The following is a 72,089-nucleotide window of genomic DNA, read 5'->3' on the forward strand; positions in this document are numbered from 1 at the left end:
TTCTTGTATACTTTGTTTTCCTTGTGGCTTCACCTCACCACCAAGCTACTAACATCCTTCAATATCAATCAAATTTCCACATGAACCATGTCAAATACCATTAATCCAAGCGTGCTTCAATTTCCCTAAAAACTAATTAAAAACACATATCAAACTAACAAAATGCGCTTGAGAACTTACCATAACTCCTTGTTTTTAGCATCGCAAATGTTGTATTTTGTTGACACATCAACACCCTCAACTTAGAATTGTTGCTTTTCCTCAATCAATGAAAAAACCTCAAGCCAAATGATGTGAAAATACAAGAAACTCATAGGAAACATATAGCAGCCCTGTAACATAAAACTCATGCCCAACTACCCTCAAGCGATGCACTCATGATCTAGACACTCTCTAGGATTACTTCATGATATTGTACTATCCATAGCTTAAACAAATCAATGTAAATAGTCATAGACCAGTCAATGTAGTAATCAAATAACACAATCACAGTGCCCTCACTACAAAGAAGTGTCTCACACAATAAGCAAAATAGAGACTGAAACAAGATTACTCACACTCTCAAAAGAAGTTCAAAACAATGAAAATATGAATACCATAAGTTTTCCCTTATTTTCAACACTTCAACTCTTGAATAACCTTTTTAGGATCACAATAGGACTTTTTAGGCTTGTAATGTAGGCTTGGGTTTAGGTAGGATATGTTTAGGATAAAAGTGACTACTTTGCCCCTCCAAACGCTACTTTGAATTAGCTACTTAGTTTATCATCCCCCCACACTCTTGTTGTTCCCTTATCTCCTCATCCATTCTTTTCGGGAGTGATTTCCTCTTTTGTTCATTCTTATTTTTTTATGACTCATTTTTGCACTTGTTTTCTTTTTTTACTTGCGGCCACACATATGATTTTCTTTTCTTCTCATTCCACCATTATTTTCATACCCTAACTTCTCTTCTTACCTTATGGTAGTCACCCTCAACTCAGGCTTTTGGCCTGAGTTGAAGTACATAATTACCTAGGAGAGACTAGGGCCAAGATAAAGGTTCAAAAAAGTGATTCTCCTTATAATAGCCACCCTCAACTTAGGCTTTTGGCCTGAGTAGAGGTACACATTGTCCTTGGAGGCACCAGGGCCAATATTTGGATTCACAGATAGTAAGGGAATGTGAATTTTGGTTAATAAAAAAAAAGGTTCATTAAAGCTCAAACTTTTGGTTCAAAGGGTACAATTTCATTTGGTTGGTTAAATTTAGGCTAAGTGATTCATTATCAACAAAGGCCTATGATCCTATTCTAATCCAGTTATCCAATTTTTTCAGTGAGACTAACCAAGCAAGTTCTAGTTTACAAATGCATCAATCAAACTATGCAAATTTAGCTCACACACATGGCACTGATCTTATACTATTTAGCACTAATCAACACAGTCATAACTAGCAAATCACCATGTACAATGTTACAAAGATCCCAACAAATCCTCTATCATATTTGAGATGCAATCACATAGGTTTTTAGAAAATTTTAAAATGAGCCATTTTTTACTTTCACGGATTACTACAAACTTCTATAGGTACTCATATTCACACAAACAACCTAAACATGCCAATTCTACTAGATAATATACCTTCAAAGAAAAGAAACATGGCAGAAAAACTCCAAAGGGTTTTAGGATGCCCCATTCCCCACTAATATTTGTGCATTGTCCCCAATGCACTCAAAAACTCCAAAATTAAAAATAAGGAAAATGATCATACCTGCGATGCCCTAGGCATCAGTAGTAGGTTACCTGACTACTTAGACTTCATCAAGTATCTAAATGGGATGCCTCCCATGAAGCGCCTGATTTAGTGTCGCGACACGATGTGATGTACTTGATTACTCAGACTTCAGCAAGTTTCCACATGGGTTGCCTCCCATGAAGCACCTAATTTAACGTCGCGATATGACTTAAGTTACTTGATTACTCCTTGATTGGGTTGCTAACTAACTTGAGCCTTGTAGTAACCAAAGCCAAAAGCAAACAGTAAAACAGTAAAACTGAGAAATAGAACTACAACCTAAAGTGCTCACTAATAGACTATTTCAAAGCCGTATTCCCCAGCAACGACATCATTTTGATAACGATCAATTACACCTCTCGAAAGAGATATAGATGATCGTTAGTAGTATATTTTACCCAACTAAAAGTCGGGGTCGAACCCACAGAGAATAGGTTGAAACAAGTTCTATTAGCTATAACTATTCAGTTGTAGTTGCTACTTCCCAAAAATATATTTGCATAAAGAAAAATGGGGGGTTTTGTTGTATTTCAGAAATAAAATAGTAATGCGATGACAAATACACAATATTGAAGTTGTAAAATATATGAAGAAAAGACTAGGAATGTGTTCCCATGACTTGTAAGTTAATAGGCTAATCGTATTTATGATATCGTTCAATGTATTGCATGCAAAATCTAGAGAGTTAGGTAACATCCAATTCACCTTCCAGTCCTTCTTAGATGTATCTCATTCATCTCCTCCCAGTCTCAGAATGTATACTTTACTAACCCCCGCCCTGGATCCCAGAGTACTATCTCCTCCCGGTCTCAAGTAACTTAGATGAAGTTTATCCCTTCTTTCGAAGCCAGACTCTTTGAATTTCTATTGTGAAGTCTTTTCCTAATCACTATATCCCTCTCAGTCAAGCAATGAATATAGACAAGTTCTTAATGCATGCAATCACTAAGAAAGACTTTTAAATGAAGAAATCACAATACATGCAAAAATAATTTACAAATATCAATCCTACTTTTGCCTATTCTAGTTAAGTCATCATGGTTCCCGCAACCCTAGTTGTGGGTTTAGCCTTGCATAATTATGATGAATAACTCAATAAATAATGAATGAAATAGTTATTAGAAGGCTTAAAAATAACAATGAATCAAACTCACAGTTGTATAAGAAGATTTATATTCAAATCAAAAAATTAGAACTCAAAGAATCCGAGTTGTGTGTTCTTTCTCCCAAATCTGTCCAATTTTGTGTTGAGGATGAAAAAATCCTTCAACAATGGAGTTTATTTCATGTGATGTATCCGCTAAATAGTAGGAAAAATGTGTAAAAAGTGTAGGAAAATTCTCCCTAAAAATATAACACAAGAGGGTATTTATAGAAACCTAAAACTAATCCTAAACGAACTAGAAAACCCAGTTGGTTTTGGACTTGGACTGCTCTAGACGGGAGACACCATGGCTCGTGGTATCCTTCCTTGGTGATTTCCTTAGCCTTTTTTGGCAGAACCCACCACGGCCAGTGGTGAGGACCACGGCTTGTGGTGAGGTCCTTGGTGGTTGCCTTGGCCATGTTGCTCCTTGCTTTGTCTCTTGGTGATTTCCTTGTCCTTGACACTTCTTTCCTTTGCATTTTTATGGATGTATACACCACCAAGATGCCCACCACATCCAGTGGTGAGTACCACAGCTCATGGTGAGTCTTCCTTGGTGTGACCTTTAGCCAATTTCTTGGCATCTTACTTGGAAGCCTTCTTCACGGATGGGAGGTGCTTTTCACGGCCAGTACTGCCAACCACGGCCCGTGGTGGATGTCTTGGTGGGCATACTTGGTCAAAAAATATTGATTTAATCTCCCAACACCCATTCCAATGTCCTTTAAGTTCCGGTGAAGTTCGTTCTTTGAGTTCCCCTTTTAAGTTGTCGCGAAACCTTGTCAAACTCAAGTCACTTTATCACTTCTTGTATACTTTATTTTTCTTGTGACTTCACCTCAACACCAAGCTACCAACATACTTCAATATCAATCAAATTTCCACATAAACCATGCTAAATACCATCAATTCAAGTGTGCTTCATTTTTCCAAAAAATAACTAAAAACACATATCAAACTAACAAAATGCGCTTGAGAACTTACAATAACTCCTTTTTTTGAGCGTCATAAATGTCGTATTTTGCCGACACATCACAACTTAAGCCTTTAAAATTAATTTCTCTAGTAAAACCTCCATTTTTCCCAAGATTTTAAAAATCCAACTTTCAAACGCAATCTAAAATGTCTCGGGGCAATTTACGGGAGGGGTAAAATGATAATTTTTCAAAAAATTCCAAAAATGACCTTTAGGGTCATTACAGAGAGTTTTAACAATATTAGGACTTATTAAATATGATGAAAAAAATAATGCAACGCACGCACGCTTCACCTCTCTGCTCTTTGCACGACTTTGCTCTCACTACTACAAACTTTCTTCCTCTTTTTTCTCAATCAAACACTAATTTTTTTCTCTTGAACCGATAAGTTTTCATAATCTTTACAAATATTTTTTTTGATATTAACAATTTTTATGGGGTGTATTGATGTTTGTCAAGAACTCTTGTTGCAATAATATTTTTGGTGTATTGATGTTTATCAACTTTCTGAGTGAAAATATACTAGCTATGATTAAAAACAATAACTATGTATACATATTTGAGATTTATTATTATAATTTGATCTTTGACCATTAATTTTATTGATACTTTTTTATCATCAAATTCACTTGTGAGATTATGCTAAATATATTATCGTTGTTGAACTATATACATACTTGAGGTGTTTTATTAAAATTTGTTTTAGGCCACTAATTTTATTGAGACTTTGAATGATCAAACCCTCTGTGAGATTACACTAGATATATTATTATTGTTGAACTATGTATATACTTGATGCCTTTTATTAGAATTTTATTTTAGGCCACTAATTTTATTAATCTCCCAATACATGTGAATGAGAGAGTAGTAAAATGAAGAAATATCAAAACATACTACAACTAGATTAGTTTTTGCTTGTATATTCTAAATATAAAGATTTGTTTCTTCATTTTTGATCTTTTAATCATTTTGATTGTCTTTGTTTAGTTATTTGTTGTTGCATCTGTTCATATGTTGTATTTCTTATATTTTATATTTCATCTATGGAAAAATTTAGTGAAAATTCAAGAGTAATTTGGAAGAATTTGGAGGTAGATAAGATTGTTTTAGAAAATTGTATTCAAGAAATATCCTTAAAGGGGAGACTTTGAAGTAGTTTGAAGCCAAACTCATGGAATAAGGTTAAAATAGCTCTGAAAACTTCTCATGGTTTTATTGTTACCCAAAACAGATGAATCATTATGATTATCTAAAAGAAAAATAACAAGCTTGGTTACCAATAACTTTATATATAATCCAACAAACAATACTATTCTGATGTCTAATAGTGAGAGGGATGAGTACATAAATAAAGGGCAGCCCGGTGCACTTAAGTTCCCGCTATGCGCAGGGTCCGGAGAAGGGCCCGACCACAAGGGTCTATTGTACGCAGCCTTACCTTGCATTTCTGCCAGAGGCTGTTTCCAAAGCTTGAACCCGTGACCTCCTGATCACATGACAGTACATAAATGTTAGTATTATTTAATAATGTTTTTCTTTATTTTATTGCTAAAAAATGTTTAACTTCATATGCACATTCAGATATTGAAAACAAATGGTCTTAATCTTTCAGTGTTCCACGTCTTAATATTCAAATGTGTATTCAAATCTAGACATCTAAATTTTAATGCACATCTCAATATTCAGATGCGTATTAAGATTCAGACGATTCAGACGTCTGAATCTTAATGAAAATAAGTGTTGTAGACATCAAAATTTAATGGGAATCTACAAGATGTGTTCAATTTCAATTGCAACTCCACAAGACTTGTTCAATTGATTTTTCACTGCACCCTAAACCCTAATTCATGCCTATATAAATGATATTATATTTCCTTGAAAAGTATCTCAAAATAAAGAGGTCGAGATATCCATATCATCCTATTTTGAGAAATACACCACTAACGACCCTCAAATCACGGAGAAAATTCAGAGAGAAGAATCAATGGAGAAACAGATTTCTACCAAAAAAAAAATTCTTACTTAATTTTTCCCGATTGTGAGACACATAATCGGCCACTAGGATAAGACATATCCAATCTCAATATGTTGAATGACCCTTTGCACCATATTTATTTCGGAAAAGGGTAAAACATATCCTTAAACTATGTGAAATGAACAAAAATGCCCTCAGTTGATAGTTTGGTCCAAAAATACCCTTATTGTTATTTAGTGCGTCAAAAATGCCTTTTTCAAATAAATATATTTTTCTTTTCTTTTTAAACACATTCTTTTCCTAATGATGATTTTTTCTATTAAAAATATTTATTCTACTTCAATTCAAAAAAGATTATGAAATAAAATATTTTCGTATTAGAAATTTTTAATTGTTATCTAAATGAAAATTAATGACGGGTTACTATGACTTTATATATGTGACATATATTATCAACTAAAAAGATACATGGAGTTATTCTATTTTAATAGTTAAAATGAGATTAAGAAGAAAATAAAGATTATTTTCCTACTTATTTATAAGTTAAAGAAATTTTAAAAGAAAAAAGAAATAAGAATATGGTTCTTTGTAATATTTTTATCATAATGCCCTTTTAGTAACACTGTCTTTAATTTTCATTTAGATAACGATAATTCTTTTTTGATAAAATAGAAAATATTTTATTTCTTAATATTTTTATGAATTAAAATAGGATAAACATTTTTAATGAAAAAAATCATCATTAGTAAAAGAATGTGTTTAAAAAGAAAAAAAATAATATATTTATTTGAAAAAAGAATATTTTTGACGCATTTATATAGCAAAAAGAGCATTTTTGGACCAAAGTATTGAAGGTAAGTGCATTTTTTGACCAACTATCAACTGAGGACATTTTTGTTCATTTCATATGATTTAAGAGCATATTTGACCCTTTTCCGATATTTATTTTAATTGCTCGTCAAACGTGTTGATATATTTTTTTTGTAATTTATTTAAAAATAATATATATATATATATATATATATTAAAATTAATTTTATATTTTAATTTTACTCTTAATGATATGATACCTGCTCAATCAAATAGATTTAGATTTAAATGAAACGAAAGAAATAATAAGTTTAAAACACTAAATATTTAGTACTACTACTCTTACCAAGACAACCTCCACCTATTTATTTTTTTGCAGTAGAGAAATCGATAAATAAGTAACGAATTTTGAGTTTTTTTAAATTATAAAAAAATCATTGGGACCTAGCTCACAAGTTGGATAAGTTTTGGATCCTGTCCTTTGTTTCATTTAAAATGTAAATTCTAGTTTGAGAAATACGTCACTAACGATTCTCGAATTATGAAGAAAACTCAGAAAGAAGAAGCAAAAGAGAAACAATTTCTACCCACATTATTTTATCAAGAAAAATATATTTATTCGTATTTTATTTGTGAAACAATTTATTTTCTATCATTTTAAAATTCGTTACAAACAAATATAACATTCCGTAACCATTAATATATGTGTGACTCAAATTAGTTGAACTTAAAGATTATAAAGGTATTTGAGCCAAACCAACTAAGTTCACAAAGGAGCAAACCCAAAAATCTGGAAATTTTTCTAAGTGGGCGTACGATTAATTGGCCAGGTTGATAGCTTGACTTTGAATTTAGTTTCTACCAAAACAAACCGCTCGTCCATTCAAGTTCGATATAAAATTAAATTTGGAAGCGTTTTACTAAATACTACCAGATATATAGTGACATTGCATGGGCGATATAGATGTCTAATTATAAATTAGATCACATATAAATTTAGATTAATTAATTTGTATTTATAATTATATTTTATTATTCAATAATTAATAATTATCCAACGAACATTCTCCAAAAGTACGTCGAATTTCAGTGAAATTATATATTGAGTATTTAATGGTTACTTATTAAAATTATAACCGAAGAACACCCTCAAAGTTGTGAATTTTTGTAACTTATGAAATTCATATAATTATTAAATTTTTGAGTATTTTACAATTTTTAGTAATATTGAAATTTCAATGCTAAAATTAAAATTAATCTAAATAATATAAAATTTTCAAATTATCAAATTGTTGAACATGAATCTACAAATTTTAAATTGAAAAAATCGCAACTTAACAATGTTAAGAACCTAAATTTATAAATTTCAAATGAACTGACACATTTATACTGACAGTGAACATAAAGTATAGTCATTTCAAAAAGAAGTCCAACTACATCACTTCATAACTTAAAAAATGGCCTGGCAAGGATTGTTTGAGTTAGGTGATGTGAAGCCTCTACGTGTTGACTTGGTAAGGAAAGCTCAAAAAAAGGGCAGGTCAGAGTAGACAAAAAATAAACGGATCGCAAGGTAAAGGACATGATATTTCAAATTGGTGATCAGGTTTTATTGAAGGTGTCACCAATGAAAGGAGTCATGAGGTTTGGTAAAAAAGAGTAAGCTTAACCTTTGATATATTGGTTCATTTGAGGTTCTTGAAAGTGTGGAGACAGTATCTTACACGTTAGCATTGCCGCCGAATTTGTTCGGAGTCCATCTAGTTTTCCATGTATCTATGCTGAAAAGATACCATGAATATGGGGGGTACATCATCGAGTGAGATTCGGTCTTGCTAGATTAAACCTTCAGTACGAGAAGAAGCTGATTGTTATTCTTAATTGAGATGTCCGAAAGTTGAGAACGAATGAAATCAAATTAGTGAAGATTCAATGGAAGCATTGTCCGGTGATGAAGTCACTTGGAAAACCGAGAAGGACTTGAGGGACAAGTACCCTCATTTGTTTGAGGATTTAGGTACTACATTCTTTTCGAATTAGATCATCTTTTTCTTGTTTGATCGCTTGGAGAAGAGCGATGGGTAAATTGGTATCTATTGTAACGATCTCCTCCTATTATTATGAAAAGTCAATTGTGAAAGAATTTGAATAAGAAAACTTTCGGAGTAGTGAGTTGAAAATTTCAGACTAGGCTATTCTCAGATGAAAACTGAGCGGGGTGAAGCTTAGGGAAATTCGGGGAAGAATTGGGTAACCTTGAGTTGGATTTTCTATTAGCTAAGGCATTAAGGAGTCCGTAAGACTTTTCGGAAGTGAATTCGAGTGAGTAGAACTAGTGGTGTTCATGGTTCGGTTTGGATTAGTTAATGGTTAAAACCAAAACCAAACCAATTTAGTCGGTTTTTAAATTTTTAGAACCAAACCAAAAAAAAAATAACCATCAGTTTGGTTATTGTGGTTTGGTTCAGTTTTTTTGATTTTTTTCTGTTTGAAAATAATAAGTTTGTTGAGGACATACGCATTCGATAGGCACAAACACCTAGTACATGATCAATCCACATGAAAACTATTAGAGTAGAGTTATTATTATACGAATAAAATAATTTAATAAACAATACTAAAGTCATTATCATCAAAGGTCAAAAGGACAAAAATTTATAGCAAAAAAATAAATGTAAGCCCAATAATTGAGGAACTACCCGGAGAGGAGTACAAGAGGCTTGAGAAAATGGTAAAGTTAAAGAATTAAGTTAATTAAAATTTTAAAAAATATTTATATTTTATTTACGAATAATACATAAATAGTTATAAGATTTTTATATATAATTTCTCGGTTCGATTTGGTTATTTTTGCAGTTGTTTTTAGTAAAACCAAAATAGTATCAGTTTTTAAAATTTAAAACAAAATCTAACCAAACCAAATATCAATTTTTTAATCGATTTGGTTCAGATTGCAGTTCGGTTTGATTTTTTAACCATAGCCATGAACACTCCTAAGTAGAACTCCTTGTGTCGAGCCTGACATGAAAGGGATGATTTGGAATATCAAGATTTGAAGGTGTGTTGTGAAATGAGTACTTTTTGGGAGATTTCTAAGTTTCTGTCCCGTGTTAGCTGCTATAGCGATTAACACACCACTACATCAATGGGTAAATTCCCGCTATAGTGGGAAATTCTGCTTATGGTGGTGCCGCTATAGCAGAATTAGGCCGCCATAGCGGGGTTAGTTGCACTTTATGCAAATAAAATTTAAAATCGCTCATTACTTTGCAAGTACATTTTTGGCAAGAGCAAGGACGACCTAGGATGATTTTCTTTAGTTTTCAATCGAAATCATTCTTAAAGATAAGTAAATTACTCCCCTAACATGATACTTTGATTTCTAGACCTTAGAGGCAGTATTTGTAAACCTAGGAGAGGGTTTGGGTTCATCCTAAGGTGAAAAAATCCGAGTTTATGAGGATTTTGGAGTGCAAGACCTTGGGTGGGTTATAAGAACGTTTATTCTTGATTTATCTACTGTAATTCAGTTGTGTAATCATTAAATTGATATTTTCGGGTGAATTAATGGTGGAAAAACCCCAGATGGGGTGGAAGATCATGATTTTGGCTTGGATTTGGGGTTAAGTTATAATCCAAAAATATTTGGGCCATTTGTTATTGCTTGTTGTACCTGTGTTGTTATTTCTAGACCAAGTACAAGCTAGACTTCATAATAATGAGCTTCCAACACTTGATTCGAGGTAGATGATGCTTGTTGTTTTTCATGTTATGTAATGTGTGCATGTTAACTATTTCTATAGTATTACTTGTACAATGCATGTTTGAAGAAACATACGTGTTAAATGTGAAATGATATCTTGTTGTAAATCTCATGCAATGGACTTGTCTTAATTATTTGTGGCTTTACAAGTGTGATTGTATTCATTGTGAATGTGATTCTATGATATTTGTGATTCATCAATTGGCTCGGGTATGTCTGTCATAACCAAAAATGGGCCATGATTGGCACCGTCACTTAACCTTCTAGATAGGCAAACCAACGAATGCAAACCCCAATTTATATTAGTTATTCAACTTATGAAACACAATAATAATATGGAAGCTCAACCTTATTAAAGTCAGAAATAACAATCCACTAGAGTCTACTATATATGATTTTCCAAAATCTAAAAGTCATCACAACAAGGACATCTAATCCCAAAATACTAAGTATGAGAGTATCGGACACTAGAATAAAATAAATAACATGGTTTGTGTCCGAAAACTAAGGACATCATGTCATGATTGAGAGAATAAAACACGAGCTAGCAGGAATAGCTCACCCTGGAACCTGATGCGCTGAACACTGGCTAGAGTGAAGGTCGAGTCGAAGTCGCTGGTACACTCGCTGCACTCCACAAAAGAAAAACGAAGGAAAAATACAAGTAGGGGTCAGTACAGGGAAATATGTACTGAGTAGGTATCATTGGCTGACTTAAAATAGAAAGTAATATGCATAAAGTAATATAGGAAATCAACTATAACACTTAACGGGTGGCAAACAACAAGATGAAGATCAAGTGACAAGACAATGAAATAATTATATAATCAGTCAATAATATCAAGAGTATACATGAGGACTCAAGCATCCACACCACGGTCTTTTGGAAAATGAGTTATCTGAGATTGGGTAGTATTAAGTCATTTAATTTTTTTTAATATTACCATGTCGGAATGTGATATCCGATCCAATAATATTATGTCGGCTCATGAAACTCGATCTAAATATATCATGTCGGCTCGTAATACTCGATCCAAATAGATCGTGCCTGCTCGTGGCACCCAATCCCATAATATAATTAATTTATCATTCTTTATTATCACATTCCACTTCATTAACAATATTTCATCAAGCCTTCTTTATTCAAGACATCACTTTTAATATGGCAAGTTCAAGATTATGAATTTTACGGATTTGAAATTGTAGACCAATCACAACAACATATCAACCATCCAAACCACAATAATTAAATGCATATAAAACTTCATAACATTACTCAACGACTATCAATCACTATTAAGAGTCTCTTTATGATATAGAATAAACGATAACCTACCTCAACCAAAGTCAAGCAAGCTAATTCACCAATGCTTTTCTTTCTTGAATGCCTCAGAACATTTTCAGTCTATAAATTATACAATATTCATAAGGAAACGAATCCGTAGACACCCATATTATATATGTTTAACTTAGACTCAACCACTCACCCAACCCTATAATCAATTTCCTAAAACTCAAGCCTAGGGTTAAGTCTCAATTCCTCGAAATAACATAACTTTAATAATATTCATATAATACAATACACCTAATATTTAATTACATATATACCTATATATCAAAACTTAAATCATAATGGGATATAATTAGAGGTTGGCTCTTCATCTCAGCCACTTGTACCGATGACACATCAAGTTACTCAGCAGTTCCAGCAACTAGCTGTGCAACGAGAAGAAACTTCAATTCAAGTAATACAACATGCATTAAGCAAGTCAATGAGGTTTCCACTTCATCTTGGAAAGGGTAATAATGATACTAGATACATTGTTAAGGCCAATCACTTCTTTGCTCATCATTGGCTAATCATAATGTCATTACTATCCACTCACCTCTCAATATTGTTTTATTACCAAATAATATACTAATATATATTTCCTATCCTAGCAACTAATATGTAGAACAAGAATGGAATTTCGGCCATTACCTGAAGCGCTGATTGCTTTTCTTTGTGCCGCTGAACCGCCCCCTCTATTTTGTTTTTGTTTTCTTCTCTAGATAAAATAATTATATACTAAAAGTGACTAACCCTACTAAATTACTTTAATAAATATGGTACAAGTCATTTAGATTATTAGATAAATTAGCAATTAAATTAATTATCTAAAATTACCTGTTAACTAATTAACCGTAATTACCAAATAGTCCAAAATACCCATTAAATATTTATGTTATGAGTCTTTTATGAAATAAGAAGCTCTAGTACTCAAAATGACTTAATGGATCATTACAATATCATGCCCCGAATCTACATCCTAGGCGTGACTGGCACTAGAAAACTATTCTTGGTCCCAAGTGAATCCTTGGCCTAGCTAGATACTAAGCTTAACACTAAACTCAAATGCGGAATCTAAATAAGATGAGAATTTAAAATATTTAAAAATAACTCAATCATCTAGATTATTCTTAAATTAAGAATCTGTAAATAACTCTGAAATATAAGAAATTAATGTTTAAAACATCAAATTGTAATAACTGAATCTACTCTCTAACTGTATTAATGAAGCCTCTAATAACTAAAGACAGATGTTGGGACCGGACCCTTGGCTATCTCAAAAGAACTAATGAATAATGAAAACAATAACTGTAAAGGAGCCTTGCGAAAGTAAGGAGGCCTCACAAAAAGATGAAGAAGTGTGTGATCTCAATAGAACGCTTGTTGATGATCCTGAGTACCTGAGTCTACATCATAAAATGATGCAACGTTGAAAGACGCAAATGCATAGAATGTACAATATGTAATATAGTTGAAGGAAACATAACAAGATTGAATACTCAACTAAAAAAATATTGAAAATAACTTGACTGAAAGTAAAGCATGCAAGTGCAATGAAAACCTCAAAGCTCTACAAATAAAATAAGGCAATAATGCAACTCTTAAAATAGTATTTTTTTCTCTTCTTGGGAAGTTTTTCTAATCGACAACCATCACTATGAGCCATGTGATAATACAATGTATTTCTCACTTTGCTCGAGCCGTCTGATACCTTGCCACGATAAAGGACACAAACTCAACTCATGGATCCATACAAAAAGTCCTTATCAGAGACTGAGGTGAGGAGTCGCCCGAACCAACAATACAATCCTAACCTACGCTGGCTACGTAGTTTATTGGGTTTGAGATTTCTGAACTCTTGGTGCTCAATCCTACTCACAAAACATGAAATAATTCTTATATAATAAAATCTCTTCGAGTGAATACTCAAAATACTCATCTAAAGTCACAATGGATATTACTTTAACTTAACGTAGCCTCTTTCTCAAACACTTTATACGTTCGTTAAAATAGACATGCTTTTCTCAATACAATTAATACATTTGAAACTACTCAAGTTTCCTTAAAACTTATTCTCAATAATATTGCATACTACTTTAGCTCACTTAAACTTAGAAAATCATGCATAATGAATAGTAATAAAAAAAGTCTCAAAATAAAGTAAAGTACTTGGGACACTCATGTTTCATTAAAACACTTTTTTAACTCATCGCTTTAAAATACTTTTACTTTAACTAAAAACAATGAATAACATATAGCAATGTATAACGTTCAATAACTCAAATAGGGTTCATGTGAAAAATAAGCATAAACAACAATCAAGAACTGAAATCATATAAGGAATCATAAGTTCAATGATCGAGAATCAAATTCAATAACAAAGAATCATAGGAACTCAAAATTTAAGAAAGATTAGGTTAAAACCCTAGGTCAAACTCTTACTGACTAAATTTAAATGTAAGGCATGAGGAAAAATCACACTATGAGTAGCCTTACATACCTGAAAGAATAATATTTTTGAAGAAACTGGAAGAATTTGATGAATATCTTGAAATAATAGATTTTATCCTCTTGAAACCTCGCTCTAAGTCTTGAAAGTGATTATGAAGGGAAAAGGGTTGAATAACACTGATAAGGAACTTAATTATGTCCCAAAACATCAAAGATTGGACTTAAAAAAGATAGGAAAAAGTGGAAATAACCCTCATTAAAACTGACTGGGACCGTCTACGGGCCGACCTACTCACCATAGAAACTTCTACGGGCCATAGAAGACCACCCGTAGAAATGCCTTGAAATCTGGGGGGTTTCTGAAGTTAGGATCTATGGATGCTTCTATGAGACGTAGACCTTTTTTACAGATTGTCCTGCCAAGTCATAGGAAAAATATTGAGGCAAATCTTCTGGAGTTGGGTCTCTAGGCCTTTTACGGCGTCGTAGAAGTACACTGAGGGGGTTCTCTAATATTGGGTCTCTAGAACCTTCTATGGTACATACAAGATCTCGTCTTATACAATTAAAAATTACAATTCTCTAAATTTTTCCTATGTATCAAGTCTACGACTTTCACAAGGTTATACGGCCTGTACATCTGTCTGTAGAACTTAACCTCTTCTACTGGTTCGTGAAGTTTGACTCTACGATCCCACCTATGGTCTGTGGATGCTTCTACGGGCTGTAGATGGCGTCTGTAGGTAGTCAATTTCAATAGAAACTTAACTTTTCTCAGGATGTTTTTGATTTGATCTGAGTTAGGATATTTTCTAGGATTTTACAATGTCCGTCTTGGCATAATTCGTGCTCGAATGATGACAAAGCTAGGGAATTACACAAGGCACGAATGCATGCATAATTTGAAGCACTTAAGTACTAGAATCGACATTGAATTTGAAATGAGAAAGGAGTATTACCGTTAACATCAATACTAGGAGGAACGAACAGATAAGGGTATTTAGCTTTCATATCTTTTTTGTCTTACCATGTATCCTTTTCAACAAACTGATTTATCCATATGACTTTGACTGATGCAACTCTTTGGTACTCAACTTGCAAACATGACTATCAAAAATCTAAACCAAAATCTCCTCATAAGACATGCTATCTTTCACACCATTACTTTCTATAGAAACAATGAGTGGAGGATCTCTTAAGCACTTCTTAAGCATATAAATATGAAATACTGGATGAACAAGCTCTAAATATGATGTAGCTCTAACTCATAAGCTACATTACCAACTTTCTTCAAAATCCAGTAAGGACCAATGTAACGAGGACTGAGCTTTCCTTTCTTTCCAAACCTCATAAAATCCTTTATGGGTGAAACCTTCAATTATACCCAATTATTCACTTCTAACTCTAAATCTTTTTGCCTAAAACCAGTGTAGGACTATTGACGACTTTACACGATTTTCAGCCTTTCTTGGATGATTTTCACTTTCTCCCTATCCCAATAAACCAAGTTTGGCAGTATCAACTCAGCTTCACCAACTTTGAACCAACCAATTAGAGATCTACATCTTCGCCCATAAAGCGCATTACAAGGATCCATATAAATACTCAAGTGATAACTATTATTGTATACAAACTCTATGAGAGACAAGTGGTCATCCTAATTACCTTTAAAATCAATAGCACAAGCTCTTAATATGTCCTGTAGAGTCTAAATCATACTCTCTTCCTGACCTGACCATCTGTTTAGGGATGTAATGTGGTACTAAGGTTCACCTTTGTACCTAGACCTTTCTGAAACAACTTTCAAAACTCAGTGATGAATTGAGCACCTCTATCTGAAATGATAGACAAGGGAACTCTATGAAGTTTGACTAATAATTTGTCCTCTACTGAATCTGTAGTCTTAACTAGTAAGAAATAGGCTGATTTAGTCATTTGATGTACAATCACCCAAATCAAGTCATGCTGTCAGCGAGATCGCGATAAATTTGTAATGAAATCCATGTTGATCATCTCTCATTTCCACTCTGGGATCTCTTATTCTGAGCCACACCACATGAACTTTGGTGCTCAACTTTAACTTGTTCACAGTTCGGGTACTTAGAAACAAAATCTGCAATATCTTTCTTCATACCACTCCACCAATAGACTTTTCTCAAGTGATGGTATATTTTGATAGAGCCCAGATAAATCAAATATCTGGAGTTATGGGCCTCTGTCATAATCTTATCTCAGAGACTATCAATATTTGTAACACATAATCTACCTTGATATCTCAACACCCCATCTCCCCTTATCCAAAAGCCATCATTGTTTGCTTATGGATATCTTTCTTTAACTAAAGTATTGTGGGGTCTCTGCCTTTCTTTTCCTTCACTTCCACTACTAATGATGATTGAGCCCCATTCTGAACAATAACACCTCCTTCATCTAAGTCCACAAGGCGAACTCCCAATTGTACAATTATATGCACTTTCTTAGTTAATTCTTTCTTTCCTTCCTCGAGATGAGCAGTGCTACCTATGGATAACCTGCTTAGATCATTAACAATAATATTAGCCTTACATGTATGGTAGAGAATGCTCATATCATAATCTTTGAGAAACTCAAGTCATCTCCTATACCATAGGTTTAGCTCTTTCTAACTGAAGTCATACTAAAGACTCTTATGATCAGTAAACACATCAACATGTACTCCATAGAAATAGTGATGCCATATTTTTAGAGCGAATAGCACAACCGCCAACCCAAGATCATGAGTCGGGTAATTTCTCTCGTGGATTTTAAGTTAACTGAAAGCATAAGCTATAAACTTTCCTTTCTGCATCAGAACACAACCAAGTCCAACTCTAGACATATCGCAATAAACAACAAAGCCATATGTTCCATCTGGTAGGGTCAACACTAGAGCAGTAGTTAATCTAGTTTTCAAGTTCTGAAAGCTTTTCTCACAAACTTTAGACCATTGGAACTTAGTCTTGTTTCGGGTCAACTTATTCAATGGAGATGATATAGATGGAACCCTTCTATAAACCTTCTAGAGTAACCATCCAAACCCAAGAAACTCTTTATGTCAGTTGGAGAGGAGGGTTTGGAAAAGTACTTTACTGCCTCTATCTTTTGTGAATCAACCCGAATACCTTCTATAGATATGTCACGACCCAAATCTGGGCCATGATGGTTCCTACTATAACCCCCAAGTAGGAAAGCCAAACCCAAGACAAGCAAAAACCAAATCTCAATCTAATTAAATAATTAATAGCATAAGAAGGTGGAAACAAAAGAATATTACCAAAGAAAAGACAGGCTAAGGTATAGATATGTAAATACGATAAACAATATACAAAAGTCCCGATAGTGACAAAAGAAATAACGAGATGACACTAGACCAAACCTCATATCTGGTGTCACCTATAAGGGAGCTACTAAGTACAAAAGCTAACAATATGTATAAATATACAATACAGATCTGACTGTCCAAAATACAAAATATTAGTCAGAGCAAAAGAGGGAATGTAGCAAGTCTCTAAACACCGGGAGCTCACCACAATCTGGATCTAGAACTGTTATGGATGATCAAGAACGCGCTGGGGGTGGCTCGAATTGTGAGCTGCAACAAAAGATACAGAAGTGCAGTATGAGTATCAAAATACGGGGTACCCAGTAGGCATCATAGGCCGATCAAGCTTAGAAAAAATAAAATATATAATAAGCAGCATGATGATACAAATAATAATAAGTCTGACCAATCATGTAAGTACATCAATAATCCCAACTGCTAAAATACCAAAAGAATATATAAATGTAAACTCGTAGCTAAAGTTCAATATCCGCCAAAAATATCATGAAACACCCAAATTTCATGCCTCGAGCTTTCCAATAGTAGTAGTAATAATAGTAACCCGAATATGTATCATGGGCCCCAGAATTCACACCTCGAGCTTCTCAATAATAATGATAATAATAATAAACTAATATATATATATATATATATATATATCAACGGGTTGTCCGGAATTCATGCCTCGAGCTTCTCAATTAGAAATACCATAATTGAAAATATCCCCACTATTTTCTTTAAATCATTACACTTATTCTTTAACCAAAAATCTTGAAATTTCCATTTTCCTTCTTTCTTTAAAAAGGATTTTTAACACCGGCGAGGCAAATCAATACAAATAGTATATAAAAATCATATATCACTCACCTGAGACTCTGGTGTACCGAAAGAACAGCCTTGGACCCAACATTTTAACATTATAAGCAACCAAGGCATAAACATAAGCCAAAAATCACAATGAGTGGCCAACTGATACCAACAAGTCAAACAAGTGGCATCCTAAGTTCAAACTACCTAAGAGCAATTTCTAAGGATTTTAAACGATGTAAACAAGTCAAAAAATCACCTAGACTAATGATCCAATGACGAAGACCTTAAACTGGTCACTATCAATGATCATCGACTCCAAATTTCTTAATGGACTAACAACACTTTAAATCACCAACCTAAACATATGTTACTACTCAAAATATACCAATTCTAACAAAGCCAAATCTAACAAAAGTAAGCCATAGCCTACCTCAAAGCCGAAACCGCACCCGAATCGCTGAATTGAGTCTTTCCTTTCTGAGCCACCACCAAATGATTCCACTCTATCAAATTATCGAAGAACACATCAAAACAAGTCCAATGATACGCATATTAATATAATTAAAAACAAAACTAAAATCGTGTCAAAATTTGATATTGGTACCCGTGCACTAAATTGAAAAACCAACTCTGTCACAAGGTCCCAAAAGGCTCAAGGAACTTATGCTCCAAAATAGGCACATTCCTAGCACCGGAAGAGCTCAAACAAACCCACCAATTTCAGCCCTAGAATAGTTCAAAACTACAAGAAACAACGAACTTTATGCAAAACTTACTAGGTTTTTAGGATAGAAAAAGGTCTTGGAAAGTCCGTGTAAGAATTCCCAACACTCCGGAAAAAAAATGAGCAAAAATGGCCAAGAATTCCTCTCCAAATCACTCTTTTTGTAAGTCCCAAAATAGGTATTAGACTGCTGAAAATGGGCATTTAGTTCACTGGATTCAGTGATTTTGTTCATCGCGATCGTGAGGCCCAGACAAATTACACTTTGCGATTGCGGCACTCATCCCTGTGATCGCAAAGAATAAATACCCTAACCTTCGCAATCGCGGCCCATGGCTGGCGAATGCAAAGGGCAAAGTGGTCAGTACCAGCTGAACAGTGCTAAACTTTGGAGGATTGAGTTATTCTCCGATGGGGGTACAAAATTTATTCGGAACCCCGCCAACACAAACGGACAATGCTACCCAACTAAAAATGACATTTCGGACTCAATGGAATTGATAGATTTTCCAACGGACGTCATTTCATTGAAATGTTGACCAAAGTCAATATTTTCCAAAGAAAGCTTCCAAAATGCATAAACCGGCCTCAAACTCATTTCGAGCACCTCGAGAACCAAACAAAAGGTCGTTCTAGACCAAACTCGGCATTCCAGAGCTAACTGTGCTGACGAAATTTTCATCCGAGCTTGTTTACTCTAATGTTGACCGAACTCAAACTTGGCCAAAACTTTAAGTTAAAATGGCAAAACCACTTAAACTCAAAATGAAAACTCCAAAACCCAAGCCAACCTTCCTTTTAGACCAAAATAGACCTTCCAGAGCTGATTGAACTATCAGAATTCTCATACGATGCCCGAATCTCCAAATGTTGACTAAAGTCAACTCTTTCAAACCTTAAGCTTCAAAAATAGTCAAACCACCTCAAAACTCAATTGGACACCTTTGGAAGCATGCCACTCATCCCAACATCAAAAATAAGCTATAAAGAAGCTATGCAAAAGGGTAGAAATATGTAAAAACATGAAAATGACCTTGGAGTCATTATAACATCCACTACTAATAGGACTTTTGTCCTCGAAAGTCAAGGGAAAAAGGTACCTGGTGCCTCATAAAGGTGAGGATATCAGGTATACATGTCCTGGTAGGTCTCTCAAGTAGCCTCCTCGATCGGATGATGCCTCTACTGGACTTTCACCTATGGAATCTCCTTAGACCTTAACTTCCAAAGTTGTGTGTCCAAAATAGCTACAGGCACCTCCTCAAAGGCCAAGGACTTATCAAACTAAACTGAATCCAACTGAAGAACATGAGACTCATTTGGAATGTATCTTCGCAGCATAGAAACAAGGAATACAGGGTGAATATCTGATAGTGCTGGGGGCAAGGTCAACTTATAATTTACCTTCCCTACCCATCTCAAGATCTCAAAAAGGCTAATAAACCTGGGGCTAAGCTTACCCCTCCTCCCGAATCTCATCATACCCTTCATGGGCGATACTTGCAGGAATACCCGATCTCCAACCATGAACTCTAAAGGCCATACCCTCCAATAGGTATAACTCTTATGTCTATTATGGGTAGTGTAGAGCCTCTCCTGAATCATATGAGCTCTGTCAATTGACTCATGCAGAAAATCAGTGCCCCAAGGACTAACCTCAAAGGCATCAAACCAGCCCATTGGGGAATGACCTCTCCCACCATACAATGCCTTAAAAGGTGCAATCTCAATGCTCGAATGGTAGCTATTATTATATGCAAACTCTACCAAAGCCAAGAAATGATCCCATTGACCTCCAAAATCAATAACACAGGCCATAGTATGTCCTCCAAGACATGAATAGTCCTCTCTGACTGGTTATTGATATGGGGTGGAAAGTTGTGTTGAGCTCGACTCGGGTACCCAACTCCTTCTTTATAGACCTCAAAAATGTGAAGTGAACTGAGTACCATGATTCTAAATGATAGATACTGTCACCCCATGCAATCTAACCACCTCTTGGATGTAAATCTGAGCCAACATCTGTGAAATGTAGGTAGTCTGGACCGATAAGAAGTGAGCAGACTTGGTCAATCGATCTATGATAACCCAAATAGAATCAAAACCCCAGGCGGTACGTGGTAAACCCACTACAAAGTCCATAGCTACCTGCTCCCACTTCCACTCTAGAATGGGTAGTCACTAGGTCAAACCACCTGGCCTCTGATGGTTGAACTTAACCTGCTAACAGTTCAAACACCTAGCCACAAAAGCTACAATGTCCCTCTTCATCCCACACCACTAGTAAAGCTATCGTAGGTCGCAATACATCTTTGCCATACCAGGATGAATGGAATATCTATAACAATAGGCCTCTTTAAGGATGAGCCTAACTAGATCTCCAACTGTAGGAACACAGATACGACTCTCAACCCTTAAAATACCCTCCGAATCTAACATCACCTTCCTAGCGTCCCCACTAAGTACCTTATCATGAATCACACTTAATTGTGGGTCCTCAAACTGTTGTGCCCGAATCTACTCCAATCAAGGAATACCTAGCCTCTACAAAAGCAAGTACCCTGCCCGACTCAAAAATATCAAGAAGAACCATCTGGTTAGTTAAGGGCTAGATGTCCAAAGCTAAGGGTCGCTCCTCAACTGATAAGAATGCCAAACTCCCCATAATTACCACCTTTCGGCTCAAAGCATCTACTACTATATTTGCCTTGCCCGGGTGATAGAGAATGGTGACATCATAGTCTTTCAGAACCTCCAACCACCTGCGCTGTCTTAAATTAAGGTCCTTTTGGATGAATATGTACTGAAGACTATAGTGGTCAGCATAAATCTAATAATGGGCTCCATATAAGTAATGTGCCCAAATCTTCAATGTGAACATTATCGCTGCCAACTCTAAATCATGTGTGGGGTAGTTCCACTCATGCACCTTCAGCTGCCTAGAAGCATATACAATAAATCTACCCTGCTGCATCAAAACGCAACCCAAGCCAATACCTGAAGCATCACAATACACTATAAATCTCTGTCCCTCAATAGAAAGAGTAAGAATCAGAGGTGAAGTCAACAAGGCTTTGAGCTTCAGAAAGCTCGCCTCACACTCATTAGACCACTGGAAAGGAACATTCTTCTGAATCAGTCTGGTAAAATGTGATGCAATAGAAGAGAACCCCTCCATAAATTGCCTGTAATACCTTGCCAACCCGATGAAACTGCAAACCTCGGTAGGAGAAGTGGGCCTAGACCAATCACAAACTACCATTATCTTCGCTGGATCTACCATAATCCCATCATTAGATACCATGTTCCCTGGGAATGCCACAGACTCAAGACAAAATTCACACTTAGTGAATTTTTCATACAACTGTTGATCCTGCAAGGTCTGAAGTATTATGCTCATGTGCTGCTCATATTGCTCTCTACTCTCAGAGTAGACTAGAATATCATCAATAAATACAATAATAAAGGAGTTTATGTAGGGCCTGAACACCCGATTCATCAAATCCATGAATGCGATGGGGGTATTAGTCAATTTGAAAGACATGACTAAGAACTCATAGTGCCCGTATCGAGTCCTAAAAATAGTCTTAAGGATATTTGACTCCCTAATCCTCAGCTGGTGATACTTGACCTTAAGTCAATCTTAAAGAACACTACTTCACCCTAAAGTTGGTCAAATAATTCATCAATCTACGGCATTGAATACCTATTCTTGCTGATCACCTTATTCAACTACCTATAATCAATACACATGCGCAAGGTACCATCCTTATTTTTCATGAACAGAATAGAAGCACCCTAGAAAGACACATCAGGACTGATAAACCCCTTACTTAAGATGTCCTGGAGCTGCACCTTAAGCTCTCTCAAATCAATTGGAGCCATCCGATATGATGGTATAGAGACTGGTTGTGTACCCGAATCAACATCAATTCTGAAAATAATAGGCCAGGTAAATTAGTGGGAAATACATTAGGGAACTCTCAGACCACTGGAACAGAATCAATAGAAGGAGAGTGTCACGGACATAACAAAGATAGGCTAGACACCTCTTTCCCATTAACCGCTCAACCTTGAGGAAGGAAATCACACCATACAACACATGACTAACCGTACCTGCCCACATGATCGGAGGAATACTAGGCATATACAAGGTAACAGTCTTGGAGAAGCAATCCAAAACCTCATGATGAGTAGACAACCAATCCATGCCTAGAATCACGTCAAAGTCTACCATATCTAGCATAATCAGGTCCGCTCTACAATCATACCCTATGATAGTCATCACACTGGATCGATATACTCAATCCACTACTAAAGAATCATCTATGGGGGTAGCTGCACACATAGGCAAAGGAAATAGCTCACATAAAATATCTCATCGAGTAGCATAATGAGCAGATACATATAAGTAGGTGGACCTCGGATCCAATAAAGCATAGGCAGGCTGATGAAAGACGAAGATTGTACTTGTGATAACGGCATTCGATGTCTTTGCCTCCGACCTACCCGAAAAAGCATACATGTGACTGTGTCCACATCTACCACTTGTCCATCTTACAAGGGGACCACCACTAGTACCCTGAGACTCACTGCTACCACCCTGCATACTCTCTCTAGGCGACTGAACTAGGGCCTTGGGAGCCTGAACCTGTCAACCATATTGTATTTGGCTTCTACGGTGGCTAATAGTAGAACACTCCTTAGCAGAGTGACCTATCACACCATACTCATAGCACAGTCCTTTGAATGAACCACTCTGTGATTTCCTAGTTGAACCTAAATGGCCACCATAGCGCGAATACCTAAAAGTCTGACCCCGAGAAGACTGACTCAAAGTCTGGCCTCTCTATTCGTCGGCTCCTGATGATCCACCATTGGTAAGCTATAAGGTTGCCTGAACATGTTTATAAGGTGGATACTGTTATGGATGGCCCTTGCCAAAAGGACCCTTACCATGTGACTAGCATCCATTGAAACTACCCTGGCGGTGAGGCCTCTTGTCACTGCCTCCATAGGTCTCGTGACGTATAGCCTCAATAGTATGGGCATGGTCTACTATCTGCAAGAATGAACAGCCCAATGCAACCATTTGGTATGTAGACAACTTCAAAGAAACTGATAACCTTTTAACCAATCAGCGTACCCGCTCTTCCTCTATCGGCATAATCATGGTAGCATGCCTAAAGAGCTCATAGAATCGAGACTCATATTGTGTGACCGTTATTGATCCATGTATCAATACTGTAAACTCATCTCTCAACCTCTCCCTCAAAATACAGGGTACATACTTCTCCAAGAAATCCTTGGAAAACTAAGTCCATTACATCAGTGGAGATCCCGTAGGTCTGTAGCTGAGATAAGACCTCTACCACTGCTTCACTGGTCTATCTAGTTGAAAAGCAGTGTAATCAACCCCGTGAGACTCCATCAAGATGATTTTATGCAACCTCTCCTGGCAACTAACCAAAAACTCATGGGCATTCCCGCCTGCGGCACCCAAAAATCTTGGGGGGGGGGCAATCTGATAAACCTTCCCAATATCTTCTTCTCTACCGCAGTCATAACTGGCATAGCTACCATGTGTTTAACAATCGTAGGAATCAACTATATCACTAAACAGCGAGTTGTAGTAGTAGGCTATAGAACTGGGGCCGGATCATACTTTGCCCCTGCCTTCCCTGAAGTCTAAGCCTCCTCTCAAACCTGGGGTCCGACTAAAGTATTGGGTAGTGTCCCTACTTGATATATACTCTCCATAAATCTTAGGATCCGTGCTAGAGTATCTTGTAATATTAGTGTGTCCACAAATTCGGGTAAAGGATGGGATGGATCCTCATTCGCACGCTGATACTCAAACTTCGCAACCTCTATATTTGGCTCCGGCACTGGGGTTGTGGCCTAAGCTTTACCCCAGCCTCGGTGTCGACCTCATCTGCTACCCGAGTTGGGGCTCTATTTGTAAATGCAAGGGGCCTTCATCCAGCCTAAGTAGATCTCATCCTCGCCATTCGAGAAAGAGTGAAACAATTAGAATTTACAAGTGCTCACTATCATTAGCGCATGATCAGAAATAAGAATAGTGAATTAATTCCTTACAGTGTCCTATAGGCTCTCGAAGATTGGATACGGACGTCATTGTACTAATCCGTGAGACTCTACAAGACACTTGCTCCTGTAATGGTGAGACCAGTGAACCTATGCTCCGATACCACTTCATGATGAACTGAATTCGGGCCATGATGTCACCTACTATAACCCTCGAGTAGGCAAGTCAAACCAAAGACAAGCAAAAAATAAGTCTCAATATAATTAAATAATTAATAGCATAAAAAGGTAGAAGCAAAAGAATATAACCAAAAAAAATGGGCCAGGGTATAGATATGTAAATACGACAAAAAATATACAAAAGGTCCGATAGTGACCAAAAGAAATGACGAACTGACACAATACCAAACTCCGGACCTGGTGTAACCTATACAGGAGCTGCTAAGTAAAAAGCTGACAATATGTATAAATATACAACACAGATCCAACTATCCAAAATATAAAATAGAAGTCAGATCAAAAGAGGGAATGTAAAAAGTATCTGAATGTCGGGTGCTCACTACAATTCAGATCTGGCACCGCTATGGATGATCAAACGTGCGGTGGGGGTGGCTCGAACTAGGAGCTGCATCAAAAAGATGTAGAAGTAAAGTATGAGTACCAAAATATGGGGTATCCAGTAGGCATCATAGACTGACCGATCTCAGAAAGAATAAAATATATAATAAGCAGCACAATGATGCAAATAACATTAAGAGGAGCACAAACTACAAATATGAGGAAAAAGGGCACGAGAATAATCATACGGTAGTTAAGTAAGCCCGACCAATCATGTAAGTACATCAATAATTCCAACTAATAAAATACCAAAAGAATACATAAATGTAAACGCGTAGCTAAGGCTCAATATCCTCCAAAAGTATCATGAAATGCACGAAATTCATGTCTCGGTCTTCCCAATAGTAGTAGTAATAATAGTAACCCGAATATGTATCATTGCCCACCTGGAGTTCACTCCTCGAGCTTTTCAATAATAATGATAATAATAATAACCCAAAATATATATATAATATATATATCAATGGATCGCCCGAAATTTAGGCCTCGAGCTTCTCAATAAGAAATGCCATAATTGAAAATATCACTGGTATTTCCTTTAAATCATTACACTTATTCATTAACCAAAAATATTAAAATTCATATTTTCCTTATTTTTTAAAAAAGGGTTTTTAACATCGGCGAGGCAAATCAATACAAGTAGTATGTAAAAATCATATGTCATTCACCTGAGACTCCGATGTACAAAAAGCATGACCTCGGGCCCAATATTTTAATATCATAAGCAAACAAGGCATAAACATAAGTCAAAAATCACAATGAGTAGTCAACCAACACCAACAAGTCAAACAAGCGACATTCTAAGTTCATACCACCTAGAACCAATTTCTAAGGATCCTAAACGATGTAAGCAAGTCAAGAAATCAACTAGACTAAGGATCAAACGACGAAGACCTCAAACTATTCACTATCAATGATCATCGACCCCAAATTTCTCAATGGACTAACAACACTTTAAATCACCAACCTAAACATACGTTACTACTCAAAATATACCATTTCTAACCAAGCCAAGTCTAAAAAGAGTAAGTCATAGCCTACCTCAAAGTTGAAACCACACCCGAATGCTAAACTTAAGTCTTTCCTTTTCGGGCCGCCTCCAAATGATGCCACTCTATCAGATTATCGAAGAACTCATCAAAATAAGGCCAATGATACCCATATTGTTATAATTAAAAATGGAACTAAAATTGGGTCAGAATTCGACATTGGGACTCACGTACAAAATAGAAAAACCAACTCCGTCACAAGATCCCAAAAGGCTCAAGGAACTTGTGCTCCAAAAATAGGTACATTCTAAGCACCGGAAGAGCCCAAATAAACCCACCAATTTCAAGCCCTAGAATAGTTCAAAAATGCAAGAAACAATGAAATTTATGCAAAACTTACATGGTTTATAGGATGGACAAGGGTCTCAAAATGTCTCCACAAGAACTCCCAACACATCGGAACAAAAAATGATCAAAAATCACAAAGAATTGCTCTCCAAATCTCTCTTTCTCTAAGTACCAAACTAAGACTTAGACTGCTGAAAATGAGTATTTAATTCACTGGATTCAATGATTTTTTGTTCATCACGATTGTAAGGCACGGATAAATTTCACTTCACGATCGCAACACTCATCCTCGCAATTGTGAAGACCAAAGACCCTGACCTTATCAATCTCATCCCCTATCTCACGAAAGCGAATGGCAAAGTGTCCTGCACTAGCAATTCAGCTGGTGCTTAACTTTGAAGGATTGAGTTTTTCACCGATGAGGGTCCGGAAATCATTCAGAACCCCACGAACGCAAATTGACTATGCTACCCAACTAAAAATGGCATTCCAGATTCAATGGAATCGACAAATGTTCCGACGGAGGTTATTTGGTTGAAATGTTGACCAAAGTTAACACTTTTCAAAAAAATCTTTCAAAATGCACAAACGACCTCAAACTCATTCTGAGCACCTCGAAAATCAAATCAAAGGTCGTTCTAGACCAAACTTGACATTTTAGAGCTAACCGTACTGAAAAAATTTTCATCCGAGCGTGTTTACACAAAATGTTGACTGAAGTCAAACTCAGCCAAAACCTTAAGTTAAAACGATAAAACCACCTAAACTCAAAACGAAGACTCCAAAACCTAAACCAACTTTGCTTCTGGACCAAAATGGACATTCCAGAGTTGATGGAACCGTTGAAATTCTCATACGATGCATGAATCTCTAGATATTGACTAAAGTCAACTCTTTCAAATCTTAAGCCTCAAAAATGGCCAAACCACCTCAAAACTCAATCGGACACCTTGGGAAGCATGACACCCATCCCAACATTACAAATAAGTTATTAAGAAGCTACAAAAAGGAGTAAAATGGTAAAAATATCCAAAAGCATGAAAATGACCTTGTAGGTAATTAAATGTTTTGGAGTCTTCGTTTTGAGTTTAGGTGATTTTCCGTTTTAACTTAAAGTTTTGGCCAAGTTTGACTTCGGTCAATATTTTAAGTAAACACGCTCAAATGAAAATTCTGACAGTGTGGTTAGCTCCAGAATGCCGAGTTTGGTTTAGAACAACCTTTGGTTCGATTCTCGAGGTGCTCGAAATGAGTTTGACGCCGTTTGTGCATTTTGAAAGCTTTTTTGGAAAGTGTTGACTTTGGTCAACATTTCAAACAAACGACCTCCATTGGAAAATCCGTTGATTCAATTGAATTTGGAATACTGTTTTCAGTTGGGTAGCATTGTCTGTTTGCATTTGCAGGGTTTCAAATGAATTCCGAACCCCCATCAGAGAAAAACTCAATCCTCCAAAGTTCAGCACCAGTTGAACTGCTAGTGCAAGCCACTTTGTCCTTCACGTTCGCGATCCAGGGGTCGCAATCATGAAGGTCAGGGTCTTTGGTCTTTGCATTCACGGGGATGAGTGGCGATCGCAAAGTGTAATTTGTCTGGGCCTCGTGATCGCGATGAACAAAATCACTGAATTCGGTGAATTAAATGCCCTATTTCAGTAGTCTAAGTCCTATTTTGGAACTTAAAAAAAGAGTGATTTGGAGAGAAATTTTTGGACATTTTTGTTCTATGTGTTGGGAGTTCTTGCGGGGATGTTCTGAGACCCTTTTCCGTCCTAAAAACCTTGTAAACTTTGCATAAATTTTGTTATTTCTTACATTTTGAACTATTCTAGGGTTTGAAATTGGTGGGTTTTTTTGAGATCTTCTGGTGCTCAGAATGTACCCATTTTTAGAGCACAAGTTTCTTGAGCCTTTTAGGACCTTGTGACGAAGTTGATTTTTCAATTTTGTGTGCGAGTCCTAATATCGAATTTTGACCCAATTTTAGTTTCATTTTTAATTATAGCAATATGGGTATCGTTGGCCTTGTTTTGATGTGTTATTTGATAATTTGATAGAGTGACATCATTTAGAGGTGGCCTAAAAAGAAAAGACTCAAGTTTAGCAGTTCAGATGCATTTTCAGCTTTGAGGTAGGCTATGACTTACTCTTGTTAGACTTGGTTTGATAAGAATTAGTATATTTTGAGTAGTAACGTATATTTAGGTTGATGATTTAATGGTTTGTTAGTCCATTGAGAAATTTGGGGTCAATGATTATCTATTGGATCCTTAGTCTAGGTGATTTCTTGATTTATTTACATCATTTAGGATCCTTAGAAATTTCTCCTAGTTTGCTTGAACTTAGGATGTTGCCACTTTGAATTGTTGGTGTCGGTTGGCCAGTCATTATGAATTTTGGCTTATGTTTATGCCTAGGTTGCTTATGATATCAAAATATTGGGCCCGAGGACATGTTTTTGGTACACTGGAGTCTTAGGTGAGTGATATATGATGTTTACATACTACTTGTATTAATTGAAAATATGTATTATGGGCCACTCGGAATATGGCATTTCTTATTGAGAAGCTCGAGGCGTGAATTTCGGGCAACCCATTGATATATATATATATATATATATATATATATATATATATATATTTCGAGTTATTATTATTATCATTTTAATTGAGAAGCTAGAGGTGTGAATTCTAGGCAACCTATAATACATATTCAGGTTACTATTATTACTACTACTATTGGAAAGCTCGAGGCATGAATTCCGAACATTTTATGATACCTTTGGAGGATATTGATCCTTATCTATGAGTTTACATTTATGTATTCTTTTGGTATTGTATCAGTTAGGATTATTGATGTACTTACATGATTGGTCGGGCTTACTTGACTACCGTATGATTATTCCCATGCCCTTTTTCATCGTGCTGCTTATTATACATTGTATTCTTTCTAAGCTCAGTTGGCTTACGATGCCTATTGGGTACCTCCTATTTTGGTACTCATATTGCACTTCTTTATTTTTTTCGATGCAGCTCCGAGTTCGAGCCACCCTAGCACGGGCCTGATTATCCGTAGCGGTGCCAGATCTGGATTTTGGTGAACTCCCAGCGTTCATACACTTGATACATTCCTTCTTTTGCTCTGACTTGTATTTTGTATTTTGGATAGTCAAATTTGTATTGTATATTTATACATATTGTCAGTCTTTGTATTTAATAGCTCCTATATAGGTGACACTAGGTCCGGGGTTTGGTCTAGTGTCAGTTCATCATTTCTTTTGATCACTATAGGGTCTTTTGTATATTTTCTATTGTACATACATATCTATACTTTGGCCCGAATCTTCTTTGGTTATATTCTTTTGCTTACGCTATGTAGCCCAAGAATGCCACAGATGATAACCAAACTCACACTTTAAAAACTTAGCATCTAACTCTTGATACTTGAGAGTCTGACATGCTCTTCCTCATTTCGGGAGTAGATCAAAATATAATCAATGAACACAATAACGAATATATTCAGATACTGAAATACTCAGTTCATGAGATTCATGAATGCTGCAAGAGCGTTAGTCAAACCGAAAGACATAACAAGGAATTCATAGTGACCATAATGGGTTCTGAAAGTTGTCTTTGAAATGTCACTTTATCTTACTTTCAATTGATTTTGGGAAGAGGGTACTTATTATTTATGGTGACCTTATTCAACTAACGATAGTCCATACACATTCTAAGTAAATCATTTTTCTTTCTTACGAATAAGACAAGAGCACCCCAAAATGAGACACTCGGCCTAATAAAACTCTTATCAAAGAGCTCTTTCAACTTCTCTTTTTAACTCTTTCAACTCGGCTAGAGCCATTCTATATGGCGAAATAGAGATAGTTTGTGTATCAGGAAGAATATCTATCCCAAAGTCTATCTTCCTATTGGGAGGGACTCCAGGAAAATCATCGAGAAAGACTTCAGTAAACTCATTTACATCTGAAACTGACTAAAGGGATGGTGTCTTAACCCTAGAATCTCTAACTCGAATGATATGATAGATACATCCCTTAGAAACTAACTTTCTGGCATTAAGGTACGAGATAAAATGACCCTTCAGAACTGCTGGACCCATCCAAGCTAACCCTATATGTGACACGATGATTAGAATCCCTAGAGACCTTAATTAAGCCTCTTAGCATAGATAGCATGACATAAGATAACATGAAATCAAAAGCAATCTTAAATGTGGAAGATAAACCTCAAAAGTATAAATCTCGATAAAAGAGAATCCCAAACATAATATATGAAATGAACAAGAGCATACTAGTCTAGTCTGTACTAACATAGATGGGGGCATAGGAAAAGCTCTAGCTCACCCAAACATATGAAAGTGAAGTATTCCAAAAATAAATACTACATAGGTGGTTACTACCTCAAATCATGAGGACTCTCCAAGTAAGAAACACAAACTCGAAACTTGTACTATCCACGAGAATGGGCAGGAGCATTGTGATCTATATTGTGAAATAATATAGGCAATAGAGAATGTGTTAGTACATGGAATGTACTAAGTATGAAGAATATGCAATGCATGAGATAATTTATAATAATGGGATGACCAAGCTAAACATAGCTAAAAACCTTTAAAAGCATCATTTGAATCATAAGACATGGTCAATGCAAAACTGGTAAGGAATTCATAATCAACCATAACATAGAGGGGTCATAAAGCTTTGTGAGAGATGCCATTAACCAACATGAACCATGAGAGCTATATCATAGAGTCAAGTGTCCTCTCCACACCTAAGAGAGGTTGTCCCACTTACCAAGGTAAAGACCTTTTACATGAGTTATATTGGATCCACTAGCTTAAGCTTAGACTATCCATTTAGGATATCCTACAGTGGGACATAGTTATGGGATCTAGGTGATTGCTCCTAGTCTACTCGGTGCTAAGTAATCTCTCAATAAGAATATTAATCATAATTATAGCATAGTCATGGAAAATGGTAACAATCTTATAAGACCAAATTCATCATAGATACCTGAAAAATCATAAGAATATCTCCTTAAACCATATCATGAACCTCGACCCAATCAAGCCATAAGACATACTCAATTCAAAGAATCTAGTTCATGATAAGTTTTTCATCTAAAATCACACTTAACTTAAAGTGTCTATATCATGGAAAACCTTCATAATGAGATTACTTCCCTTCCGAAACAAACCTTAGCTTCATAAAATTATGTTGATACTTTATCTAAAAACATTCTTGAAATCATAATTCATAATTCGTGATTCATAATTCGCAAATCATGGTTCATAATCATAAAAATAGGCATAATACATGGGTTCATGTAAAACTTCTTGAAAACTTGTAATTAACATCAATCCAAGCAGAATAAAATCATTGAATATGAGTAAAAGAATAACTGAATAAACCCAATGCTAAATCATCAAAACCCAAAAAACTATTGGATTGAAAATTTATAAAAACAAAAAGGGAGAAATCATTAGGACTCCATAGATAGAAAGTATCCATGGATGGAATTCCCACATACCTTAATGAAATTTGCCTTGAAACTTTGATAGGAGATTTGACTTCTTGAAACCCTAGCTTGGAGAAGAAGATAACCTTAGGAAAGAACTTTAGAGAGAAATTTTTTTAGTAGGAGAATTTGAGAGGGAATGAGGGGGATTTGAAGGATTTGGGTAGTTGAAGGCATTAGAAAATAGACCAAAATGATAAAGCTCTAATATTAATAAAATGAGAAATGTCCAAAATACTTAGGAAAATAACTATCGTGGCCCTCTTCACATACCCCTATATGGTATGTATAAAGCACCACAGACTATACAAGTATACATGAATGTGAGGGAAATCTTGGATCTAGAAGATCGACCTGTACGAGAGCCTATACGGGCCATATAGATCTCTAGAGGTCGTACAACTGCTCATAAAAGGCATGATCTTTGGGTACCTTGAGGCTTGGTTCTACGGTTTGATCTACAGCCCATGGAAGATTTCAGTACTCATAGATTCCCTTTTGGAACCTTCCCTTCAACTTTCCAATTTAAGGTCATAGTAGGCGTCATCATGACTTGAGGAATCGGATTGTGATAAACTGAATGAACTTGAGGTTGTACTGTTTCACTGTTAATCCTTCTTGTTTATCTCTCGGGGAAAGAAGTGATGTAAGAATGCTTCCTCGAATTATCCCAAACCGATGGCTCAGCATCCCCACCACGACTCTCCTCCCATGTACCAGGATGTTGGCTACATCCTTGAGTTGATAAGAAATAAGTTCAACTCTTTCGATCCTAATAGCATTCATAGCCTTCAAGATTTTCCATATCTCATCAATGAAATTTTGGGGATCCTCCTTTACATTAGACCTGATGAACACTAGTGGATTCATCCTCTAGAAATTCCTAATCCTAGTCATAGTTGACGACTCTTGGGAATTGGAGTGTAACACCCCCCCTAAAATTTTTCCCTAAGATTCGGACTCTTCTTGAATTAGCATAGGGTCGAACTCTATTATTCTGGAGTATACGCATGAGTTACGATGAGTCCCTGAGAAATTAAAAAGTGTTAGAGGTAGTTTGGGGTCACAAAGGACCCCTAGGACCAAGCTAAGTCTAAAAGATTCGTCGTGGCTAAGTTTTAGGATAAGTTCGTATAAGAGGTCGACTTCTAATGACCCTATCTTTTGAAAGATGACTATCTGGGTGGTCCATGACCTATAAAATTAAAGGTCGACGAGTTTTCTTTCCAACGCCACCAAGAATGTAATTTTTGGAGGTCGAAGTCAAAAGATATGACGATCTTAAGACGAACTAGCACGGTAGGAATTTCAGGCCTGGGTTACAACTGCTGGAAATCTGGGCTTGGCGCACTATCACGCCAGGAACAAGCCTCAGTAGTTTGGCCCCTGGCGCGGCATGCCACTAACAGATGTGCAGGTTTTTAGCCTATTCAACTTGGCACCGCAGTGATACGACGCGCCACTATCGCGCCAAGAGCATTTTTAGCCTATTTTTCAGAATTTGGAGAAAGAGCAATTTGGGAATTGTCCCAAATTATATATGTATCAAGCCTTGAATGTTTTGGATCATTTTTCAGCCTCTCTCTCTCTCTCTAAAAAGCCCTAGAAGCCCCTCTCTTCTTCTCCAAATCCTTCTTCAACAAGATTTGCCTCTAAGAGCTTCAAGACTTCAAGTTGCCATTGAAGACCCAACAACAAGGTTTCTTCAAGAATCTATTCTAAGGTATGTAAGGCTACTCAAAGCATGGGTTGAGTCCACCCATGTGCCCTACTCTTTCTTTGAGGTTAGATGTCCATAAGAATGGAGTTTCTTGATAGGTTTATGTTTGAATGAGTCTTGCCTCCGATTACTTTGATTCTTATTGTGTTGATGTTGTTGAGCTAAGAAATTTCAAAAAAAACCTTCATGTTAGCATGAGTTGATAGAGATGGGTTGTTAATATGCTTTGTTGATTTCCTTAATCATGTGATTATGTTGAATATGTCAATTTCCTTAAATGTATTACTCCTCTTGAATTGTTGGTTTAAAATTCTTAGAGTTGGGATGAGTCCTAAAGAGGTGACAAATGAGGAGAGGAATGGTTTGTTATGTTTATGGGATGTTATAAATACATATCTAATTTAGGCTTGATTTAGTTGATTGGAGGATAGAATTGACGAGTGGGCAAGGTCCTAAATGAGACTTGCCATTATGACTCGATCGAGTTGAATTGAGGATAGAGTTGATGAGTCGGCAAGGTTCTAAATGAAACTAGCCGTGAGGGCTTGTTTGAGATGATTGGATGGAGTCTTATGAGTATGGAGTCATGGGAGGAGTATCGAGCATCGAAGCGAGTGAGAGTATAGTCCATAATCAAACCCCAGAAACTATGTCGCCAACATAGGTAGGGATGGAACCATTAAAGTCGGATGCTTCCCGTGGGATCGAACCGTTAAAGTCGGATATTTCCCATTTTATTGTCCTGAAATGATAGGACTTGACTAATCGATGGAATCCATGATTAGGGAGGAGTTTATGCCCTGGCAAGGTATGGACGGACGTGGCAATAACGTCTGATTGTTTTACTATCACTGGTTTATAAGTGGTGGTTGTCAGATAAGAGAAATTTTGATTTAGGTCTTGATAGTACTCCGAGTCAGTTGAGTTGAGTGGCATGTGATTTGGTCCCGTCTAAACCATTTCTTGTTAGACTTAGGACACTTGAGTGAGTTGTTACTTATTTATGAGTTGAGATTTCCGAGTTGGTTGATCCTTTTCTGATGTTGTTTTATTCGGCCATTTTACATACTTGTACATTCCACATACTGACGCCATTTGGCCTGCATCGTTTCATGATGCAGAGACAGGTACCAGATATCATCAACCGATGCACCGTTGAAGATCTACACACATCCCGCTACTTGGTGAGCCCTCCTAGTTTTCGAAGGATGGCAGACTTTCTTTACCATTTTGTTTGCTTTCTTTATCATACCTGTTGGTAGCCATGGGATTGTCATTGGCACCTCCTAGATGTTTATAGAGGCTTCATAGACCAGAGTGTGGGAAGGTTGGACTGTTATATTGAATAGCTTTTATTATACTTTTTTTGATGAATTGATAGTGTTTGGCCTTCGGCCCTTATTATATGAATAGTGTGCTTATGATTGAGTCCTCCACTGAGTGAATGTGATTGAATGAAAGTGTGACTGGATCAAGTGGTTCGCTTGAAGGCCAGAAGTGGCTTTCGAGTGCCGGTCGCGCTTAGGTTACCCTCACGGGGCGTGACATGGAGGTAGTGACTGGAGTGCCCTGACGGCCTGACTGATTATCCGTTAACTAAGTGAGCATCATAATAGCTCTCTTAAACTCTACCTCTGAGGTAGGGGAGGGCTGAGTAGCAAGTGTCTGTGAAACTCCTGTAGTGTTAGCGGGTACCTCTTGAGTTCCATTAACATTTCCTTGATCGGCTATACAGACTCTATTTCTAGTCTGTATCCTTGAAGGTGGAAGCATAGTAATAGCTGGGACCTCGATAGATAGTGGTGACGTTCCTATAACTGATGGTACTCTTTAATAGTATTTATTGTTCTTATATTGTTGAATACATATTCAATACCTACTAATGGCTAACGATAAATTGTTTAACACCTTCAATGAATTCATCTCTCATGCCCCGCGAGTTCTATTTCTCTATCATACTTACACATATGATGATTCATCTATAAAAATATAGATATTCAATTATAAATTAGATTACATATAAATTTAGATTAATTAATTTGTATTCATAATTATATTTTTTATTTAATATTTTAATAATTTAATAATTAATAATTATCCAACGAACATTCTCCAAAAGTACGTTGAATTTTGATAAAATTTATATATTGAGTATTTAATGGTTATTTATCGTAAAATTATAAGGAGATAGAGTAACATCCTCAAAAATCATTGTTGTGAAATTTTAATTATTGAATTACGGTTATGAAATTCATATAATTATTAAATTTGAGTATTTTACAATTTTTAAGCAATGTTGAAATAATTTTCAATGAAAAAATCAAAATTAATCTAAATAATATACAAATTTCAAATTATTGAAGATGAATCTACAAATTCTAATTTGACAAAATCACAACTTAACAATGTCAAGATTCTAAATTTACAAATTTCAAATGAATTGACACATATAATGATAATAAACATAAAATATAGTCATTTCAAAAAGAAGTCAAAATTCATCATTACATAAATTTTGGCTCAAATTTATACACATCAGAACATGGTAAAACACTAAACTAATGGACGAAAACTAAAGCTTAGCATTAAACCTAAAATCTAAACTAACAATCCAAATCTAAGAAATTGTGAAAAAAAAAAAAACTCTCTTAAAAAAGGGGTTGGTGACGGGCTAGGACATTGATGGGGCTAGGCTAGGACATACATGGTTAAAATATTTTTTTATGTATAAATAGTAGATGTCGAACCCCCTTCGGCTAGTTCGTGTGTCTACTTTTTCAGATTTTGAACCCCCTTATTAAAAATCCTGGATCCGCCACTGGCTGGTGGGCGGGATGGCTGGAACAGTGGGAAATCGCCAATGAGTGAGGAGAATCATCGGTTCAGATACAGGAATGAAAAATGAGAGAAAGTCCTGATTTAGTTCTTTTGTTTTTTTATTAAATAAGATTGACTAAATCTTGACTAAAAAACTGACAGACAATCTGATCCAATCCATCGATTTTTCTAATTAAATTAAATATAAAATAAACTATATTTTATTAGCTTTATTTTTCAATATATACATATATATTTTATTAGCTATATTAATTAAATAAAGCGATGGATAGAATCTGGTTGATTAAATAACTTTAACTCTTTTTTTTTTTTACAAAATTGCACCCCATCCATCTGTTTATCCAATTAAAAATAATCCACAAAATGTGCGGAAAAAAATGAGGGATAATCCAAGGGATAGAGTAGATTTTGTATTTAAAAAATGGTATAAATCGAGGGACATATCGATTTCTTTGATCGTTTTTGAGATTATTTTTAGTAGTGCATTGATCAGTAGTAATTGACGCAAGTGAATTCAAGAATTTCATTAATGATTTTTGAAATTTAATGTATATATATATATAAAATAATATTAAATTTATATATAGGGTATAATTTTTCAATGAATCATAAATACTAAATGTATCACTCATCGTGCCCAGTAGAGTTGGGAAATCATATAAAAATAGCGTTGAATGTAATGTATTAAATTTTTTCAATTTATATATAAATAATGTTTGTATTAGTTATAATCATTATTTGATATTAAGGTATCATGTATGTATAACAAATACATGTAAATTCATGATAATTAGTAATGAAAAAGGTTTTAATGCATACCTTAATATGGTTAAAGACATAATTGTTCTTCAAAATCGTTTCAACATCCTTTCCATCATATTTGTGGGGGATTTATTTTGTAAACAAATAACCTTTTTAGAAGTAATGCATGTTATTTTATTTTTAATAGACCAAATCAAAGACTACATAAGAAAAAATAACCTCAATATAAAAGCACTAATAATACACAAAATTAATAGATACATTATATTTTTTTCTAATAAACTCTACCAAACTACTTGTAAATATTTTCCGCAAAATGTATAATTTGGTGAATGAAGTTGGAGTCATTTTATTCACCAAAGGAAGCGTAGCACGAAATAAACGTGAAAATATAAATGCGAAAATAAATAAATAAATACTAAAAGAAGCAGACGCTGCGGTTGACCATTGACTACTACTACTTGAATTCTTGAATTCCAATAGTGTCTTCCCTTTTACAAATTAACGCACTCCAAACTTTTTGTTTTGTCATATTTAAATAGAGTAATAAATTAATATAAAACATACATGTTCCTTTTATTGGTTTCAATTTTAATTGTAAATATGTCATAATATTTGAATGTATAGTCTTAAACATGTTGTTATATTTGCATCGTCATAAGAATTAGTTATTAAATTGTATTTACATTTAAATATAATAAATAATTTTTTAAAGTGTGACATATTCCTTAAGAAAATTAGTTAATGACATTAATTACTTTTTTTTTTAGTTCTTTCCAAACTTTTCTTAAAAGTAAAGATAATTGAAATATCATTAAAAAGAAGAGTAATTTTGAAAGAAAAAAATAATTAATATATCCTTAAACTTTGAAAAATTCATTGGAAAGATATTAAATATATCAGAAATTCATTTTTAAAACGAAGGGAGAATCATTCTATTCAAAACATACTAATAAAAGAATAATTACATATGAAATAAAATGAAAGGGTTAAGTACTAATACTTATAAAAACAAGGGAACATATTAAATATTATTTTTGAGAGGTAGTATCTGAAAGATTCTCAACTCAAATTATAAAAAATATTAATATTTTATCTGTTTTAATTTTATATGACACAATAAATTTTAAAAAGTTAAATAATTTAAGTTGGATGCTGAATTGAAGCATATAATCTTTTATACAATAAAAATAAATTTATTTAAATGTCGATATTTTTAAAGGGCATAATTGAGGGCCAGGGGTGAAGAACCTTGGGAGACATTGTTTTCCATAAACATCAACTTGTGTCCCCACTTGATATGCAAATTCACTGAATCCATCCCCCTTTTTTCTTTCTCAATAAACATACATAACACCACCACTTTAATTAATCTTCTCCCAAGAAATTCATTCAAGATCAATTTCATACTATTAAAGAAGGAAATGCAACTTTGATTCCCAAAATCTTCTCTTTGATAATGGATATGAGTGAAAGATCAGAAGCTAAATGGAGATCAAGATCATTTTCTTCTCAATCAGGAAATGGGAAAAAAGTGTTTTCAATTAGCTATTTCAGTTTGGAATCATTTCTTCTGCTTATTTGCCTATCAGCATCATTACTACTATTGCCTTTGATCCTTCCACCATTGCCACCTCCACCATTTATGCTACTATTACTTCCTATTTTTATTCTATTACTTCTTATGTTCTTGGCTTTCATGCCGCCTTCTAATGTCAAAAATATCTCTTATAAATATGTCTAATTTTCGGCTAATCACTTTCTTTCATTTCTCACAAGAAAAATATAGACTTGTTTATCTACATCTTAGTCTTTTGTTACCATACAATTTGAGCAATGTAATGTCTTGAGAAATTAAATGTGTATTACAGTAAACATTCTATTATTGAATTAATTAGTGTTTGTTTCCTCTTTTATTTTCATCTCTATACTTGTAACAAGGCAAATCAACATCACACATTTTGGGTTCCAATTTATATACGATTTAGAGCTTAGCCAAGGCGCTCCTCCAATACAGGGTAAAAAGAGAGAAGAAAAAAGAAAACAAGAAGCCTATAATTGAGGACAAATCTGGGACGGTGAATGCTTGTTTGCAATTGATTTTGTGTATTTTTGTCCTAAACTCTAGCTTTCTTTTATATATGTGAAATAACTTAAATTCTCTTGATAGAATCGTCAAGAGGAAAAGTTAATCATCATGCTCACCAATGCAAGTGATGTTAAAAAAAAATTGTTATAATAAAAACAAAAGTAAAAAAGATAATTGTAATATCATAAACCACAAGATTCTTGTTAGTACAATGAGATCAAAATAGGAAGGAAGGTCTCTAAAACTGTCTCTATCTTAACTTGATCCATTTAATACCTAGACAATACTAGTACCATTTAATGAGTCTTTTAACATATACATTTTCTCTTTTAAAAAACAAAAAAAAAACTAGCAGCAACCAAACACCGAAATATACATGTATAAAAATGTAGTAATTTATAATGCAAAATGAACTTTGTAATACCAACATACTCTATTTTTATATAAACTAACAGTTGTAATCACTACCCTCTTTTACTTTCCATACATATTTGATGTGGATAAACATGTTACAAGTTTTCTGAATAGATCATGGAAAAACCAAATATTCAAACTTCTCCTAATTCAAAAGTAAAGAGTAGAAACTGACCAGAAAAATTTATAGATTTTTCATTTAGGTGACCAACTCATTTATTCATCTTCAATACTTTTGCCAACTGCAAAATACAATTTTTCATATAAGAAAAGGAAAATGTTACCAGGGTTACACGACTTTATGCAAGTCTAGCTCAAAATATCTCAAATCCAGTATTTTGCAGTATTTTATGTATTTGTTTTATGAATAATTTCAATATGAAACTGTAAACAATACTCTCGACATAATTCACTTCTCCAAACGCCGCCGCCGCACATTACGAGAGCTCTGAACTATCCTTTTATTTTTCGACTTATTCAAGTAAAACACATCGCCAAGGACAAGCGGGAAAAAACACCAGGACATTAGCCAATATACAATGACCATTTGAGTTGCTAGCCCTTCTGAATGTAGTTACCTCTGCTTACATAACATCAACACACATTTAAGTATGCATCTTTCCAAACTCCGTGCAAACATGTAGCTCTACCTACTTGTTCAGTAAGAACATTGACTAACCTTGGAGGTTTCTTCCTCACTTTCAACCCAACTATGTGTTATTATACTTGCTAGTGGGGGACGAGGGAGGGAGGGAAAATTTCAGAACTTCTAATAAGCAACACTTGATGCATTTAGCAAAAATGGAGGAAGATGATGCTCCAAGACAGCCATTAATTCTTTTCCTTGGTTTGCCTCTTCCAGTACAATGCCACCAAGCCTTTTGGCTGCTTACACAAGTTGTCCTCTAAGTCTTTGAGATAACAAGCAACATCCCCCTGCATTAACACTTTCTCTATACAGTGGCAGGTATGCTATTGCTACCCTCAAGGGCCCAGGAAGATCCTTCAAACAGATAGGAGATTCACCGCAGTTTACAATAAGCACAAAGTTAAAGTAGTGTTCTTGTCCTTGCCGCAGTCCATTTGAGAAGGCAGCTTCCGACCAATGTTCCCGAAGGAAACTCCTCAGTTTGGGAGCAACAGCATCATCATCAGACTTAGCTATGCTGTCGGCAACAGCATAAGTGGCAACAGGATAACCAAGGAAGTCTGAACACAAAAGAAATGCTACCCCATCAAGAGACCCACTGCTTCTTTCACCAGCAGCCTTGACAATCTCGATGCTGAGGGCAGCTAGAACATGCTGAGGAACGTGAGGGAGGAGATGCGCAGCAACTTCAACCTGACTACTGGAGGTCGCAGCTGTAAGGGCCAGACATAGTTCCATGTCCCTGCATCCCATTTTGACAAACCATTCAACAACCTGCATGCATCCCCTCTCAGCAGCTCTCATCAGAGGGCCAAGAAAGACATTGCATTACCCTCTTCCACTAAACATTCCATGGTTCCAATTTTACTGTAATGGGAAGCAAATCCCAAAGCCAGTTCAATATCAACATCCAAGCTGTTCCTTTGAGCAATCTACAAGAGAACCAAAACAACCAAAGATGAGAAAGACAGACCTTTTTATTAAGCAATTTGAGCCACGGGCTCGATTTTATTGATAATTAGAAAACATGCAGAAAATGTACAGGCCCAAATGGGTCCAAAAAGGAAAGTAAACAACAGAAATAAAACAAAATGGACTGACTGGTCTGGTCCGCCTCTATTTCTGTATCTATATTGGAAGATTTTCCAAAAGGAAACTCATTGCTTTCAACTGCCGCTTCCACTGAGCTATGAAGATGATGAAGATGAAGAAGTTTCACAACAATGGTTTGGTTCTCCTCCTCTGGGTGATCAACATTCGTGGTCCTCTTTGGTGTTTGCCGCTGTTTTTCAGCTTGCAGAAGTAAGAAATTTTTACCTTTCTCTTTTTTTATGCCCTTCGTTTTTGTGGTCCTGATTTGAAGTTGATTTTTGCTCCCTGTTTTGCCCTGTCTAGATGTGTTATCCAGTGGATGAGATTGTTGTGTATCCCCAGGAGTCTACAGAGGGTTGTCATTGTGGGTATCAGCTGATCTATTCTGTGTAAGTGTCTCGCATCCTTCTTCTCTAGTATGATGTGTCTGTTTACTTATTGATCCATGTTTTTCTAGCTGAAGCAGGGGTGGAGTGCAACTAGAAGCTCCCGACCTCCTTCCGATAGTACTTTCTGTAGTGCTTTTTGCTGGAGTACCTTTTTGTTGGCTGACGTAGCTCAAGCTAGGTAGCTTTATCACAGTTATTTCTCCCATGAAGTGGCCAAAACATATTCTGTAAATATAATAACTGTGAATATTGGTCTGCTTTTTCTCTGTTGATTGTATGCTATGCATGGTTGTTGCTATTGATCTTGCGTGTCTTTATCCTGATTGAAGGGAGCTGTGCTTTATCTAGGCTTAAAATCTTCCTTCCAATGGTTGGAAGATTTTTGAAAAGTGTGAAATTTGTGGATCTCTTCATGTATTATTGTTGTGTTTGCTAGATAATTTGCTAGCTGATTAGCCTATCGGAAAGTGTGCTGAACTTGGACCCTTAACTGTGGTATTGAATTTTTGATTTCCTCAATTTTTTCATTGAGCTCCCAGGGTATTTTCCACACCTCTTCTAGCATGTTCCTGAGACCGAGTGAATCAGTCTCAAGAATTACGTTATGAAGTCCATGTGTGAAACAGTATCTGAGAGCTTTTATGATGGCTATAGTCTCTGCCTCCACGTTGCTAGCTTCCCTTATTTGTTATGCTTCCGCATATATTTTTTTGAACTTGGTAACTTTGTATTATATCACAAAACAGTATAAGGGTTGTACTGAAACCTTGTATACAAGTGTACTCCTGATTTCAATTCTCTATGTCTAAATTGAGTCCAACACATCAATAATAGAGACAGTGTCAGCTCTCCTCCATGTGTTCATCTTACCTAGTATCTCTTATGTGTTGTTTCTTCTCGATTGACATGTCCTCTATCTCTGGTGCCTCATTAACAGATGCGTCTGGGATAATAATCTGAATTGGGTTTGGTTTTTGAGTAATCATATCGTTTTGCCTTTCCACCTTATCCTCCTTTTGTGGGCTGCAATTTTCTCTATTGTTCGTTCCAAGATCTTGTACTAGTCATCCCTGGTATCCTTGAGGAGCCTTGTGGTCTGCACTCCCTTTTTCTCCTTCTATTTCTGTGTTGGTCATCAGGTGGTGCCCAAATTGATAGAACTTAGAACACTTGATGTTGGATTGCTTTTGTTGGTTGTATGTTTTACTTTGTTTTCTTTGTTGCTTGTGTTCTTCTTTGTAGTCTGATCCTTGTTGTTTATTGGGTTCTCTTTGCTATCCAATTGTTTACCAAAAGCCTCTTCCACCCATTTCTTTGTTGATTCCCTTTGTATCTTCTTTGGTTGCTCTGTAGGATTATTAATTGTATGTATCTCTGTGTTATTTTCTATCACCTCCTTTCCAAGTGCATCAAACTTGTTCAGGGTGCTCACCCCCTGTTTTTCTTGAGGTTTTTCTATTGGGTTCCATTTCTGCTCTTGCCTCCCATCTTCCATATGGTTTGCCTCTCCCTACTCTTTTCTTCTGCCTCATTTCCTTGAAGGTGTCAAATTCGTCCTGTTTCCCTCCCTCTGTTTGTTCAACCTTGTTGAGGTTTCCTTGTTGTGTTTTGTGTGCATTCCCGATCCCTTTCTCTCCTAGGTTATTTGCAATGGCCTTGTCCTTCTTCTTGGAATCTCCTTGTTTGTTGTCTTCCTTTTCCTCGTTTCGGTATAATTCCGGGCGGATGATATAACATTGTTGTACATCATGACCAGTGTTGTGAAAGGCGATCGCCTTGTTGCCAAAGGCGAGAGGCGAGGCGAGACGACCCTTCATCGCCTTTTAGCTTTATGGCGAGGCAATCTTCAAAAGGCGACGCCATGGCGAAAATAGCGAGAAAGGCGTCGCCTTTTGTATTTTCTTAAAAAAAGGCGACCAATTTAGAGTTTTAAAAAGTTAAAAGGTAATTTTAGGGTTTTCTTTCCAAATTTGCATAGTTGCACTCTTAGACTCAGACTGCGACTCCAACCAATAGACTCAACTAGACTTTTCCGGCGACTCCAAAGTCCAACCAATACGTATTTCTTCTTTTCTTCTTCAGATTTCTTCAACCTGTGTTTCTTTTTCCTTCTTCAGACTTCAGAGTTACTTCTACCTCTATTATTTTTTTCTCATTGTTTTGACTTGACTGTCTGATGGCCATTGTGAGAATAGGGTTCCAACGGCGGTGATGGGGTGGCTAGAGAGAATTTTTTGGTGGTTTTTCTTTCATGAGAATGACATACCACTTCCCCTCTAAAGACATTTTTAAGTTTTCCCTCCATATACATTGGAAAAGAACACAACAGAAAAATTAAGAGAAATATAAAAGTACACATCCTCCAACTTCATGCACACCAATCGAAATACAAACACTGAAATCAAGCACATTTAGTAACATAAAAACTATTATGAACAAAACATGACACAAACCCAATTAAAGTATTAGACCACCATCCATAGCATTTAAAACCAGGATAATAACAAAGAACTCAAACTTAAATGACTAATCGCTACTCCTCACAATCGTGGTATGCATATAGTGTATTTTTCATGCCACTGATGAAATCCCAAATGATTCTTTACAAAGCCCCCAACTCCAAACACAATTGCACTTGACAGTAGTTTCCAAAAATAAAGAGACAAAGATATTAACAGAATATCAAACTTAAAGCCTACAGTTCAACTGCCTTCTTGTATGTTGAGTCATATGAACTCCAGAATCGAAAGAACTAGCCCCTGCATTCTGTCTTTCCCCTTTTAGTTTTCAAAAGCGAAAAAATGTCATTACGCCAGTACATAAGTTAGTGTGAGGTTATTATGAAAAAGGATGACCTATAATTCCATGATTAATATGTGAGGCTTTTACGATCATATAGATGGTAGTACCTAATTCATTACTTTTGTCTGGTAAACAGCATCATGTCCAGTTTTAAGTTATTAAAAGAGGCATGCACTCAATCGCATTGCAGGAACAACAATGTATTTATTCCCAAATGTCAGACTCCTGAAACAGTGTTGCGTTCTTCACAGAGAGAAGAGGAGTTTCTGCTGATATTGATGGCTACAGAGGGGTAGCTTCACAAATAAGGATATAGAAGGCACAACATAGCACATCAAATAATAAGGAAGATATCCTACACATGATGAATTCAGAGCCAATCAGCACGACACCATCCAAAAATTTGTCCAATAATGAGGCCTTCATTGCTTAATCAGCTAAACTTTATACCCTTCCATCACTCTACTAAACACCAATAGGAACTAAATTCTAACTTCTAACTTCCTCCAGGGATACATGACAAATTTTAAATGCCGTTTCTCATGAAAAATATGAAATTCAAGACAACACAAACACTCTTGTGTTCAAAATTAAATCAAGTTCTTCCAATTTCCTTCCTCTTCTCTTCTTGTTTTTCCAATTAAAATTGTTTGGTAAGACCTTACAACTAGATTTTACTCGATTGGAATCAAGCACGCACTTTTTTGGGGATAAGTACCATATTACATCCTTTTGTAACCACTTCGAATTTTAAATGCTTTCTAATGTTTGGTTTAAGCTTTTGTGCTTTTTATTCTGGATTTGTAACACCTACATTAGGCTAGTGTCTTTCAGAAGCCTTTTATTCTGGTCTGAGACTAGAATGTTCATGTAATTGTAAAATCAGTGTTATCAAAGGCAAAAAGCGCAAAAAAGCTCTAAGGTCCATTGGGGCTTTAAGGTCAAAGAGCAAAAAAAGTGTGGGCTTAATGAGAAAAGGCGCAAAGGGAGGAAAAAAATACAAATATATATGTTTAGTCCAAGACTAATAATTTTAAACTTGAATGACAAATATATGACCAAAGAAATTGAAAACAAATTATGATAAAGTGAAATATCAATTGTTTAGTGTCACTTCTTAAGAAGAGGCTCATTGGCAAGGAAAAGTTTGCCTTAGAACCTTGATGACGACACTGAAGTGCACATAAAGCGAGGCGAAAAGCTCAACACGTTTTGAGCCTCGCTTCAGGGCTTAAGCGTGCTTACAGAGCGCCTTTGACTACACTGTGTAAAATATAGAAAATTTCTAGTTTTAAAAAATATATATTTGCCTTAAGAGCTAAATTATTCAGTATTGACCTGAAAAGACCAGATTGGATACAAAATATTCATATAGTTGACTCGATCACTCAACTAATATGAGACTAAGTTGTACTCCCAACGTCCCAATTTATGTGGCACCGCTTGACTTAGAACAAAGTTTAAGGAAGAAATGAAGACTTCTGAAATTTGTGGTCTAAACAAATCTTAGATATTTGTGTGTCTATAAATCATTTCACTAGGGGTAAAAGAGAATTTTAAAGTTGAATTCTTTCTAGCTATAGAAAAGTGAAATTCTTTTTGGGACGGACTAAAAAGGAAAGTGTGCCACAGAAATTTGGACAGAGGGAGTAGCTGATTAATATGCAAATTGAAAACAAAATTTGTCTTGTCAAATAATTTAAGTTTGAAAGTTGACGCAAGTTACTCCGTATTGATTTACTGACCCTTTACCAATCTATAGACCATTTGAAAGGCCCATACATTCTAAAATTAGGAAGTTTAAACTAGGTCACTATTCTAGGTTCTACTATCAGATAAGCAAATCGTTCTTCTTTCTGATAAGTATTTCTCCATTCTTTATCATCTATTATGCCTTTGGTTATTGTATTCACCACAATTACAATTTTATATAGCATTTTCTTATGGATAATACACTGTAGCAGAAGTTCACTTTACATCTTGGGTTGCTTAAGGTCCCACCTCATGCTTTACCTCTCCACCAATGGAACTAATAGAGGACGCTAACAGTTTGAAGTCATGATTTATAGCATAGTACCGCCAAATTTATGAGATTCAATTTCTCTTTTTGCTCCAAGGGTGAATTCATCACAAAATACTAACGCAGTGTACCAAAAGCAACTGCTTCAGAGAAGAGGAGTCCGCGGAGAACCATACAAAGTTACAAAAACACACACAAGAAAAAATTCAGTGATATGAACAGTAGCTAGTATTCTACCTGTATTTTTCTTGACAAAAATGTGCACTGAACTAGAAAAGCACCTGTAACGGTTTTACTGGTCCTGCTAACCCTCTCAAACCCAAATAATTTCCCATTTTCAGTCTTTTCTTCTCTTACAAACCATAGCGGGTTTAATGAGTTCTTATGCAAAAAGCTATTTCTATCAAGGGCCAAAAGGGAACCCACATAATTTTTGTTTTTGTTTTTGTTTTTGCTTTGGTTTTCATAAATAAGTGGCGTGACCTAAAGTAGTTTCAACTTAACTAGGCATTCTAGCAACCTACACAGTCTAGGGCGTCTAATTGCCCCAAGGAGAAGTAAAACAAGATCCTTCATAAGCAATTTCTTGTTGAGATTTGTTTATTATTTAAAGGTATACCTGTGTTTTCTTTTATTTATTTACTTTTTTATCTACTTATCAAAGTGAAATTGGAACATGTAGAAAACACTAACAGTGCTATGTAAGCCCAACTCAAAAACTAAGGGTGAGAGAGAAAAAAAAAGCAAATAGAACATCCATGACAGATGAAATACCAATATAAAATTTACAAAGGCAGTCACCAAGAAGAATCTTTAGGAAGTACAAATCTGAAAAGGTGGAGATGCATGCTTCTAAATTTAAAAATGACAGCATTAAACTCCAAATATACATTAATATACCTGCAAAAGAATGCGGACCAGCTCTGTGCTCCCAAAACGCGATGCTTCAAGAAAGCACTGATTAACATTGTCTGCACCCCTTCCACCAACATGCCGAGCAATCCATGGATTGCAGTAGCTGAAATTCATGATGCCCCGCAAGTATCAAATGAACTAGAGAATAGTGTAAGAGGAAAACAAGATGCATCAAATGCTTCTGTAAAGTCCTTCCCGGTAAGGTGGTTCCCAGCAAGATCGAGGAAAGTTTTGAAAGCTGATAACTGTAATTGTATTTCAACAGCGGAGTTATGCCCAACCGTATCTCTCTTTCCTTGGCAGCAGGAATGGAAACCTATACATTTAAGAGCCCATTCAGTGAACTTCTGAACCTTAGCACCAGCTTCAACCTTTAAGACTTCATCTCCGCTACATTCTTGTAGTCGTTCATGCAACCTGCCGAGAGTGGTGGTTCATACCCAGCAAAAACTTTAGTGCCACAAACATCTTGATTACCAGACATCAAGGGAAATGGAAAGAGAAAAGTTGTAACTAGACTGCAGCCAAGAGTGTGGCCAAGTGGTCAATGAAGTGGGAGCAAACCCTGGATACCAAGGTCCAAATTCCAACAGAGACAAAAAGTACAAGGTGATTTCTTCACATGTATGAACCTGAGCCTTCAGAGTTCCCAGTATCTGGGGTAGATGGGAGGCAGCAGGTACCCGGTGGAATGTCGAGGTGCACACAAGCTAGCCCAGACACCACCGTTGTTAAAGGAAAAAAAAATTGTAACTTGACCTTGTAAATTATCACGAAGGAAATTCTTATATATGAAGAATAAACTTTTCAAATAATATGGCATCCTATGTATTCATTTTGATAATAGACCATACAAACGTTACCAATTTCAAGAAAAAAATAGCCCATACGATGGGTAATAGCAACAAACCGGCAAATGTCGCAAGCACGTTTGTTAATTTCGATAACAAGCAAATGCAGGTTCTTCATGCTTATATTTTAGCAAAAGTTCTAAGAATATTTTCAGCATAAAGATTAAAGAAAATCAAACCCACAGGTTGTTGGAAGCAGGGACGGAGTGAAGGAGGGAGGGTGTGCCTATCCATCAGCAAACCTCTGCTGAAACTTTGTACAAGTATGTATACATATAGATAAAAATATGTACGTTAGTGGCACCTGGACTACAATATATACATTAGGTGTCACTGGCAAAGTCCCAACTTATGCTCCAAGAGACGCGAGTTCAATCGCTGTCTTTTGCACAATATAACCTATTCCCATATGCTGCATTCATTATGATCAGGAGACAAACTTCTCTCCACCATTTTCTCTTCTTTTTTTTTCTTGAATTCCTCGTTGATTTTTTTTCTATTAATTAACTCCTGTTGACCTTTTTTCCTTTTACTAATTCTTAGTATTTCTTTTTGTTCAATATGCTATAAAAAGGGCAGCCCGGTGCACTAAAGCTCCCGCTATGCGCAGGGTCCGGGGAAGGGTCCGACCACAAGGGTCTATTGTACGCAGCCTTACCTTGCATTTCTGCCAGAGGCTGTTTCCAGGCTTGAACCCGTGACCTCCTGGTCACATGGCAGCAACTTTACCAGTTACTCCAAGGCTCCTCTTCTTGTTCAATATGCTATAAAAATTCAGAAAAGTCCTACATATATGCCCTATTAAAACTTTGCACTAGTTTGTTTGAATCTACTATTATCATTTATCAATAAAATAAATGGTGAAATTTTTTTTTCTTTCTAGGAGAACAGCTTTAGTACAACTTTTTTTTCCATTGGATTAGTTTATCAACATAAACTGAAAAAACAAAACAAATAATCTGAACTAAAATCGAAATAAGATCAAACCAACCCAATGCGTACCCCATTTCGGCCGTGTAAATAGTAATATGTGTATGTTCAAAATAATGTGGCACCTGGAGCCTCTAAATCTTGGATCCGCCTATGGTTGGAAGCTGAAATAAATGCTTCTTTGGAGCCTACATATACTAGTACTGGAGAAATAAAAGAAAAAACTATTTCACAACAACTGAGCGATATCTGGGAATAAAAATTTGTGGTTCTGGGAGAAAGAACTTGGATTTCAAATAAGCATGCTGCATTTCACAGGAGTCCTACTAATTTGACTAGACATATATACTTCAGAGATTGGGAGAGCATTCAATAGAAAATTGAAGGCCTTCTATACCATCATTTAGGCATTCAAGGACTAAGTTCAAGTTGATGCAAGGAAAGGCAAAAGCTCTGACCTTTGTGCCATTACAGTGACAGTATCTGCAAGGCCCATTGTTCGACTCTGGCAAGCAGAAACACGAGAAGCAAGAAATGAAGTCCTTAGGGCAGCCCGAGTGAAGTCGCATGCACCATTAGCAATGATCTTCTTAATCAAACCTGTTGTCCCGTACAACTCATCTTGATTACTTAAGAACCAGATTGAATCCAAACCAAAGCATAGTGCATCATTCAGTGCTTGGAGATCAGCCAGCAGGATCAAACTCTCTGCCAGCTCCCAATCATGGTCCCTCACAGCACCCTCGAACAAGCGCCCCAACTCAATCCTATCTCGTCTGCTAAGCTTCTTTTCAGGACTTGATTTTTCACTTTTCCCGAGTTCCGAGTCAGAGTTAGCTATCCCTGATTTAATCTTATTAAATCCACATTTACAACCTCCTGCTAGGGCAGATGATTTGAAGTCCTTATGTACAAGTGGAGCTTCTCTTGAAAATACCGCATTTCCATTGCTTCCCTCACCTTTCTCTGACGCCAAAACAGTTTCCACTTCCATTTCTAAACACATAGTCTCTTCTTCACTAGTGCTATTCCCAACAAAATCTGCCTTATCCTCTTCCATATTTTTCCTAAACAATTCAACACCCAAAACTAACCAAATACCTCAACAATCAATTCTCCATTAAAACCCAAAATTTAAGCAAAGTTGAGAAAAACCCAGAATAGTTTTTGCCCTTTTTCTTACTGTCACACCCACAAAGGCCCGAAAATTTCAAACGAACAAGAGATCAAATTGCAGAAAGAAACCAGCAGACCTTGATTTTCCAGTTGAAGGAAAGTTAATGATCAAGTAAAGAGCAAACCAACAAATTTCAGATTCCAAATTCGAACACACTCATCGTCATAGCCTATAGTAGTAAACACTAAAACCCCTTTACCATTAACAGATAAATTTTCGATGAGGCATATCGACCAACAAACCTACAAGGCAACATATACCCATCAGCTAAAGAATAAAGAGTAGCAGAAACAAAAGTTCACCAGAGAAATGAAAACATAGAAAGAAACAGATTACAGAAGAGAAGAGACGAAGGATATATAAGTGAAAAGTAAAGAAGGAGAAGAAGCAGACTTGAAACAGAAAAAACCTTTGCCTCTTCTTTTCCTTGGATGGTTACTGTTAAGAGTGTATTGCCTTTGCCAAATCTGCTTTTTTTATTTGCTTATTTTTGTTCTCTTTCCCCTCCAATTTTTTTGGGTTTGAAACCATATTAAATCTTCTATTAAATTTGACTAACATATTATAGATTCAATTCGGAGTTTATAAATATACTTATATTGCTATATATATATTATTGCAAAAGTATGGTACAAGTAGGGATGTACAAATCAAATTATCAACTCAAACCGAATCAACGAACTAAGTCAAATCGAATTCAAACCAAACCGACATAATACATATATAATTTTATTTTTTTTAACACAAAACAATATTTGTTATAATATGCTTTGTAAGTATTTTTTAAATTAGTTTATAATGTTCAATGTTTACATATATTATTTCATATTTAGGCTTATAATATGACTAAAAAATTAACATGTGTTGTATCTTTTCGTGAATTTTTTATATGTTTTTCTAAGACAAAGTCTAGAAGATGTCATTGTAATTTTTTTTTTAATTTTATCTATTCAAGTGTGTTTGAGATGTCATTTAACAATATATTCACACGATCAAGAGAACAACCTTTGTTTGAAAACTTTAAGTGTGGCATTAAGTCACACGACACAATCAAGGGAACAACCTATTCAATTTGATCTATTTTTCAATCATGGTGTAATTGTAAAAAAAAAATTGAACAAAATTGAAAAATTGATATAATTGAAAGAAACAATTAAAACCAAAATCGAAAAAAAATGTTGTTAGGTTGATTTGATTTGATTTATAAGTTGAATAAACAGACATAATTGATTTGATTATTTTTTATTGAAAAATCAAACCAAAACAAATTGACCTATGTACAATTGTACACCCCTAGGTACAAGGAGTAAGATGTTGTGAAAGTATTGAGAAATTATTGTAATATTTATTTATTACATAATTGGTAGCAATACGATTATCTAAATTAGGTTAGTGAGTAATTACAAAAAAAGGTGGCCGTCACGATCCAACCCATTGGGCCGTGTGGGCACCTACTCTAACATCTAAGTAGGAGAACTCTCAATCCTATAAATAAAAATATCATGCAGAAGTTTAAGAAAATACAATTAATGGTCTAAAAGACTTATGAAGTCGGTATATATTAAATTAAAAACCCCAAGGTTTATTACAAGAAATAATTTGACACCCCCAAGAATAATAGTTTAAACATGTACAAGAGCTTCTAAAGATATACCCACCATAAGGAAGGAAGAGTAGAAGATGTTGGAAAATCATCATCGTCTTCAACTAAGAAACATCACTGACCTTGCAATCAAATTATGCCAAGTGGCATAGCAAGAGTAGTATTAGTACAAACAACACGTACTGGTAGACATCATCGGTCAACCCGATACCCATCGCATAGTATAAAGAAATCAACAAGAAAAAAATATACTCTTAAGAAAATACACTCACTAAACTTTTATGCACAAACTCTTATCATTCCCATTAGCCTCATTAAAGTCGTTCAATCCTAACTCTCATTCCTTCTAGTTTGGTTCGTTATCAACTCTAAATGAGATCAAGGCCTAGACCTTTTATCACATAGATGAGTTTTTGAACTATGGGCTCACTAACTTTGTCTAACCAGTCTACTTTCCTTAAGCTTTCGCACCAATACCTGACCCTAAAATAATTAACATCTCACTTGTAGGAGGGTAACATAAAGGTGGACTAAGGCTCCTCTTCTAAATATACAGGACAAGACCTAACCCGCTTTAGCAGCCTCGCCACAGTGGGATTCTTCCTACCAGGGTGGCCTGTCCAGAGAATGAATCTCTGAATTCTCTCCTAATCCCTCTCTTTTCACAAGTACCAATAGGACACCATCAATATATGACTCCAAGTCACTGATCTTACTAAACCACACATCAAATGCTCTCCACTTTTTTACCCACGTCCTCATACCTACTATATAGACACATCTAGACATCATAACATAATTCGAACAGGCATATACAAAAGCACATTACCAATTTACCATTTCAAGAGCGATATACAATTTTACAGTGTAAATCTCAAATACAAGAGTCAACATGGTAATCCTTGGACCTTCATTCCTTTCATATCAATTATTACACAGAATGGACATGCTCAATTATAATCAAGTCAGTTTATCTATCATCACCCATATAGTCAAGATCAATTCACAGATGATAGCCACACAATGGTTCTCTTGTGGAACCCATAGCCAAATATATATGCGTCGGAACGTGATACCCCATCCAATATATGCGTCGAAACGTGACACCCCATCCAATATATGTGTTGGAGCGTGACATCAAATCCTTTATATATGTCGAAATATGACACTCAATCCAATATATATGTCGAAATAAGACACTTGTTCCAATATTACAGTCCACAATGAATAGTTCACATACTTACACAATCAAGTAACAGGTTCTTTGCATGCAATTGTTTACAAATAGTCATTTCGTTGGTTTCATTCTATCTTTCATTTCATTAACAATAATTCATCAATCCTTCTTTATTCAAGGCATCACTTTTGGTAGAGCAGGTTCAAGATTATGGATTTTAAGGTCTTGGGATTGTAGATCAATCACAACAACATATCAATTACCAACCACAATAATTAAATGCATGGCAAACATCATAACATTACTCAATCACTATTAAGAGTCTCTCTATGATAAGACTAAACCATAACATACAGCCACATGTGATCAAATAGATTCAAGGCATGAGATCTATCAATACTAAGTCATTCACATTCACTCTTTATTTCATGATTCGCATTACTCAAGTAATTCATAGGGAATAATAAGAGTGAACACACATAATTATTTGTATAAACACATCCCTATATATACATCAATAGCCCATAATACCCAAGTCTTAGGATTCCGTTATGACTCAACTATTGTCTACACTTAATCTCACAAGAGTCATTGACCTTCTAAAGTTCATTAAGGTTAACATTCAAAGATATAAAATTTGTCACTAGTCATATAATAATAATGACCCACAACATATATTAACACTCTAAACAACAATTGACAATCAATTAACAATCTAGACTCTGTGTCCGAAGGTCTAGGTATGAAATCTCCTATTTATCTACATTATATTAAGTGGTGGGAATAAATTTATAATTAATCAATTGAGAAAATCTAGCTTACCTGGGCGTCAAGCAGACGAGCTTGAAATCTGTGGGTTGTAGCCTTTCTTACGTTATGAATCTCTTCTTTCCTTCTCTCCAAATCTAGAACAACTTCTTAGGAGTTTCTAGGGTAACCCTCATCTATTTTGGTACTTAGGGGAGAATGAGATAATAAAAATATGCCTTTTTAGCTTCTGGCCCGTCGGATCTCACTCTAGCGGCCTAATCCCTCTACATCGGCCCAACACAGATAGTGCTCAGTAAAATGAGCATAACTTTTTTATTCTAAAATCCAAATGAGGCAAATTCAGTGGCATTGGAAAGAAGAATCATGGTCCTTTAAATTGATAGGTCATGGGCCACCTAAGCTATGATTGTTTGAAGTTGACCCTAGTTTAAACTCAAGTCCAAAACTAAATCAAAAAAACACTTTCAACTTAACTTTGTGCTAGGGGCATTGTACGACCTTAATTCATAACTAATGCACTCACATACCAAGAAATGAATCTTATTCTTTTGACGAATGAGATTCGTATATCTTTACCGTAGATATTTTTAGTAACGATGGAATAGACCGTTACAGAGAAAACATTTGTTGATTTGATATTTTTCGATCTAGTTTGTATCTGATCAATAGAATGTTGATAAAAATAAAATAAAAAGGTTGCTCCAAAATTATAAGCATCAATGCATTTGAGACTATATCCTTCCTTAGCAAGTGTAATTGTTACTCTATTTTGCTCTGTACACGTAATAAATAGATGCATCAGTTAATCTGTTGAGAAAGTAATTGCAATCATTATGAGATTAAAATATAAAGAATTATTTTTATGCTGTAATATAATAATTTTCTAGCGTCTATGTTGATATGCAAAGCATGGAATTTCCATCCTATGTGCGAGATTGAACTATAGAATTCAAATATCCAATTATCCTGATAATCTCTAAAAACTCCAAATTTTCATTTGTTTCTATAAAAAATTTACTTTTGCTTCCTCAGTTATTGCATGAACTTCCATTTTCATTCTTACAATATTTAATCAAATATATATAACTCCAAATTAATTAATGTGTGATCTTTTTGTCCCTTTTATATTAAAAATATATATGCCTATAATAACAAAAAATAAACAATTTAATAGTCATTAATTATTTTTTTAAAAAAATACATATTTTAATTAATAAAAGTTAAAATATGATTAATCAAGTTTTATGAGGATCAAATTTAAAACTTATTAATTAATTGAAGGATTAATGGTATAATTGTAACGATTTGAATCGACGTTAATTAAGCACGGGGGAAAATTTTAATAAGAGTAAGTCAACTGGGGACGCCATCTAGCCAGAATGGGATATTCCCGCTATAGCGGCCCCGCTCCAGCGGGATACCGGCCGCCAGAGCGGGAGAACGTGTGACAGAACTTATGAGCTAGTGATGATACAACGAAGCGATGTTGTTGCCACATCCATCTAATACCTTGTCAGGGTAAATGACATCACCATCTTGGATCCAATTATCGAAGTCCTCTTTTTGGGACTTAAGAGGTATAACCTCCATCCCACGCTGGCTACGCAGTTCTAGGGTTTGAGTCAATTAAACTTTTATCCAATTCGGTGCTCAATAATACTCCAAAAATACGTGCTCATATTAACATCATCATCTAGTATTATTGGAAAAAATATCAAACTCATCTTATTACCTCTTCATCAATCATTACACTTCAAAATATTATTTACATCTCATAAAAATATCTTGCTCCAAACATCATTTAGTCAAATTCATTTAAACTCAATTCTTTTGCTCTTTCAAAACCCAATAAAATACATATATAGTATTAATTTAAATCACTCTTTTTGTCAATAAATATTAAAAGCCAACAAAACACGTGTAAAAATATTCATGAACATCAAATCAGTTAGGGTTCATGGAAAAGTAGTTGTGAACAATAATTCTAATAATATGAGAGAAAAAAATTATAATAATCTCAATGCATAAATATAGCTAACTCAATAGAAGAAGAATTAATTCATTTAGAATTCAAAATTTGGGTAAAACTCAACTATAACTCAATTACGATGAATTTAAATATTGGGTGCATGGACGAACTCAATCCAATGCTATGAATAGCCTTACATACCTGGAATTGAAGCTTTACTCCAAATTAAAGAACTCAATGATCACTCTTGAACCCCTAGCCTTTTTTCCTCGACGGGGCGTTTTATGATCTATCCGAAGTATAAGAATCATTGGAATAGTATTTCTACACTACTAAAAACTAAAACTATATTTGAGAATGAGTAAAGAAGTGTATAGAGAGAAGAGTTGCTTGAGAAAACTTGATGAATAAAATGAGAAAGTAAGTTGAGTATTTATAGGTGTAGAGCAGAGACCTAATAATAAATAAATATAATTACAAAGGATGATCTTGAAAATTCAATGGAGGATTGTGATCTCATGGATGATGTCAAATGGAGGACTATTGATGTCATGGGTGATGTCAAATAGATCTAGATCTTTCCATGGTTGGTGAGATGAACCTTTCTTTAACGGAATACCCTTTTTCGAAGCTGCATTTGAATAAGCTAACTTCCTAATTAGGATTTGGTGTCACATATGAATTGTAGATCTAGAAGTATACTTTCATATCGTTCAAGAATAAACTGATTTGGAGTAGCCTACCGTGAGATATGATTTATTTTCTACAAATACTCCATTTCGTCACAACACTATATCTTTGAAAAGTAATTTATTTGACCTACGTATCCTCTGAATCTTAAGATATGGTCTTCATAAAAGTTGTAGGTAATGCCGTTGGGTTTATTCAGAATTTGAATCACCTAATTTGGACTATTATATGAAAAGTCATGCACAAAATACAGAAGCAATATCATTTTCGTCGAGAATTGAAATACCACATACAACGTTTTCGGGGTGTTACACATTTATCATCGAAGGCCTCTCTAACAGGTTTCCAAAACTTCAGACTTCATATTCGATATATTGTTCCCCCATTCTATCAATCATTGAATCTCAAACTTGTCAAGTATAATAAATTATTTGAATATCAATCCTTATTGAATCCTATCACCTTTGTTGTGTTCGCCAGACTTTATTTTGTACAATTGGGAAGTTGGTAGAAAATTTTAAAGTCGTTTCTTGCTTGTTTTGACACAGACTGACTCAAAGAAAATAGTAAAATCAATGCAAAAATAAAAAAAATATATTATTTAACACTAGGTGTCTTGATCAAAAAATAAGAAAAGAAAAGATAATTCGAAATGGTGTAGTCAGGTTCAATGATCATGAAATGCATTTTGAATTAAATGACCTAATATGTTTAATCAATCTAAACTTCATTCTTGTCGAACTTTCAACATTTGAAGTTAGACTTCTGTAATTCAACTTTTGCGCTAAATTTAGGCTCACCTTTTACTTGTGGTACCTCGAAAGGTTCTCACCAACAAGTCTATCTCATTTTATTTGTTGCTCACTCACCACACTTTACAGTGCCCATAAGGGTTTTTACCAATAAGACTATCTCATCTTTCATTTTCTCTCGACTCATTGATGCCTTACGATGCTCGTGAGAATTTTATCAATACGACTCTCATTTTTTACTCCTCATGCAAGTGACATGATATTTTCAGTATACGATATCAATAGTGAAAGTTTGCTTGACTTGTTATTCTTAAAAATTGATCATAAAGTCTTTTTTGGATTGTAACGTGACTTTTGGATAGGGTTAGTAAAAAAAGGGAAGACATAACAGCTCAAACATAGTACTTGTAACAGGGTTAAGATTTACAACTTTTGGAATCGACTCTTTTTGCAAAAAGAAACTCTTTTTTTGCCCCAGTTTTTTATGGGGATTTTTTAGATTGTTTTTTGGTTGGACCAAACCTCAGGATAAGGTTGCCTACGTATCTCGTCAAAGCAAGAATCAAGTCGGACGTAGTTCAGGGAGATTCTTTTCTTGTGGTTGTTTGAAGTTTTTTTTTTAACTTCTCTTCTTTTTCATTTTTTCTCTTTTTTTGACTCATTTATTGTTTTGACTGTATTTTGATTCTAAGAGAGGAGTATGAAAGAAAATAAAATTAAGGATTAAAAGGGGTAGCAAATGATTACACACTATTTGGATAGCAGAATGAAATGCCTTCGTCATGATTATTAAAAATGTCAAATACGAGCAGGCCCTTTAAGATAAGAAGTGAAAATCATACAATATCACTTTACAACATATTTTATTGATGGATATGTATATCATTTGTTCCATGTTTGTTAATTAAAAAACTCAATTTGAGCAGTATCTTCTTCACAACAAATGACATATATCAATTTCTCTGGACTCATCCTTTAACTTCTTTTGAGACTAATGAATGTGTCAAAATGTTTCAATCCTCTGTATCTTTCGTCAAATTTTTTTCTTTCATTTTCAACTTCTTTGATATATCTATTTCATGACTAGATATGATTTTAGGATCTGGACAAATTTTTCATGCATATCATGTCATCAAAATTGAATTAAAAAGATATTTATATATATAAAAAGCTATTTAAAGTGAGACAAAATGACACAGAATGGAGGTTGTATTTCATAAAGTAGAAGATAATAGGGTGTGACAACAGGACAACAAACTAATTTTTAGGTTATAACCCTACAATAACTCAAACTACGACAAGACATAATACTAGAAAAATAAAATTAAAAAAAGGATAGAAGGGTTTAACTCACTAAAACAACACAAGCACAAAATCTAATGGTATAGAAGAAATGACAACAAAATAAACTACCTATACACTCCTTTCTAGAGAAGATAAGATTGTCTTTTCAATCGCCAAACTTGAAATCTTAGCCACTATTTTGTACATTAGTCTTTATAGGAGCTCCATCAATTTCAATTGTCTTTTCTTAAGAGTTAGGAGAATTGTCATACTCTTTATCATCATATATCATTCCAATAAAGTGTACATCATTATGTTCCGGCAGAGGATTCTGAGTAACGTTTGGGGAGGTCATCATTTTGGATCATAATCATCTTTGATTGGATCATATTTTCTACCTCCCTTTTTAAAGTTCGACAATCTTCAGTATTGTGCCCTGGGGCATCAGATTGGTATGCACATCATGTTGTAGTACTGAATCTTTTTACACGTGGATATGCATAATTTTGAGGAATCGGCTCTATTATATTCAAATGTTTTAATTTCTCGAATAAACTTGTATAAGATTCTCCAATTGGCGTGAAATTATCCTTAGGCCTCTGATCTCCTCCAAATTCCTGCCATGACGGGGCTTATAGGGTGCTCAAAAATTTTGAGAAGAAGGACGATCATATTGATATGTTGTTAGGGCTCTCCATTGGGGAGAGTTTGGTGGATATCCATATGATTGTGTACTATAGGCTGCATATTGATGTGGGCTAATAAAGTATTGTGTCTCTTGCATCAGGTGATAGTGATGGGATTGAGATGGTGCATATTGATAAAGTAGACCCCTTGCACTTTTTTGTGTGTCTGACATAACAGTTGTTACATCCTCCTTCATTTTCTTTCCCCCAAGACTTTCCGATCCATTTTTAATCACTTGGGTCATGGCTTTTAGAGCAGCTTGACCTATAATCTTTTAGAATTAATGCCATTTTCCACCATTTCCCCAATCTTAATAACTTCGGAAAATGTTTTCCCAATAACAGAAAGAAAATAATGAAGTAGTCAGGTTCTTGCGCCTGAAGAAAAACATCAATCCTTTCTGACTCCTTTATTGGTGGCTTAACCCTAGCAGCTCACTCCTTCCACCTAATAGCATGTTCATGAAAAGTTTCAGTGGTCTTTTTTCTCATATTGGCAAGTGAACTACGATCTGGCACAATGTCAATGCTATATTGGAACCGTTGAAAAAAACATCGAGCCAAATCATCCCATGTATACCAATTAGAAATAGCTTGATCTATGAACCATTTGAGGCAATTCCAACTAGGCTTTCCCCGAAATAAGCCATGAGCAATTCCTCTTTGCCCTCAGCCCCTCTCAATTGATTGTAATATCTCTTCAAATAAGCTATAGGATCCCATGGACATCATATTTCTCAAATTTTGGAGTCTTAAAACTGATTGGTAAATGAATGTGAGGAAACATGCACAAATCACTGAATGAGACACTTTTGTAACCTCCCAATCCTTGCATATCTCTCACACTCTGCTCCAAACTTTTCATTTTTCTTGTCATCTCCTCATGTTCCTCCCTCTTAGCAGTTTTCTCAATATCTATAGGAGAACAATTATGATGAACATTGGATTGAACATCATTATTGAATTTGTTTATCATGATGGTTGAGAAACTACATTACTCTACTCAGTGGGCATGAAAAGTAGATTACTTATTAGGGGTGTATTTTAAGGGTGCAATGTGGAGGTTCCTGCGATATGGGATACATTAATGAATGATCTAAAATCAGGTGAATAAAATGGGTCACTTGTCGAGACTTGAATGGGAGGCGACATAGTTACATTAGGAAATCTAGCGATTGAAGAAGGTGGAGCTTGCCCATTCATCCAGGCTTGATATATTTCAGCCATTTGTTGTCTCACCATCCTTATTTCCTCTTCTAATGCTAATTCACATTGAGCCAAATCATTTCGACCTTCTTCATTATCTGACATATCTGACTCTGATCCATCTTTACGAGTGATTTTTCCTTTTTTCTTCGACCTTGTATTGTATGAGTGAGACGCCAGTTTAACCACAAACTAACCACCTTTTAAGTTAACTGTGCATGGATAATAAAGCTTGTTAGGATTGGAAATTCTTCAATTATAACATGTTGTACGCCATCCATACAAATGCCTTTTTATTTATAGAATGAGCTTAGACAACTGGATGTTTAATCTTGACTTGCTCAACTGTATTAATCTTTTATTTATTTATTTTTTTAAAAATAATTTGAAAATGCATTAATCGAACTTGCTTGGGATTGCCTACGTATTCATGCTTAAAAACATGAATAAGATCTTTGCGTAGTTTGCTAGTTTCAAAAAAAGTAACCAACACAACTCTTTGTTTTCTTTTTGAACTTTGAAAGAAAAGTAATTATGAAAGACTATAAAAATAATCTTCTTTTTTCTTTCTTAAGGATAAGTAAGATTATTTTTTTGAGTTTGAATTTAAGAAGAAAAAAAACCTATAAATAGCAATTCAAAATTTTTGTTTCAAGTGTGCTTTAAAAGAGTGTTGTCTACAAAAGAATTGTTTTTTGAAATTTTTTGAAATTTTTTAAAAATGAAAGACAAAACTCTATGTTTTTTTTTGAATTTTTGGAATAATGAATAACTTCTTTTTTTATAAATTTTTGAATAAGGACCAAAACTAAAATTTTAAATAGGGATCACCGAACCCGAGGGGGTTGCTTCCATATCTCATCGAGGTGAGAATTCGGTGTGCGTAGTTCACAAAGTTTGAAACATGAAGTAAGAAAATATCTTTTTTTTATTTTTGAAGAAGGATAAAAACTTTTTTTTGGTACAAGAGTGAACAAACTTTTTATGTTTTTTTATTCTGAATGAGGATTAATTTTTTAAATTTTGTTTTTGAACTTATATCACCGAACCCGTGGAGGCATGCCTGCGTATCTCATCGAGGTGAGAATCAGGTGTGCGTAGTTCTTTCAGCATGAAACATGAAGTAAGAAAATATCCTTCTTTTTTTATTTTTGAAGAAGGATAAAAACTTTTTTTGAACAAGAGTGAACAAACTTTTCATTTTTTTATTTTGAATGAGGATTAGAAACTTTTTTTTGAATATTTTGAACTTATATCACCGAACTCACGGAGGAATGCCTACGTATCTCATCAAAGTGAGAATCAGGTGTGCAAAGTTCGTTCAGTTTGAAACACGAAGTAAGAAAATATCCTTCTTTTTTTTCTTTTTGAAGAAGGATGGAAACTTTTTCTTTTTGAACAAGAGTGAACAAAATTTTCATTTTTTAAAATTTTGAATGAGGATTAAAAACTTTTGTCGTCCTACTTTGGTAGGAGTCAGGTCTGCGTACACTTTATCCTCCCCAGACCCCACATTGTGGGATTTTACTAGGTTGTTGTTGTTGTTGTTGTTGTTGATTAGAAACCTTTTTTTTGAACTTATATCACCGAACCCGTGGAGGGATGCCTACGTATCTCATCAAGGTGAAAATCAGGTGTGCGTAGGTCATTTAGCTTGAAACATGAATAAGAAACTATCCTTCTTTTTATTTTTACTTTTGAAGAAGGATAAAACCTTTTTCTTTTTGAACAAGAGTGAACAAACTTTTTATTTTTTTAATTTTGAATGAGGATTAAAAACTTTTTTTAAAATTGTTTTTGAACCTACATCACCAAACCCAAGGAGGAATGCCTACATATCCCATCAAGATGAGAATCAGATGTGCGTAGTTCGTCCAGAACAGACAGTTAAGAGAACATAGAAATATTAGAACCTTGTTGAAAAAATATAACGACCTGAACCGTCGTTAATTATGATTTAAAAAGAAATCGCAAGAAATTTACTCTACTGAGTCCCACAATCCTGCCAGAGCGGGATGGTCCCGCTAGAGCGGGAATACGGCCACCAGAGCGAGAGGATGTGGATAGAACTTAAGTCGCGAATTTTTTATTTCCTCCACTTCTTCAAAGTGGAAGTTGGAGGTGAGGGCTTATGCAAAATCTTCAAAAAAGGCTGCTTTTGACCTGAGAAGAAGAGTGGAGGGAGTTTCAGCATTCAAAAGGCTTCAACTGGTGGAATTCAATCTGGTCTTGCCCGTAGAATATTCAAAACCAATGAATTCAACAACTTTATCTCCCTATGGTTTCTTGGGGCCCAGGCAGGCTAGGCTTCTCTTTTCTGAATAGTAAATCTATATCTATTGTGTAGTATAAAAGGAAACTTAATGAGAAATCGTATAACTAAGTTGTGGTCATTGGTTATGGACAAAAATTCGATTGTGTTAGGGTCTAATTTAAATGTGATCTTGTTAAAAAGGTGTTATAATGATTGGTGAAGTGTATTAGTTGTGATATCGCTTCATACAGACGGTTATTTTATAATAGGCATAATATTGTGTACAGGAATATAAAATTAAGTAGAGATTGATGATAAACCATAAACATCAAAGACGTTTTCAAACTCAACTCATTCTCAACTCTTCCTTAATTCATTATTCAAAATCATCACTCTTTTAACTCAAACAATACATAAGATTGTTAATGCAAAACTCAACTAGGGTTCATATGAATGAAAACACGAATCCAAAATCTCAAACATTCATCTAATCAAAGTACGGTAAAATATACATACTAGAATTTAATAAGCAGCTTTATAGATACTCAAGATTTCACTTTGTTGGAATTTAAACTCAACTTAATGCTTTACTCGAATGTATAAAGATGTAGGGCATATGGAAAAACTTAGTCCAATGTTTTGATAGCCTAACATACCTGGAATGAAGATTATCTAGTCAAAAACTAAAGACCTCAGTTGGAACTCTTGAACCCTATCTCTTCTCCTTCTCTCCAATCCTTACTCTCAAAAATTTCCAAGTGCTAATTAGAGAAAAACCCTTTGGATACTGATAAGGGGCTATTTTTAGTCCTAAAATAGCTTTAGGTTAGGTTTGGAAAAGGTGGGGAAAAGAACAAAATGCCCTTCATTAAAATAGGCTAGGCCGCCTACGGGCCCCTAGCTACGCACTGTAGGAACTCCTACGAATACTCCCCATAGGAATAGGGGTCTAATTTTGGACTCACTGGAAATTGGGTTAATTGGTCTATGACCAACTCTTTCGAATTGTAGATCATTGTATGGGTCATCTTTCTAACTCGTAGGTGGAGTACTGAAACTTCTATGAAGTTGGAATCTATGGAACATTTCTTACGGCTCGTACAAGGTCTTATGGGTTGTAGGACCTAGTCGTAGAACTTAGGTGTATTATCCTGAGCTATTAGAATTTTCACTAGGTTTACGAGTCCCTTCTACTGGTTGTAAACCCTTTGAAAAACCATCACGGCAACTCGTCTTGCATACTAAGTTTGAGGTCGCTGAGCTATACTTCGAGCCTCATCTATGGCCCGTAGGAAGCCACTCATAGGATGGGTTGAAGAAACTCCGATTTTCTCTAAGTGTTGGGGTGACCTACGAATGGCCACCTACAACTTGTAGGTTCTCTTATGGATCGTAGGTACCCCTCGTGGGCACTGGGCAATCTACTTTTCTAACTTTTTCTCAAGTTTTCTCTTGGTTCTTGAACTAGATCTAGTCTAGAATTGTCACAACCCAAAATAGGTCATGAGTGGCACCCACACTTAAATTCCTAGGTGGGAGAACCAACAATACAAATTCCAACTTATAAAGTATAATAATAACGCGGAAGCTCAAACTTATAAAGTAAGAAATAACAATCCACAAGAGTTTACTACATAACGTTCCCCAAAATCTGAAAGTCATCACATCAAGGACATATAATTCTAAAATACTAAGTCTAGAATGTCAAACACTAAAATAACATAAGTGACATAGTTCGTGTCCGAACACTAAGGACATCATGTCATGACTAAGAGAATCCATCGTCAGCTAGAAGGTTAGCTCACCCTGCAATTCGATGGACTAGAGACTGACTATAGCTGAGGTCGAGTCGAAGTCGGTGGAACACTCGCTGCACTCCACAAAATAAAATAAGAAAAGATATAAGTAGGGGTCAGTACAGGACAACATGTACTGAGTAGGTATCATCGGTCGACTCAAAATAAAAATCAATATGCATAAGTAATAGCGGGAAATCAACTGTAGCACTTAACAGGTGGCAACCAACAAGATCAAGATCAAGTGACAACACAATTTCATAACCAATCAACAATATTAAGATCACACAGGAAGACTCATGCCTCCACATCACACTCTTTTGGAAAATGAGTTATTGGAGATTGGGTAGCATTAAGTCATTTTAAATTGTTCTCCTTTTATATTACCGTGCCAGAACATGACACCCAATCCAATAATATTGTATCGGAACGTGACACCCGATCTAAATATACCAAGTCATAATGTGACATCTGATCCAAATATACCGTATTGGAACATGACACCCGATCCAAATATAATTAATTTATCATTCTTTATGATTACATTCCACTTCATTAACATTATTTCGTCAAGCCTTATTTATTCAAGGCACCATTTTTGATAGGGAAAGTTCAAGATTATTGATTTCATGGCCTCAGAATTTCAGACCAATCACAACAACATATCAAGCATCCAAACCACAATAATTAAATGCATAGTAAATTTCACACATTACTCGATGACTATCAATCACTATTAAGAGTCTATCCTTTCTTCAAAGCCTCACGTTTCCAATCTATCAATTATACAATATTCGTAAGTAAACTAGTATGTAGACACCCATATTACTATACATCTAGCCTAGACCCAAAAGCTCACCTAAATCTATAAATAATTCCCTAAAACTCAAGCCTAGGGTTAAACCTCAATTCCTCCAATATCATAACTCAAATGGTATTTATATAATACAATACACCTAATATTTAACTCCTAATATAGCAAAACTTTAGTTATAAAGTGTTACTATATAAAATATTCCATCATAAAATTGAGTTAAAAAAAGGAATTGAAATTCTGGAAAAGAACGAAAAAGATAAGTAAAAGAAATAAATAAAATAACTACATATGTAGAATCTCCAATTAGTAATGTAATCATCACAGTAAGCACTGGCTTCATTAAAAAACTTTATAGTGCCCACTAACTGTTGTTCTTAATTTTTAAGAATCAATATGACGGCAAAATAATATTTGCAACTCAATTCCCTTCCAACTAATAGAATAATGCTATTTAATAGATTATATACCTTAGCCATTAATAAGCACAAGAATCAACTATCGCCTCTAGTAAAATCAAGTTGAAACTCACCTGAATATGACGTAGTTTTGTGCGGCTGAGGTAAGTTTTTACTTCGTTCTTTTCTCCTTCTTTTCTTTTCTAAATATGTACTAAAAGTGATAGCCCTACTAATTATTTTAAATAAATATAGAATAAGTAGTACATGATATTAAATATATTACCATTTTAGCCCATTAATTAATTTAGTTATTTAAATTTACCCCTTAACTAAACAACTATAGTTATTGAATAGTCCAAAGTACCCATTAAAATTTTACAGGACGAGTCTTTTATGAAATAAAAAGCTTCAGTTCTCAAAATGACATAATGGGTCATTACAATATATACCAATTTACCCACCGTTCGTCCCCGAACGGTCAAGAGAAGAGCAAAGGTAGAAAAGGATACCTGACTCGACGAACAAATGCGGATATCTTCCACGCATATCAGCCTCAATCTCCCAAGTGGACTCCTCAACAGGATGATTCCTCCACTGGACCTTCACAGACACAATCTCCCTTGACCTCAACTTGCGGACCTCCCTATCAAGAATAGCTACAGGCTCCTCCTAATAAGATAAATTCTCATTGAGCAAGACTGAATCCCAGGGAATAATATAATTTCCATCACCATGATATTTCTTTAGCATAGACACATGAAACACTGGGTGCACTCCAGACAATCCTGGAGGTAAGGCCAATTCATAGGCCACTTCTCCAACACGCTTAAGAACTTCAAACGGCCCAATATACCTCGGACTAAGCTTACCTCGCTTACCGAATCTCACCACACCCCTCATGGGTTAAACCTTCAACAATACTTGCTCTCCTTCCATAAACTCCATATCCCTGACCTTTCAGTCTACATACTCCTTCTGCCTGCTCTGAGCTGCTAGAAGGTTCCCCTGAATAAATTTCACCTTCTCTAGTGATTCCCTCAAAAGATCAGTTCCTGTGCTCTAAATTTCTGCTACCTCTTATCATTTCTTATGTTAGGCATAAGTGCACTCACTGAAAATGGAGCATAACTGATGGTTGCCCTTATTGCCTGTGGATTTGGCCTTCTTGCTTTGATGTTCTTCCTTTTCCTTCTTCTTATTTTCCACAAATTATTAGGCATACACCATGAGTCTGGAGGTATTCATGTCTTAGACCAACAAAGATTCCTAACACTTCTTCTTTATATGTCTGCCCAAACCTAAAAAAAATTCTCATCTTGGCTCTCATATCGGGAACCATCTCTGGAGCATACCTGAACATCTGAATAAAATTGAGGATGTATTTTTTGATAGTCATCCCCTTCTGCTTCAAGTTCACAAACACTTCTACCTTTTCCCCCTCAAATCTCGCGGAGAGAAGTGGTCCGTGAATGCACTTTCTAATTCCTCCCAAAATGCAGTCTCAATATCCTCACCTCTACTTTCATCCCACTAGTTCTACCAGACATTAACAATATCTTTCAGCTAGTAGGAGATAAGTTCAACTTCCTCTATCTCAGTAATATGTATTATTTTCAGGATCTTCCATATATCGTCAGTGAAATTTTGAGGATCTTCCTCTACTTTGGACCCAGTGAAGACTGGCGGGTTTTTCCTCAGTAAATCTTGAATCCTATTAGTAGCAGACGAATCTTGAGAGATGGAGCTCAGAAATTGAGATCTGGCAACCAGATTGTGCAGCCATTAATTGAGTGAGTATATAGATAGCTCCCTTAAGTTCAACCTTAGAAGTACTTGTGGGAATGGTAGTTTGTGGAACTTCTTGAGTCCCATTCTCAAACTTATTATCATTCACGATAGCTCAAGCTCGATTTCGATTCTGCATTTTGGACGTTTGTAGAATTTCATCCTCAGTAACTTTTCTTTGGCTCAAAGTTCTTTTGGAAGGCATGATCTAAAATTGTGAAACACATGAACTAGAAGGGGATTTAATAAAGTTAAACTCTATAGCACGAAATGGAGTAAGAAAAAAGTGAAATAGTTCCTAAAGTCCTTTAGCCACCCCATAATAGATGTGGCATACTTCAATTGATAAGAAGGACTCTACTAGTTTCGGCTTCATATACATCCTACGACTCTTGAACTCGGTTCTTAGATACCAAGTTTTTCATAATGCGAGCCTACACCCTAGAGGGGTCCCTACTCAAAAACCATCACTGGTCCCAAGCAAACCTTTGGCCTAGCTAACTCACTCAGTGGAAGACTTAACTCATGAAAAAAGCAACGCAAGTGGGCATTCGCAGAGCATTCTCATCAATCTTTAAATAATAATCTAAAATACTTGAATTAAAATATAACTCAACGTCATAACTCAACAATGAAAATCATAGTTTTGAATCAGCCTCTGAAAGAGTCATAATGACTCCACTCTACTCAGTCTATAAAGCCTCTACTAACTACTAAGAAGGTCGGGATACAAGCCAGAGCTACCTCACAAGAACTAACATAATGAAAGAAAACTGGTAAAGAAGAAGCTCCTCTAAATGCAAAAGGTCTCACCAAAAGCAAGAGAAGATAGATCCTCAACAATGTGCCGATTAAAGATCTCTAACACCTATATATACAACATAAAATGATGCAGCTTGAATGACTTCATTACATAGAATGTATGGTATGTAAAATATTTGAAATGAAACTTACTCAAAATAATTAACTCAAGGAACTCAACTTTAAAATAATTCAACTCAATCAAGCATGCAATATAATAAAACAATGCTTAAAAAGATATGCAATAGTGAATGCAACTCACTATATAAAATATAATACTTTACATCTTAGGGAGTTTCTCTAACTGGCAACCATCATTTATGAGATAGTGACAATACAATGAAGCAATGTCGTTGCCACAATTTTCCAATACCTTTGTAGGGTAAGGGACGTTACATCACCGAATCCATATAAAATATCCTCTTTTAGGACTATGAGGAGTCGCCCAAATGAACAACACGATCCTATCCAACACTGGTTATGTATTTAAGGGGACTGAGTTGTCTAAACTTTTGCCCAAGTTGGTGCTCAATACTAGTCTCAAAATACTTATTATGCTCATAGACATTAAGTGAGTGAAATACTCAAAATACATCTCATCTAGTCTCATTGGAATTTTAAATCAATTTAGTTATCTTTCTTATCTATATCTTCTCTTTAGGATAGGTAACATCTCATCTCAATAATGCATTAATAAAGCGTACGTTAACTTCTCAACTCATTCATGAAAATAGAGGTTTAAAATGTATTTAATAATCATGCTTGAAAATAGACATCAAAGACTTCTTCAAGCTCAACTCATGCTCAACTCTTTCTTAATTTAATATTGAAAATCATCATTATTTTAACTCAAACAACACATAAGATTCTTATTGTAAAACTCACCTAGGGTTCATGTGAAAGCAACAGAAATCCAAAATCACAAACATTCTACTGATCAAAGTATGGTAAAATATACATACTAGAATTAAATAAAGAGTTTTATAGATACTCAAAAATTCACTTTGTTGGAATTTAAGCACAGCTCAACGCTTAACTCAAATGTATGAAGATGTAGGGCACGAGGATGAACTTAATCCAACGTTATAATAGACTTACATACCTGGAATAAAGATTATCTATAATGCCCCAAGAGGATACTCTAGGCGTGAATGGCACTTGGAGACCATTGCTGGCCACAAGAAAACCACTTAGTCCGATCACTCATTCAATCATATCAGCAAAAGAATAAAATAACTCAAAGAGTCATTTAGGTAGGCTAACAACTCAATACTCACTAAAGTTGAAAATCTTAAAATCAACAATATCAAATAAATCAACTCAATCTAATAAAATAGAATTTTTAGAGAAGACAACAACTCAAGGAGACCTCAACTCAATCTACTCAATCGATGTCTAATAAGCCTCTATCAAATGTCAAGAGGGTGCCGACACAAGCCCACTACAACCCAAAAAGAAATAGTCAAATAAATAACTAAAAATAAATATGATTTCTCCAAAAGCAAGGAGGTCTCACCACTATCTGGAAGGAATGAATCTTCAACGGAGCGCCTATTGATAATCTTTAGCACCTGTATCTATATCATTAAACGATGCAGGCCAAATGTCATCAGTACATGGAATGTACGAGTATGTAAAATAGCTGAAGGAAACACAATTCAATAACTCAACATCAAGGGAACTCAACTCAAAGGACATCTCTGAAATCGACTCAACTCAATAAGCGTGCAGTTTAAAAATAAGTAGTGCTTTGAAAATAACTCAATATTATGCAACTCAAACAAATTAAATCAAATTATTTTAGGAAGTTTCTCTAACCGACAACCACCATTTATGATCTAGTAATGATATAATGCTTTGCACTACCATTATCACAATCGTCCAATACCTTGCCAGGTTAAGGGACGATCACCTCAAATGGATCCATAATCAATCAAAATCAATCGTTTTGGGATTTGAGACGTATAGCCTTTATCCTACATTGCCTACTTAGTTTATGGGGATCAAGTTGTTATTAACTCTTACCCAAATTGGTGCTCAATACTACTCCTAAAAGATTCAATATTCTCATAACTCAATGAACTCATTACAATCAAATCAACTTATTTAGTCTCATTGGACTTTTATCAACCTCAACTCATCCCAACCATCAATATCTTATGTGTAAAACATGCATTCGACTAATTCATAACGCGTCAAGACTCTATCTCAAATCAATCATGCAACTCAATACTTTACTCTTTTATACTCAATGATCATACTCTTTCAAACCTCAATAAAATATGCATAAATTCAGTTTAAAAGTCATAATATGTTAAATTCATAAATATCATTCTCCTCGTCTAAAAAATGTATATACTGTAAAAATCATCAACTCAGCAGGGGTTCATAGGAATGAAACCATGAATAGTCAATTTAGAACTTCAATCGTAATAATCAATATGATATATTCATATATATACATATAGAGAACTCGATAAGGAATTACATAAACAACTCAAGAATTAAATCAAATGGGATTTGAACTCAAACACTATCTCAATTTTGATGAAGAGAATATGTAGGGCACGAGGAAAAACTCAGTTCAGCGTTGTGATTAGCCTTACATTCCTATAATTTGAAGGAGTAATAGAAACTCAAAGGGATTTCTCAAAGACCTTGAACCCTAGCTTTCTTTCATTTCTCCAATTGCTTCTCTCAAGAAGATAAAAATGTGTATGATAGAAAAAACCCTATTAGGTATGATAAGGGACTAATTTTTAGTCCTTAAACATGCAGGGTTCAGTTGAAAAAAAGTGAGAAAAGACC

General features: G+C 35.2%; 1 protein-coding gene and 1 pseudogene across 2 annotated transcripts; one reads left to right on the forward strand and one right to left on the reverse strand.

Moving 5' to 3' along the window:
- Nucleotides 1-40,652: 40,652 nt before the first annotated feature.
- LOC129870625 (ankyrin repeat protein SKIP35-like) lies at nt 40,653-51,680 on the reverse strand (annotated as a pseudogene).
- Nucleotides 42,064-44,412, forward strand: LOC129870626 (uncharacterized). Of its 2 annotated transcripts, none has more exons than XM_055945450.1 (3): nt 42,064-42,418; nt 42,512-42,597; nt 42,666-44,412. In XM_055945450.1, exons 1-3 carry the CDS (start codon nt 42,167-42,169, stop codon nt 42,667-42,669), a joined length of 342 nt encoding a protein of 113 aa, XP_055801425.1. In that variant the 5' UTR covers nt 42,064-42,166; the 3' UTR covers nt 42,670-44,412. The 2 variants fall into 2 exon arrangements, with proteins under 2 accessions (XP_055801425.1, XP_055801422.1); XM_055945447.1 differs by having other exon boundaries at nt 42,675-44,412.
- Nucleotides 51,681-72,089: the final 20,409 nt, after the last annotated feature.

The sequence above is a fragment of the Solanum dulcamara genome, chromosome 10 (assembly GCF_947179165.1).
Source record: "Solanum dulcamara chromosome 10, daSolDulc1.2, whole genome shotgun sequence".
Classification (NCBI taxonomy): Eukaryota; Viridiplantae; Streptophyta; class Magnoliopsida; order Solanales; family Solanaceae; genus Solanum; species Solanum dulcamara.

Excerpts from the sequence above, each read along its gene's own strand:
- LOC129870626 (XM_055945447.1), top strand. The coding sequence starts at position 42,167 with ATGGGTCCAAAAAGGAAAGTAAACAACAGAAATAAAACAAAATGGACT. Across the intron at positions 42,419-42,511 it reads CTGTTTTTCAGCTTGCAGAA|ATGTGTTATCCAGTGGATGA; the intron begins GTAAGAAATTTT and ends TGCCCTGTCTAG. Across the intron at positions 42,598-42,674 it reads TATCAGCTGATCTATTCTGT|GGGTGGAGTGCAACTAGAAG; the intron begins GTAAGTGTCTCG and ends TAGCTGAAGCAG.